We start from the raw sequence: 72,089 nt of genomic DNA, 5'->3' as shown, positions 1-72,089 counted from the left end.
GAAATACTTGCTCGGTGATATCGGTAAAGTACCCATTAAAATGCAAAGATTTTAATCTAGCCTGTGTACTTGCAAAACGTGGTATCCTAAGAAAATGGAAAGCTAAGACCGCCCCAACCATACTGGCATGGCTAAGAGGTTTGACCTATATCAATGAATGTGAAGAAGGTTTTGTTACGCTAGACTCACCCACTAATAGACCCAAAGACATATGGACCCCATTCCACTCATACCTAGCTGAACAACGAGACACTTCCCAGGATGATGGGGGGGGCATCTCCTGAGCAATGTAATAAAGGAATTTGTGAGTACTGTATGTATATCTGCACCAGATCATGTGATAAATGTTATACTGAATGTACAATGGCTGTAGCCGTCAAGAAAAAAAAGTTAAATAAAAAAAGCATAGAAACGGTTCCTTTAGCCCGTATCGGATTTCTGGTCCCCACAACATCCTAGCATTACACCTCTGAATAAAATACTTTAAAAAAATCAACGATGGGTGTTATTATACATAATAAATAAGATCACGTAATAAAGAGCTAGATCATTTTATGATTTTGAGAAAATATGTATTTATATAAAAAAAACACATTTAATGCAGAAAAAAAGATTATGGTCAATCAGGTCAATGCAGAGAGAAAACATTTCAATGCAAAGCAAAAATAAACGTGCACATTCAAACAACCAGCTCTCAGACACGCTAGGATGGGTGCATCGCCTGTGTGACCTAGATGATTTAAAGGTAGAGAGGGCAGGGGCGCTGTGAAATAGTGAGGGGGTTGAAACCTGCAAGACAATGTGTCACACTTAAAATCTGTTGTGGCCTCCGTCACACCCTGTAGCGCCGGCTGGGGGCTCAATACCACTATAGCGTTCCATGATAGAGCATTGGTAGCAGCACTGTCCCAAATGTATAACCCCTTATGACAACAGAGCAGCAAAATCTATGGCAGTTTCGTGGGCCTGCATCCATAAGCCTAGACATTCCCAAGACACTGATTACTGAGGCCCATTGTGAAATCAGAAAAGCCACCTGTGCCCATTGCCAAATCTGAGGAACAACTCCGCCACATTGGAGCCACCAACTCATCGGCCCTTGGTTATCTGGCAAAAAAAATGCACCCCCATCCTCGGACCCCCAGAACAACCGGGGCATGTTGAATCAGCCACGCAGATTTCCATAAATCCAACGGGTGATGCTTGTCGGTGGGCATGGGTCATTTTTTAAGAATCTGCCTGTGACAACATCCAGTTGTTTTAAGACATCCCGGGTCTAAATAGAAAGAATATGGAATCAGAATAGGACATCTTTTACAAGAATTAATCCTTCATTAGTACATAGCACATCACCAAACACCACAAGCCCGGTATAACACCTTGGCACTTGCCACCCTTAAACAAATCCACCATTCCCGCATTTTGTACGACCATATCTTGGCTATGCTGTTTGTACAACATGTGTGATCTTAGGCAAATATTGACTTCACATTGCATGCATTTGAATACAATCTGATTATTTCACACAATAAAAATATGTTATCAACTTTATCAGTGCTGTGAAACTAAAACACTGCACTGTGTGCATGAACATATGCTGCATCACAAAAAGACAAATGTCTTCCTGGCCTTTCAAAAATGTGCCTTGAACGAGTGCAGTCAGGGCTTATTTTGTGAAAGACTGAATGTTCGGGGAGGCTATAAGGGTGGCGGTAAGCCCATTAAAAGAAACAAATACAAATTGAATATTAACTAGAAATGCATTCTTTGTAGAAAATGAAAATATTTGCAACATCATTGACTCAGTGAAATTCCACACTTGTCATTCCTTAAACCTAATTGTTGCTGTGCTGGGTCGATGACTTTGCTCTCTTGCCCTCATACTTTCCAACTTTTAATATTAAATTGCCTGGTGCTGCCAGCATCTCTGTGTTATCCTGGATGACAGGCAAAGGCACAGAACATAGGCTAGCGCCTTTGAGTGCCACCCAACCCCTGAAAATGTAGATTTTTAAACACGTCATTAAAAGCACACCACTCTTTAGTTTAAAAATGTGCAGCCTAATACCTTTGAGTGCATTCTAAGCACAATGAAACATATTTAATCAGCCTGGCTCAGATAGGGCCTGAATATCAATAAATACGTGTATCACATGCCCTTAGCTGTATGCGTCAATAAAACCAGATTGTACATTTTTAGAAAAATGAACAAACCAATACATTAAAGCACTTATCTTAAAATACCCCTGTGCTCACCTTTTTAATGTTGTTGAAACCAGTTCAAATAAACACCACGCGCATTTGGAGAAAGTGCATTGAAAAGTGCTGTCGGCTGTGGAGGAGACTGAATGCCTGTTTTTGCAGTGGATGCGGATTCACAAAGTTTGACTTGATCTACGAGCCTAAGCTCCGCCCCCTTCTCCCATAATTCCTTAAAAACAACGGGCCGCGCGCATTTGGCGCGCGCGCATTTGGAGAAAGTGCATTGAAAAGTGCTGTCGGCTGTGGAGGAGACTGAATGCCCGTTTTTGCAGTGGATGCGGATTCACAAAGTTTGACTTGATCTACGAGCCTAAGCTCCGCCCCCTTCTCCCATAATTCCTTAAAAACAACGGGCCGCGCGCATTTGGCGCGCGCGCATTTGGAGAAAGTGCATTGAAAAGTGCTGTCGGCTGTGGAGGAGACTGAATGCCCGTTTTTGCAGTGGATGCGGATTCACAAAGTTTGACTTGGTAAAGATACTGAGTACTCCGAGGAAAAAGAGACTCTAGTATAATATACTAAGGACACTATTTTTTGTGCCAGATATATAACATATTCTCTAATTTACTTAATTGCAGATCTACGAGCCTAAGCTCCGCCCCCTTCTCCCATAATTCCTTAAAAACAACGGGCCGCGCGCATTTGGGGCGCGCGCATTTGGAGAAAGTGCATTGAAAAGTGCTGTCGGCTGTGGAGGAGACTGAATGCCCGTTTTTGCAGTGGATGCGGATTCACAAAGTTTGACTTGGTAAAGATACTGAGTACTCCGAGGAAAAAGAGACTCTAGTATAATATACTAAGGACACTATTTTTTGTGCCAGATATATAACATATTCTCTAATTTACTTAATTGCAGATCTACGAGCCTAAGCTCCGCCCCCTTCTCCCATAATTCCTTAAAAACAACGGGCCGCGCGCATTTGGCGCGCGCGCATTTGGAGAAAGTGCATTGAAAAGTGCTGTCGGCTGTGGAGGAGACTGAATGCCCGTTTTTGCAGTGGATGCGGATTCACAAAGTTTGACTTGGTAAAGATACTGAGTACTCCGAGGAAAAAGAGACTCTAGTATAATATACTAAGGACACTATTTTTTGTGCCAGATATATAACATATTCTCTAATTTACTTAATTGCAGATCTACGAGCCTAAGCTCCGCCCCCTTCTCCCATAATTCCTTAAAAACAACGGGCCGCGCGCATTTGGCGCGCGCGCATTTGGAGAAAGTGCATTGAAAAGTGCTGTCGGCTGTCTGCTGGCTGAGGGCTGGGGCTAATGTAATGTAATGGCGTTTTAATTTTCGTTCCTTTTACTTCTAATTTTGTGAAAAAAGTCCTCATTGCCATCCTGACTAGCTGTGTTTATGTGTATGACCACTCCTCAATTCTGATTGACGAAATAGCTTTATGGTGTTACCACTTACAAACAATCAGATAATTGAATATAATAACAATATCAAAGCGATTTGATAGTAAAAACTGAAGCTTGGATAGTAACAAGCGTGATAACAAGGGTTGCCATAAAACCATTGTATTCAAAATGGTCATGACATTGCGCACAGGGATGCCGTCGAAAGAAATCATCACCGCATGTGCACGTGGTGCTATTTCTACGCCCAAGTCATCTTCTAGAACAATTAATTTAGTACGAGCTAGCAAATCGGCTTCAAGTATAAGAACTTGCTCGGCTTTATCTGATATTAGAAAATTCTGTGCCCCTGGGAGTAAAGATGAAAAGAACACCGTGACCGTTCAAACCCTAGGGCACGACGCTTCTTCTTCCCCTTCTTCTACCTCTTTTAAACAGAACTTAACTGATGCACAGTCTGTGGAGTCTAGCCAGAATATGCAATCTTCTTTACCCGACTCTCTAGTTGCTGCAGGAATATGTGAAATAATCGATCTCCAAGATAAAAGAGCTGTGGAAGTTCCAACTGAAATTTCCAAAAGCTTGTCGAGCACACAAATAATCCAAGTATTGAGTAGTGACAAAAAAGAACAGGACCCTTCTGTTGATAAAATCAATAGAGCGAATGCGAATGAGGAAAGAATAGAGGGCACTCCTAAGAGACATAGACACACCTCATCTGAGTTAAAACTGCTTATGGATTCGAAACAGAATATAGATGATAGTATAGATAAACAAGATCTATACCATTCACCTATGATGTTTTCTCCTACTCATAATACTTCATCTGTTTCGTCCTCTTTCGCACAACCCACCCCACGGCGCAATCACTCGGTTCCAGTTGAAAAGACACAACCTATACCAGGAAATTTTGTTATAGGCTTAGAAACCTCACTACAGACCATGAATGCAGCGCTCTTCTCGCTCACTCGACTGTATGATACACTGGACTCTAAATTAAGTGAACAATTTGCCTTGATAATGAAATTATCGCAGAGGAATATTGGCATTGAGCATCATTGTGGGTGTAGAGAGCGTCAAAACAGCGGATTTAATTGCAGACTTAGCAACACTGATCCAGATACGGAAGAAATAACTTCAAAGGAAAAGGAGATCTTGTTAATTGATTGCACGCAAGAACAATTGAATGTAGCACAATTGGGAGCCAAAAAGAAAAAAGGTGAAGGTGTAATACAAGTATTAAAGGCAAAGTCTACCAGCAAAGCTATAATTGTTGAAGATCAGGAAAGCTCCCCCATAACACTCATTGAAGATAAACAGGAGGAGTGTAAAAAGGGGCAAGCGTGTGCAAAAAAAAAGAAAAACAAAACAAAAAATATGGAAGTGGGCAATAAAGAGTTTCAGGTGCAGCGGGGAAATAACACGGCCCAGACTGAGGCTGGGGCTTCTGCAAATGATAATGCCCCGACCTATAACATCTTTGATACTAAAAAAAAAGAATCAAAGGTAATTGCTAACATTATCACGGAAAAAACAAAACATGCTACAACAGTTTCAAAGCCTAAAATCACAGGAACCAAACAGTTCATTCGTTCCTTAACTCTTCCGAAATCAGCTGCTGCAGTAGCTCGCACTGCCATCGCTAATAAGTATAAGAAAGTGTTATCTCAAAAAGCGAGTCAAGGACTAATTGCATCACGCATGCCCGCAGACTATGAACCTCTGAATAGTCTGATTCAGTTATCCGAACAGCAGAAGGAAATTGATAAGGGTAAGACAGTAAAAGAACCAATTAATAGAGTAAATAGCAATACAACTAACGTGACTACAAGTTTATCAACGAATCCATCAAACAATAACACGAGCAGCTCTGCTAAGTTTGAGTCGCAGCGAATGAATGATGAAGTTGAATATGTTGGTAAGATGGGCGAAAGTCACGAGAGTAAGAAACAAGAACAGGATAAAGGTATACAAATGCTAGAATGGAAAACAGAAATAGAGCAATCTTTAAAAAGAATTATTGCTCAAGTGAATATGAAAGACATCTCTATGGGTAATGTTGGTGGTGAAAAAATGTATACACCCTTGAATAATGTCAGAATACAATCTAATAACCCACCGCCACCCAAAGCTAACTATTCATCTAAAGTGGGCTATCGAACAGCAATGAGAGATCCGAATATAAATTGTTTGATAATGCAGTGTCGGCCCCAGCCCTATCCAACATTTGACTTGAATAGACAATCTGTGATGAATATATTTGCTGAAGTACATGCTTTAGAAGAGATTCGTTCGAGTGACATAGATCAAATTGAATTTCCTCATAGAAATGATCTGACTATGATTAAAATATGGATGAAGTCATGTTTTGTTAAAAATGCAGTATGGGATGCGAGAGATCATTTATATGATTTGGGCTTTATCTTGATAAATCCAGCATTATGGGAACAACAACAATTACCGAACTCTAGAAATCAGTCTGTACCCAGATTAAATGTATACCAGAAAGGTCAAAGTTGCAATTTACGGCTAACCGAGTCAAGTGGGAATGAACAAATATTTGATGAGAGAGAGGTGCGAATGAATAGTAATTAACTAAGCCAAAATTTAAAAACGATATCGTTGGCCTCATGGAATACTAGAGGTTTCAAACACTTAACTAATTCCAAGGACAACCTATTGTTAAAATACGATATTCTGGTTTTCCAAGAAATATGGCTTTCTGTTGCTCCAGTGTGGGATAATCATGTAACAATACTGACTCCTGCTATTGAGCCAGTCAGAGGTAGACCCATGGCAGGGTTAATGGTTGCCATAAAATCCTCACCTAATATGAAAATTGAGCCGTGGTTCTCTCCGAACAGCTTTTTACAATTGGTAAGGCTAAAATTTAAAACATCTCATATTGGATTAATAAACATTTACTGGAACCATTCTGCAATAAGTGATTTTGCCTTCTTTTTGGCTATGGATGAAATTTTAAAAATAACTCTACTTGACCCAATGTGCAATAATGTAATAATCACGGGCGACTTGAATTTAACATGTTTGAACCAAATGGGGAAACCTCTGACGCCACTAGCTAAAAAATGGAATGCATACATGTCAGAACGACAGTTTCTAATGCTAAATGGAGCAAAAAATGGCGACATGCCTTCGAACAAAACCTGGCACAGAGGGGTCCAATTAGCCACAATTGACTACACTTATGTGGATCGAGATTTGTTCAATGCTGTATCTGAATTCCGAATTATAACTCAAGAAGTAAGTGACCACGACATTCAGTCCATGAAATGGTCTTGGTCAGTTGATGACAAAAAATATGATTCATCTCTGGCCTGTAATTTAACAACTAATGCGGCGCAAAATAGATTTCATTGGACCCCAGTCTCTTTAAAACTTCTAGAGGAAACTTTGAATTGTCCACAAAATGATGACATAGGTTATGTTATTAATACTCATCCTTCCTATGTAGAACAAATGCAGATATTCAGGCTGAAAAGAAAGAATCATAACAACTCGAAGCCTAAATCTCTGCATACATTTGATCAAGAGGTAGCTTTGCACAAAACCCGATATAGAGCCGAGAGAAGGGAAATCACAAAGGAAAATCGGCCAGAATATCTAAGCCAATTAAAAACTCTAAAATGCAAGTATAAGAACTGGTTAAAAGCAAGGAAAGCCATAATGTACCAACGAGATGCCGAGGCAATGCTACGCAATTGCCAAGAGAAGAACTCTGCTAAAATATGGTCACTCTTAAAACAAACACAGACAAGGATTCAACTGGTGAATCAAATGAATCCGATTCCACAAGAAGTGTGGACAACTTTTTATAAAACCTTATATGCTGGCACTCTAACAATAAGACAGCAGCATGTTGTGATACCAAATCAAATTGAAAATCTTAGCTTTGATATTGATGATATTCTAATGCACATCTCAAGGTTGTCCACATCTCGTGCTCCGGGTCCTGATGGACTCTCCAATTTCATGTTAAAAAAGAATCCCATAGCTTGGGCTCAAATTCTAGCTATTATCTTTAGACAAACGGTGCTAACATCGACTATCCCCGATTCTTGGAGAAAATCTATCACCATACCCATTCACAAGAAGGGAGATAACAATAATCCAAAGAACTACCGACCTATATCTCTCTTAGACATACCGAGCAAAATATTTGCTCGACTGTTACTCAGAGATATTAATAAATGGTTAAGTAAGGCTGGAATTAGAGATCCCAATCAAACTGGCTTTATGCCAGGAATGGGTACAGCGATTAATCTCCATATATTAGAGGTTATTAAGAAACAAGAATATCTGAAAGGACAGGCAGTCTACTTGGCCTTCATTGATTTTCAGGCGGCTTTCGATTCTATATGTAGACAATTGCTAATTAACAAACTTCAAGAAGCAAAATGCCCAACCTATATTATATTCTGGATTAATGAATTACATTCGAAAACCACAGTTCAAATTAGACTGGCTTTAGATGGCACCCTGTCAAACCCCATAGAAACTTTCCGGGGCTTAAAGCAAGGATGCATTTTGGCAAGCACCTTATTTAACTTTTTTATGTCAGCAGTACAACATGACTTCGTGAGAACACTATCAGATGCCCCACGTTTGGGAGGTCAGGCAATCCCCTGGCTATTCTATGCTGATGATCTAGTATTATTAGCTAAGACACCAGGGGGTTTGCAAGCCCTATTATCCTGTTTAAGTGATTATGCTGATGCAAATTTATTGAAAATAAATCAAGAAAAGTGCAAAATAATGATAATTGCCCAAAAAGGGAAAAAAAAAAAAAAACAACCTCTATTGCCCGGTGGCAAATCCAGAAAGTAGTCATAAATATTGTTTCCGAATTTAAGTACCTCGGTGTGACAATCAGTAATGAGCCACAGGACAAACCATACTATGATGAGATTAAGTTTAAGGTGAATACAGGTATAGCTCAGACTAAGGTAATCCAAGCCAAATTTGGCAAATTTTCGTTACTTCCAGCTATTACATTTTTTAAGCAAAAAGTAACCCCAATTATAACCTATGGAGCAGAAACTAGAGGGATTATTAGTGGAAATGCATGGCTGAGAATTGAGGGACGATATTGGAAAAGAGTATGTGGGCTCCCGATGTCTACATCCATGTGCCTAATACGGCACGAAATGGGTCTTGTATCCCTGTATGCAGTTTATACCTGGAAAGTTTTATTACTATATCGAAAATATCTAATGGCTGTTGAACAAAATGGAATTTTGCACACAATAGGTAGACATATGCTGGAATCAATTAATTCTCCAATTTTGAAATGGAGAAATTGGGTTAAAATGATGATGGAGATGTCTGGAATTGATGATGATCTACTCATAAATAATCCTGAGAGGGCCAAAACAAAGCACAGGTTGTATGACTGGATAAAGACGCGAGAAGAATGTCTGAAAACCCGAGTATTCAAACAACAAGCCTTTGCGATTAAAAAACTCCATGTAATTGAAAATTACTTAACTAAATTTCCTGATCCTAAAGCAAGATATACATACTTGAGACTGAGGTTGAATATCTGCCAGACGAATGAAGTGCGGTTTAGGTGGCAAATCACATCCAATGCAAATTGCAGATTTTGTCATGGCCAAAGGGTCATAGAAACATTAAGACATCTAATATCTGAATGTCCTGCCCTGGCACAGCAAAGACACACAGCGTTTAAACATTTGTTTGAGGCAAATTTCGTGATAAGTGAGGCGACATTCTGGAACATTGTGTTTAACAGTCAATCTCCAAAAATGAATATTGCAAGTGTCTTGTTTATTGATTCTCTAAGTTTGATAAATCAAGTTGACTCCACCGTCTCACAAGTAACATAATGTTGCTAAACAGCTATAATATGTGAATGGTTGTATGTGAATTTAATTTTGTGGAAAAAAAAAAAAAAAAAAAATTTCAATTCTTAAGTCTGAATGTAAGCACTTGAAATCTCTGTTAACTTGGGTCTATTTTATTTTATATGATATGTTTATTTTATATGAGATGTATATTTTTCCATATGATATGTCTTTTTTATATGATATGTCTTTAGTAGAATCCTTTTATATTTGATTGTCTGTATCTTTTCATTTTGAAAGGCTGTATTTTACAGCTATATCAATAAAAATAAAAAATAAAAAAATAAACACCAGTTCCAGTTTCCAATCAACAGCTTTTCAGGGGATCTCTCTGAGCCACTATCAAATCCAGCCAATTAACAAGGTTCCTGTATAGTTACAATCAGCTCTTCCAAGTTAATTAGTGGCACGGAAGGGGATAATCAGACCAACACTCTGACAGAATTCCCAAGCCCAGGCAATGGGGGTACCCCTGCTGGAGCCAGACTCCCCCTTTTAAGCTTTTTAAGGGTAAATCCATGTACCCCCTCCCCATTGTTATTCCCTTATCAACAACACACATAATTCTATTTATGCTTACTTTGCAGGAATGGGGTTTGTAACAAATCTAATTTTAGCTGTTTCCTGGGTCCACGCTGTTTTCTGGGTCCAGAGACACAGTGCATTATCAACAAAGCACAGCATTCTATTTCGTGCATACTCGGCAAGGATAGGAGTGGTACTGTAGATTATGAATAGTTAGCTCAGCCTGCAGTTGTTTCCCATGCCATCATTCCATCATAAGTTAAAAATAGCTGTGCTGCATACAGTTGGATTTAGTTGATAAGCACATGTCTGTGTAAATTTTTCTGGGGGGTGCTTACACAGCTGTTGCTGAAAATCCTGTATTCTGGCAAGTTAAATATAAAGATCCATCTGTGATTTTTGCTGCTCTCTGTGAAAAGTCATGAGTTTTGGTGTGAGTCATCAGAATTGCTGAGATTCTTGGCATTCCATTGTGTATTAATCATCTGTGGTTGAGCAGTACAAAACCCCCTCCCACAGCAGTGCTGTTTCACAGCTGTTCAGCTCCGTCATTCCCCTGTCACACGCTATTTGCTGGGTCACAGAGCGGAAGAGGGACAAATGCAAGCTGCGCAAGAGGTGCTGTTGACTAAGGAATACAATAGTTAGACTTTTGTATAGGCTTTGGAAAGCACAGTTTACTTATAATGTGAATTGTTTTTCACTATTTAAAAGAAACACTCCTTATCAAAGGCAATATTTAGAACTTGTGTACAGGCTCTGGGAAGCACACCTTACTCATAAAGTAATTCATGTAGGGCTGCTGGGACAGTCTCTGTTTACACTCTGTATCAAAGCTATATCCATCTATACTCACTGTCTAGCCCAAGTCCTTGTGATTATAGAATCATGACGTCATCTATACTATATATACATTATGTCCAGGTCATAAAACATTGATATAAATGTGTATATTACAATTGATATCAATCATTTCAGACATTTTTGGGGACAACTTTGTAAAACAAATGTATAAAACAAATGTATATACAAAAATATAAATGTTTGCATACATTTCTATATAAAAATGATTTTCATATTCATTTTTATACCAACAATATTTTTTATACATTAATTTGTACATACATTTTGATATGAAAAAGATATCAAAATTGTTTGCTATCATTTTCCACTTCCTATGACATCGGGCGGAAACGCTCTGCAACGTCATCACTGCATCACTCTCCAAAATCCTAGATTCACAATCCCTGTCTTCAGAGCTCACTTCACCCTCAACACCCTCAACCCTGGTCCAATCAACACCACAGCCATATGCTGTCATCTTTACAGCATTTTGATATAAAATGTACATTCACTTATGTCAAATTATATAAAATGTATACCCACTTTAATAAAACATACATTTTATATAATTTGATATACAATTATACCCACTTCATATAAAAATATACATTTGATATCAAATTGCTATCATTTTTTATATCTTTTTTATATCAAAATGATGTTAAGTCTATATCAAAGCATATCAAAAGGGGCAAGACTAAGACTGGAAATAGAGGGCATGTCCACCTGTCAACATTTTGATCTATATAAAAGGGGGATCATTCTGCTACTTATGTCGACTGTCCAATAGTAGCTGTTAATGTATGCAAGAGTGTCAAGATCACTGATCCTTATCTCTTCCATCTGTACCATATTTGCTAGCCCAGGTGATTATTAGTCCTTTGAAATCCTCTTGGCCAGCTGGAGTATGGGCTCATGCACTGGATCCTCTTTTTCCTAAACTTAGGGTAACTGGTCAGGTGCCAAAATCGTGGAGGAAAAGTGTACTCATTCTGTTTTTATAAAAAATGGGGATGATCTGTGTAATGAAATTATAGATTAATTGCCTTATTGAATGTTCCAGGGAACATATGCAAAAGTCTGATTTAAGTAATTAGCAATGAGCAGATGATAAAGGGATTATCCCACCAACGCAAAGGAACTTCTGATTTGGTCTTGCCTATATGCACCATTATTGATTTTTGAGCAGCATTTAATTTGTTAAATCACAACATATTATGGGCCAAACTAAGAAACTGTATGGATTCAAGGATGTCTAGGTTGATAGTGGATCTTTATAATAACAGAAAGTAAGGGTAAGCTTAATGTGGCACGCTGCAGCACATCTTATTATGGGGGCATGGAAATTTTACCAAATTACCCTATCCTACATGAACTAGTTGGCTTCCACTCCAAGCCAGGATACTGTTCAAAACTGCATGTATCATCTACAAAGCAGCACACTGGAGTACCTGGCGACTAAGATCCACACATCTGGTGGTACACGCTCTTCATGCAGAAAATCGACTAACCAGCTTGAATCACAACTCGTCCGCAAAGAGAGGACCCGCAAACAATCCTTCCCTTGCCATGGACTCTCCCTCTGGAAGTCGATCCCAGTGTCAGCTCGGAATGCCCCCACAATTCTCCATTTCGCAAATCTCTCAAAACATGGCTCTTCAACAACACCTGACCAAGGACTAATTCCAATGGATGCACATACCGATGCACAGACCTCACAGTACTGCACGACTGTTAAAAGATGTCAGCCAAATGCCAGCTACCCACACTCTGTACAGCGCTCCCCTGCTTCCGAGCTAGGTCCACGCTTTAAACAACAAAATACAAAAATAAAATGATGTGGAGCATGGTGAGACTGCAAAGATGAGGATAGCTCAGGTGCTTAAAAAAAAGCTCAGTATTTGCACCAATGCTATTTAATCTCTTGACTGCACACTTGTCAAGTGCCCTGGACAAAGTCGGCACTCTACCCCAAACGTGGCCAGTTACATATCCAATATTTAATATATGCAGAGAAGGTTATTATATTTGGTACTATCTAGACAGTTCATTGGGGTATACATCTTTTCACATGTGCAATTGCCCTTCTAAGCCTGGTGGGGGGTTATCCTACATATATGTTGTTAAAGACACTTGATATTTGTTTATATATAAGCTTTTACGTTTTGTAGCCACAACTACTATAACCAACAAGTGTTTTGACCGGATAAGTCTTTCTCAAGGCTAATCAAACTAATCATCAATACTCATGATTTGCATTCAGGTTTCTGATAGTCATGAAAATGTGGCTTGTCTTCTGTTTCTTCCCTTGTTATCCACCTCTGGAGTAGGTTACATTGAGTGTACTGTTGGCAGGCGTTGCTATAATAGTCTCTCTCAAATCTCAGAGCACGACCGCCTGAGTTCTTGTTGGTGGCTCTTTAAAGTTGGACCTGGTTTGCTATGCTGCTGAGTTGCTGTTATAATTTCTCTAATATCTCAGAGCACGAGCACCTGAGTTCTTCTTGGTGGCTCTGTTAAGTTGATTCTGGTTTGTGCAGTTTCTTCAGGGGTTGGGATATATTCAACTTAATAGTCGCTCTTGTGACATCTCCATAATAATTCAGTGGATAGTGTTCGGCATTGGTGTGCCGCATGTATTGCACCTGTGAGTCACCAAGAAGAATAACCTGCTCTCAGCCCATACTACCAAGAGGTGAATGAGGTATTCGTGTTGGGCTGTGCCTGTTTCACATTCATGATTGGGGTCTCTGCTGATTTAGTAATAGTGTAGGACTCACATGCTAATCATGGAATTCTACACTTTATACTATAAGTCTGCTCTACTGCACAGGACTCTGTTGATTCTGCGCTAGGTTTCGCCCTTCAAAGCATCTCCTCTACATACATTCATACATACGTGCATAGTTGAAGATTAAGGTATTTCCTAGGTCCCTCTCGTTTATCGCATGTCAAGGAAAATTCCCCAACAAGTGTTACGTAAAAGCGTTGTTATATCTTGTTATGTCAATTTGAGGTAAACATATTTACTTGATTCTGGAACATTAGGTAATTCCTGATTCTCTGCCTCTGCCCTGGGTGATCGCACACATTTAATTTCCGAGGGCCAGAAATGGACCACACTGGAACCATCACATCTTATCAGAGCATCTGGCGAGGAAACCGGTAGTATAAATGATGTTAGGACAGGAGATGGGCTACAACCTGAGTTCCAGATAACAAATAAGGCACAAAGTCACAGTAAAACACGGCGGGCGCCAAAGTTTTTAGCCCGGGAGGGCGGTTACATTATAAAACATGAAGTAATACAGAGAAAAGAGTTCAGAACACAGTGCGTCCCCTTTCAATTGCGCCGCGATGGTTGCCCCATTATAAACCCAGGTAGAAGATACTCCTCCCGGGCAACAACCCACCATAAACTAACCTTGGGCATGTCCCCATTCACTGCTCTCCCTGGGCTCTCATTTCCCCTGTCACTCACTACCTTCTACTTCCCACAACACATGCTTTACTGGCAACATTCCGGCAGTTGTATTCTGCCTTTCATGAATCTCTAATTTTAACGGTTTCAGTCCCAGTCAATTTGCATCAGTGTTTATTTTGATCCTATATTGTACGGATCTGCTGTCCCCCGCTTTAACGGGAATTTTGGACACGCTCTGTTACAGGTGGATGTCACAGGGTCAGCAAGGTGCCCTTCAGGAGAGGCAAGATCCTCCTTCTCTGTGGAAGGCCACCATTGTTATTGGTGGGGCTTTCGCAGCCCAGAGATCCCGCATGGTGGTGTGGTTAACATTTTCTTGAATGGCTAAGGATATCCAGCTTTGCTCTGCGGAGGAACTGTGCACATGTTCGAGTGTGACGGTACCATTAATCAGTTTTCCTCCACGGTGGGGTACTTTCTGAAACAGGTGCTGTCATTGTTAGGCTCTGCACAGGTCCCCCTTATCTGGGCAGAGATTATGACGAACTGGGCACTTTACCGCTAAGCCCCGTCTGCATAGGATGCAGCAGCCGGGATCTAGGTAAGTCTGTCCATCACCGCCCTCCATGACTTGCCCTGTGGAGGGTGTAGACCTGTCATGCCCCTTGGTGATGCAGGTGGGCCGGCGCACTCTGCTAGACCCTAAGGGAACAACATCTTCACCACCCGGCCCTTCTGGCTCAAGGTCAGACGGGCTTGCCCCAGCAGGCCACACACTCTTTTCCTGGGCTGCCATTCACCACACGGCTCAGGGATTGATTTTCTTCTGGCCCATGCAGACGTTTGCCTGGGGTCACCCTGCTAGCGTGGTCCCAGGCTGGGGCGGTTCTTCACCCATGCTGCATCCCTCACGTAGCTCAGGGCTTGGATCTTTGCCAATCCACCCGGTCTGGACCACGGGTGAACCGGAAGGGGCCTCAGGTCGGTCCTTGGTTCAGGGCTGCCAGGAGCAAACGGTCCTCGGATTGGGGCTCCCACTTCGCCCGACACACAGTCGGGTCATTGATCTTTGCTGGGTTCCAGATGGCATGTGTAGCCCAGCCACCTGGATCTCTGGACCCCTGGCGGACTGCTCGAGGCCACAGCACCCCATGTACCATCCTCTTTGCTTCTCTCTTCTTTCTTTCTCGCCTCTCTCCCATCATTTTTTCCAACTGTCCCTTCCCAATGGTCTTTTCTTTTTAATGCCTTATATAGAAATGGTTCTAGAAGAATCCACTTCACTGACAGGGGAGAGTGGCCCATTGTCAACATTCTAAATAATCCATGTGTCCTTTAATACAGTGAAAGCAGATACACTTTAGTAAAATTTGGTTTAAAACCCTTCCTGGTGTGTGTATGTTTCTTATTTTTTTCATACACTATCCTTTCCCTATCCCTATTTATAACCCCCTACCTGAAACGGCACCATATTGGCTGTGGGCTTACAAATATAACACTTACAAAGAATTTAAATCCATTAGAAAGGGGCTATGAATAATTGATATATTATAAAAGAACAAAAGAGCCTCCTTGGAAAGTGTGGCCAGGGAGTACGTTCAAGTTAAACTTGAGATCAAACCTTTCCAACCCTCTCTTATCTCAATTTCCCGCCCACAGAAAAGGCTGTTATTTATAAAATTCCGCTTCAATCAACTTCCGGCTGTGGACTTTCTGGGAGGTTGGCGTGTGCTGCCTTCTGGTGCCAAACGCTGTTTGTGCTAAACATTCCTGCCTTCTATGTAGTAAAATGTGGACAACTGAACAGATCAGGCATCTAATGATTAAATGCAAAGCCTTAGACGGTTTGGGATGGCAATTAATGTGGGGGCTATAGCCCCAGAAAGTGAATAGGATTTGTGGATGCTCTGCTTCGAAGGTCAAACAAGTGAGTTCTGTCCGGCAGTTACAAATGTTTGGGAAATGACCTCGCGCACATTACACCAGCCTAAATAAATGTGGGTGCTAGGTAAAGTAATGTTGGGTAATGCCACTGTGTAATCCTATAGATAATATATCATTACAGGAATAGTCAGCATTTCACATCTGTTTATTCGTATTTGAATTATCTGAATAACTGGAAAATGTATGTATTTCGCTTTCATATTCTGTTATGGTACCATGCCTGTACTATGCATTGAAATTGGTCGATTATTGTATATAAGGTTGTTTGATGCATATTGACGGCTTGACCAAACAATCCTTAAATAAAACGCCTATTTATCATTTTTATGAAACTTTTCTACATATTATTCCAGTTAAATAAATAACATTTTCCTACACATCTTTAATTTTGCTGAAGCATTAAAGTCCCAATCAGGGGGGCTCTATGGTGGGGTCCGTGACTGCCACCCAAGTTAATGATCGCGAGTTGAATTGGGGAGTCTCTGACAAGGGCGAAGGTCACCTAGCCCACAATAGAGCATGATGGCAAGTGTTCTATTGTTGTTAGAGCATGTGTGGGGGAAGGTTACCTGTGACATAGCTTGTCAATGTCTCATTGGTAACTGCCCAGTGTGTGTACGTAACAAAGAAAGGCTTGGAATGTAGTATTTACAGGCAGTTAGAACCCATAGTTCAAGCTTTCTGATTGGCTAGAGAGCCGGAAGCTGTGAGAACCAAGGAAAAGCATAGAAGGCTGCCCTTCTACTGTGATTACCGTCTGGATGTCAGGCTTTCTGATTGTCAAGAGACACACTGACATACTCTAACATTCAAAAGTAAAGGGCATGAGAGAAGGGAAGATGTGTTGTAATGGGCTTTGGTGTGTGAGGCGGAATGGCGTGATGGCATGTGGAATGCTGGAGTGTGTTGGGTGACCAGGTTCTGAGAGTGACAGTTATTGGAGACTAGCTGACATGGATGGATGCTCCAGTACTCTGTCCGTTGATCTTACTTGTGCTCACAGTCAGGAAATAAACTCTCCAATAAACTTACCTCCATCCCGGAAGGTGCCACCTTGCCTTGTCTCCACACATTTTCTGGCCCAAGGCTTGCCATTCCCAAGACAACCGTTGTGGGTGATCCCCGCCAGAACGTGCCTCCATACTGAGTGGCAACTCGACATCTGTTAATCCGGGAATTTAGCATTTATAGGAGACTAGCTGGCAAGGATGGATGCTCCAGTACTCCGTCCGTTGATGTTACCTGTGCTCAGAGTGAGGGAATAAACTCACCAATAAACTTACCTCCTGACTCTAGCCTGGTGTGTGAGAAGGCAAACCCTATTAGTTCAAGATGAAGTTGCCAAAGCACACTTGCAATTGTGTTTTGAATCTCCTTAATGTGACATAAATTTAGACAGCAGTGTAGTAGCTGAACTCAGCCTAATACCTTTCAAATGCTTGTTTGCGCATGTTTAAATCACAATCTCAGAATGCTTTTTGGGAGGTGAGGGGTCAGTGAGAAAGGAGGAGGAGGGAAAAAGATGTTGGGAATTTGGAGGAACAGAGGAAAAGGTGAAGTGTAGGGTGTGTGAATGGGATAGAAGGTGGGCCACAGTACGCAAAGAGGTGGTGTTAGAATGGATGGGTGTAGGTGGTGAAGGCAGAGAGAGGTACAAGAGTGTTGCAGGAGAGAGCTAAGTAAATGCTGCAGAATCTAACAGGGTAAGAGAGAAAAGAGGGCTGCAGGCGGTCAGGCTCGAGACATAAGGGGGAATTCCTGATTTTAGAGATTGACTCAGAATGGAGAATGGAAGAAAATGGGGAGCCAGAGAAGAAAGGCTGGAGGGGGCGATGAGAGGGAGATTGAAGGCTAAATGAGATTGGCTTCCATGGTTTAGAGAAGGTGAGTTCCAGAAAGGGGAGGGGAATGGGGCAGTGAGTGGTGCAGGAGGCAAAAGGAATGGGTGCATGGAAGAGATGAATAACATTTATTTATTTATTTTGCAATTTATATATAGCCCACCCAGCCCGAGGACATGTAGGCTTGAGGGCGCAAAGGAAAGGAATGACTGCACGAGGTAACTCTTCTCTGGTGGTCACTCTATTGAGGGTCTTCAAGTGGTTTAAAAGTCTAGTATTGTAATTAGAAGACCATTCTTCACTGCATGTTGGCTTAATGCGATGAGACTGCATTGGAGTCCAACCTTGGTGCAGTCAAGTAAAACGATGTCATCAGCATAGGACGGCCACACCAAATATTGGGGTCCAATGTGAGGGGGAACATTTTTGCATTTCGTCAGAATTTCTCCCAAGCCGGCCAAAAATATGTAAACAATACGGGAGCCATGCTACAGCCTTGTTTTAGCCCATTATTTGTTTTCATATCCAGGCTCAGCTCACCATCCTGATTTATACTTATTTAGATGGTGGTATCTGTGTATAGGGAATATATGATCATGGCGTGCAAGCCCCACCCTGTCAGTTTATCCCACAAAATATTCCTATTTACGGTATCAAAAGAACCACTGTAATCGATAAAGCAGATATACAGCAGTGTTTCCTTGGCGGGCAGAGAGTTTGGAATCATAAAAGTTAGGGTTCAAAGATTGACTAAAGCGCCTGTTCCTTGCCTAAATCCCGTCTGCTGGATACCAAGAATATCCTTCTCATTAATCCAGGAATTAACCTTCTCCAGCAAGAAGCAGCACAAAATCTTAGCCATGATATCAACCATGGGCAAAAGTCACTAATTTCTTGGACTAACACAACTGCTCTTTTTGAAAATAGGAATAAGTATCGACCTAGACCTAGACCAGGTATCTCACTCATGATCAAAATAATTTGTGAATGCCCAGGAAGAATGGCATGCACTATTCAATTAGACTTTTTGATGCCACAGAAGCCTTGGGACCTTTGTTTTTTTGGTTTTGTGGTTCTTTGGTTTTTTGGTCTTTTGGTTTTCTGGTCCTCTCGGCTTTATCATCATTATTATGTCTTGGGAACTTTATTGCGTTAGATTCAGGGACCATATGGTGTTCCTGGCCAATGACCGTGGCCATGTAGTTTTCCAACATTGTCCACCACACATTCACAATCAAGTGCTTATTTGTGAGGCCGCTGGTCTTGGTCTAGTTTTGTTGAGGTCTGCATATGCCCATCGGTATCGTTAGGCCACCGCCACGTCAACATTGACACGCCCCCTTGTGCCACCGGCCGGGATGCACCATTAGTTTGGGTGCTCCTTCTTTTTTGCCATTTTTGTCTGTGACTGCAGCGTGTTTCTGGTTAAAATATCTTGGCACTATAGTATGTGATTGCTGTCCATCTCACCTTTTCAGTAATGTGTCTCCATACTAGGCCTCAGCTCCTGGTTCAGTTTTTTGTTTTGTTGAACCACGTGCTATGTCACGTGACATATGTCCATCAGCGCTTTTTAGGCTGCAGTCCTTTACCTAGTTTCATTCACATCGCGCGATGTGTCGCGATACATTAGATACGCTTTTCGGTGCATCTGACACACTCTGACACACTCGGGTCGGGACGCATGAGACGTCAGACTCGATATGCCTTCCAGGTTTCAGTCCATGGTCTAGCTTTAGTTACATTGCGTGACGCGTTGCGTCACATCAGACCCGCCTCCCCGTGCATTTGGCACACCCAGGTCGAGACACATGAGACGTCAGACCCGACACGCCCCCCATCGTATTTAACTCAAGACGTACGCCTACACAGGAAGTCCGGTGTTTTCCGACTTCCTGTGTTACTGTGTTAACGACATGTTTGTGGAGGTAAGCGATCTGTATCAGCTAGTTAGACTTAAATTTTCTCTCTTTTCCATCTAATCTGCTTTAGTATATAGTTAGTTCGTTATTGCCTTTTAACTGCTTTAGTGTTGAGGATATGTAGGGTTGTTTAAAAGGTCATCTTTTGATAACGAGTGGACATGACAGATACACTTTATTGTGCTTGGACTAGGCTTAACTTGGCGCTTTAAGATCATTTTGACCGCGTCATTCTTTTCAACCTTAGATAGTCCAGCGATGCAATTTTATGTTCATTGTGGAGGTAAACGATTTGCATTAGCCAGCCGGACAGAACCTCCTTTTCTCGTCTTTTACACAGTCGGTCTGCTATTGCGCCTTACTAGCTACTGCGTTGAGATTCTGCAGTGTTGTTACAAAGGCTATACGACACGATAAATATACTTACCTGTGCATGGACCTGCCTTAGTTCAGCGCCTTATGATCATTATGATCGTGCCATTCGTATTGACCTCAAATGATTCAGTGATGTTACTTTATGTACATTATATTCTGGGCACAGTAAACGACTTACTAGATTTCTGTGTCTTTCATTACTTTATAGACTTGCTTTAGCCTTGAATGACACCCTGAGGTTTACCTTTTTGGGAACCTACTGACTTCCTGAACCGCTTTTTTACCTGAGGCCGTACCACAGATTAAGTAAACATCATTTGATGGTACCCTATTGGCAGATCCTAGTTAGATTGAAGGTGAGCACAATGATGTTCTAAGTGACTTGTGCATGAGTACACCGGGAACGTTTCGGGTGATTTTGATTTGAAAATTATTGTTTCGTGCACACTTCTCCTTGGGTGTAGGGTCTTTTTCTTACCTCATTTATTTTTTATTTTTCATATATTTTTTCATTTTATTTTACTTCTGGTAAACAAATCTTTTACCTTGGGTTTTGCACATCTATCTTAACACAGAGCGGAGTTTGACCCTTCTTTGGGCTCCTTTTATTTCACTCAAGTTCTATTTCAGAGAAATTCAATGACCACATGTGGCCATTAGTTTTCATTATATATGTTTTATTACAGATCAAATTCATTTGAGATCTGTCTCTGGTGTGGCCGGACTGCTATTTCCTGGACTCCTTGTCAGGCTTCCAGGCCCACCCCCAAAGGGTTTGAGATCATGGTAATTAGATTTTCTCCCCCAAGTCACTTTGCATGTCCTGATTTAGCAATGTGGGACCGGTTCCCCTTTTGGGGTCCTCAGATCACTTGTTTTTATGTATAAGAATTACGTATGAATTGCTGTATTGCTTACATGTGTGTTTTTTCTTTTTCTTTTTCTATTTTAGGCTTTATTATTATCTCTGTTTAGAGATATGACCTTTTAGTAGAAGGGTTTTTTTTTAATGTGTAACATCTGTGTACGTGTACCAAAGACACAGATGAATTTCCAAGAATGTATGTACGGGAATGCCACGTCCTGAAGAAGATGGACATCATCTGCAGTTCAGTTAGATGTGTTTTCCATCGAAACTACTTTTTCCACAGTGCCATGCTCACTATACTGTTCTTATGTATCTGTGTCAATTTATGCATGTCTCCTCAATAGTCGACGTATAGCATCCCATGTCAGACTTTTTAGAGTATGGGTTTAGTATTGTGAGGTTCTCTAGTTTCTTGTTTTTCAAACTATTGAACTGCTATATTTGGATATGATTAACCTTCCTTTTTCCTGCCATTTGCCATAGAAGGATTTAATCGGTTTATGAATTTATCTTTAAATCATGCAGACTTGTTCAGTTGACCAGGATTTTCCCACTCGAGAGATTCCCTTCTCCCGAATGAGATAAATCACCTGGCACTGACTTAAGTCTATTCGGGGATGATTGTGACTTCCCCTCAGCTTGTGATTTGGCAGTGAGTTTCCAGCAGTCTCTCCTTGAAACTAGCACTTTCTTCACACTATGCACTTTATTTGTGTTATGTAGTTGTATGTCATATATTTACTCTTAATTATGTATGAGCTCTAAATTATTTAATAACTATTTTAACGTTTCTAACTAAATAAAGACATTTATTTCAAAAAAACTTTTTTGATTCATGTGCAGTGATCTGAGGGGTTGATTGAGGGACCGTTTCCGACATTGCTGGTGGGATTGTGTTTTTTTGAGTGTACTTGTTTGCACATCTGCTGGCCTGACTTTTGTTCTTTATTGATAGTTGCTTCCCCCTTTACCAGTGATGTAGGGGTCACCCATCTATTGTATTGCTGTGTTTGTGCAGTGAGTTCACTGTGTGGGTTTCTATATAACCCTATTGTGAGTTTTTTTTCTCTGGAATTTGTTTTTACTTTGAGTGAGATATATAGGGGGTCATTTTGGGTTTTTTTTAATTTAATTTTTCCTCTTCTCTTCGTGTTTCCCTTCCCTTCGCCGTTTATTTTCCTATTTGTATTGTTTTGCCCTTTTTGGACATTTACTATTTCCATTATGGCTGCTTCAGACACTTACTCGTTTAGCGATGAACAACTAGCAGGAGCCATTCGTGTGCCGTCTTTTTTTGAGTCATTGACTGAGACCACAGGAGAAGAATCCAACACGGGTGTCACCAGTGAAGGCATTCTTAAATTGAGAAAGAAGAAATTTAGGACCGAGATGCATGGGTATTTACTTACTGAATATCTAAAAAAAAAAACATTATACCGCAGGGACTCCTAGTGAGGAATGAACCCTGCTTTTTTGTCGACGACTTAGAATATAAAACAGCTTTCTCGGGGATAGGCACCAAATGCAGTAGAGACTGGATGCTATTAACTATCAACACGGCCCTCAAGAAAAGTATACTTGTCGGCAATGAAATCGATGAAGCTGAAGCTGTATTTGCCCTTGACACGACAATCCTAAATATTAAAGAAAAGCTTGACTTGATAGACAAGCATATTAAAGAGTTTATCAAACTTACTACTGCCAAAAAGATGGATAAACTCAAGAAACATATTTCTACTTTCTCCGAGGAAATTGCCTACCCGTATTTGAGCACCGACTACGCAGGGCCAGGTCTGTGGAATGACCCTTCTTATCCCAACCAGGGTCTGCAGCATTATAGAAAAAGAGTTACCTTCTCAGATAGCTCCTCAGACGGGAGTGGTTCTTTTCCTAATCAAAACACACGTGGCCCGAGAGGTCGCCAATGGAACAGAGGCCCACGTACAGGCAGATGTGGACTCCAAAATTGGCCTTACCAACAGTACATGCAGTAGCCTATGTATGTACCTCAGAGCCCTTATCAGGCCTTTCCTCCTCCGAACCTCCCTTTTCCTCCCGCCGATGCAGGACCCCCGCCTATAGAGAATATGTTTCAGAGAAGGAGGAGGTCATACCAACGTTAACTAATGTATCGTCAGTTTATAACATCTCGAAACGTATGCTTACTACCAACGAAATTTCAGTGCTTGAGAAAGGCTTTTCTTTCATCCCCATGCGTAATCCAAGTCAAATGGATCTTGAATTAGAACTTCACAGTTTCTTCAGAAAAATTTGGTTAAGAGACCATTTTGGAACAAACGGTAGTAATTTAGAAAACAAATATACTCCGTTTAAGCCCAAATCGACTTTCATGCCCACCTCACAGATGGCTTCTAGTGAAACGATCACCTTTGAACGCGCTGTCCTCCATGACTTTCATTCTATCTTTCCAGTCCAAGGTGACCCTAATTCGAATCGAAGTTACAATTTTTCCAAAAAAGAATGGTCTTGCCTGCAAGAACTGAAAAGAGATACTTCCATCATTATTAAACAGGCCGATAAAGGCGGAGGGGTGGTTGTCTGTGATACTTCATTCTATGACTCAGAAGTATTAAGACAACTGGACAATGGGATTTTCTACTCTAAACTCAAGGGGGACCCTGCAGAGACCATACAAAGTGAAATCTTAGCCCTGGTGACACGGGCTAAAGATGCAGAGTTTCTGAGCACAAAATAATTTGTATTCCTTACTGGTAAAGGAACACGCGTTCCCTTGTTCTACATCTTGTTAAAAATTCATAAGACTATACTAAATCCCCCAGGTAGACCGATTGTGTCCCTTTGTGGTTCTATTTTAGAACCTTTAGGAAAATACATTGATTATTTCCTTAAACCCTTGGCTGCTAGAACACCAACTTATTTGGCTGATACCATCGACGCCATTGTGCATTTGGAAGGTTTACCATTTGATTCAGATAAAAACTTGTTCATTACTGTTGATGTTGAATCATTATACTCGAACATCCCCCAGTCAGAGTCATTGCCCATTATCAAATGTTTCCTGGATCTCAGAGACGATCCTCAATTGGTTCCAAGTGAATTCATTGTGGATCTGCTTAAAATTGCTTTGACTAAGAACTATTTCAGGTTTAAAGAGAGTTTCTACCTACAAGTTAAATGTACCGTGATGGGTGCAGCATTCGCCCCCAATTACGTGACCCTATTCATGTGGGCTTTTGAGAAGGTCTCCATTTTTGACATCTCTATTGCCTTTTTGCAATTGATTCTTTTTTATAAAAGATATATAGACGATATCATTATTATGTGGGACAAAACTAATGGAGACCATGAACAATTTCTGACTTGGATCAATTCATTGAATGATCATCTCAAGTTTACCATGTCTGCAGATAGTACGTCGATTGCATTTCTGGATCTGAAACTCAAAACTAAGGATGATGCTATCATTGTGGATCTGTTCCGCAAGACCACGGATCGAATACGATTCTCCACTTTGATAGGTTTCATCCGCAATCCTTAAGGGAAAGCATTCCCTACAGTCAATTTTTAAGAGCTAGGCGGAACTGCACGGACAAGAAAGATTTTCTGTCTCAATCTAACATTATAGTGAATAGATTATCTCAGCGAGGTTATCCAGCTCACATATTGCGACAGTCCTGTAAAAGGGCGAGATATCAACACTGTGAAGTATTGTTGGCCAAAAATACTCGTAATAACCAGAACCAGTCACGTATGGTTTGTGCCATGACCTACAGCACCCATCATGCCAAAATTAAGAAGGTAATCGCCAAACATTGGCACTTACTTCAAATGAATTTGTCCAATTTGGAACATCCAATGTATGCCTTCAAAAAGGGCACGAATTTGAAGAGTTGGTTATCTCAGGCAGATAGACTGCAGACTATTCAAGCACCAAAAACCATTACTGAGATGTGGGGAATGGAAAGGGTTACTGGGAACTACCCATGTGGCAATTGTTGCCAGAGTGGTTCCACTACAGCGACCAATATTGTCACTATCAATCATAGAGTCTGGAAACTCAGGGATCACACCACATGTAATTCTAAAAACGTGGTTTATGTGATCATGTGTCCATGTGACACGACATATATGGGGCAAACATCTAGACCAATTAAATTGAGGATCTCCGAGCATAAGTCCAAATTAGGACTTGTAATTTTTCTTCACCTCTAGTTGCTCACTTTGTCGAATATCAACACGACTGTGAGAACTTAAGTGGGTGGTGCCTAGAAAGAGTCATGGGAGTCCTGACGGGAACAATGGTGGATATTCAATACACAAAGTCACACACTGGGTTTGAATGCCCAGGAAGAATGGCATGTGCTATTCAATTAGACTTTTTGATGCCACAGAAGCCTTGGGACCTTTGGTTTTTTGGTTTTGTGGTTTTGTGGTTATTTGGTTTTTTGGTCTTTTGGTTTTCTGGTCCTCTCGGCTTTATTATTATGTCTTGGGCACTTTATTGCTTATAGTGCTTATTTGCTTATAGTGCTTATTTGTGAGGCCGCTGGTCTTGGTCTAGTTTTGTTGAGGTCTGCATATGCCCATCGGTATCGTTAGGCCACCGCCACGTCAATCTTTACACTCCCCCTTGTGCCACCGGCTGAAATGCACCATTAGTTTGGGTGCTCCTTCTTTTTTGCCATTTTTGTCTGTGACTGCAGCGTGTTTCTGGTTAAAATATCTTGGCAGTATAGTATGTGATTGCTGTCCATCTCACCTTTTCAGTAATGTGTCTCCTTACTAGGCCTCAGTTCCTGGTTCAGTTTTTTGTTTTGTTGAATCACGTGCTATGTCACGTGACGTATGTCCATGTGCGCTTTTTAGGTTGCAGTCCTTTACCTAGTTTCATTCACATCGCGTGACGTGTCGCGTTACATTAGATACGCCTTTTGGTGCATCTGACACACTCGGGTCGGGACGCATGAGATGTCAGACTCGATATGCCTTCCAGGTTTCTGTCCTTGGTCTAGCTTTAGTTACATTGCGTGACGCGTTGCGTCACATCAGACACGCCTCCCCGTGCATTTGGCACACCCGGGTCGAGACGCATGAGATGTCAGACCTGACACGCCCCCATTGTATTTAACTCAAGACGTACGCCTATACAGGAAGTCCGGTGTTTTCCGACTTCCTGTGTTACTGTGTTAACGGCATGTTTGTGGAGGTAAGCGATCTGTATCAGCTAGTTAGACTTAAATTTTCTCTCTTTTCCATCTAATCTGCTTTAGTATATAGTTAGTTCGTTATTGCCTTTTACCTGCTTTAGTGTTGAGGATATGTAGGGTTGTTTAAAAGGTCATCTTTTGATAACGAGTGGACATGACAGATACACTTCATTGTGCTTGGACTAGGCTTAACTTGGCGCTTTAAGATCATTTTGACCACGCCATTCTTTTCAACCTTAGAAAGTCCAGAGATGCAATTTTATGTTCATTGTGGAGGTAAACGATTTGCATTAGCCAGCCGGACAGAACCTCCTTTTCTCGTCTTTTACACAGTCGGTCTGTTATTGCGCCTTACTCGCTACTGAGTTTAGATTCTGCAGTGTTGTTACAAAGGCTATACGACACAATAAATATACTTATCTGTGCATGGACCTGCCTTAGTTCAGCGCCTTATGATCATTATGATCGCGCCATTCGTATTGACCTCAAATGATTCAGTGATGTTACTTTATGTACATTATATTCTGGGCACAGTAAACGAATTACTACATTTAGGTGTCTTTCATTACTTTATAGACTTGTTTTAGTCTTGAATGACTCCCTGAGGTTTACCTTTTTGGGAACCTACTGAATTCCTGAACCACTTTTGTACCCAAGGCCGTACCACAGATTAAGTAAACATCATTTGATGGTACCCTATTGGCAGATCCGAGTTAGATTGAAGGTGAGCACAATGATGTTCTAATTGACTTGTGCATGAGTACACTGGGAACATTTCGGGTGATTTTGATGTGAAAATTATTGTTTCGTGCACACTCTCCTTGGGTGGAGGGTCTTTCCTTACCTCATTTATTTTTTATTTTTCATATATTTTTTCATTTTATTTTACTTCTGGTAAAAAAAATCTTTTACCTTTGGTTTTAGCACGTCTATCTTAACACAGAGCGGAGTTTGACCCTTATTTGGGCTCCTTTTATTTCACTCAAGTTCTATTTCAGAGAAATTCAATGACCACATGTGGCCATTAGTTTTCATTATATATTTTTTATCACAGATCAAATTCATTTGAGATCTGTCTCTGGTGTGGCCGGACTGCTATTTCCTGGACTCCTTGTCAGGCTTCCAGGCTCACCCCCAAAGGGTTTGAGATCATGGTAATTAGATTTTCTCCCCAAAGTCACTTTGCTTGTCCTGATTTAGCGATGTGGGACCGGTTCCCCATTTGGGGTCCTCAGATCACTTGTTTTTATGTATAAGAATTACGTATGTATGGCTGTATTGCTTACATGTGTTTTTTTCTTTTTCTTTTTCTATTTTAGGCTTTATTATTATCTCTGTTTAGAGATATGACCTTTAAGTATAAAGTTTTTTTTTTAATGTGTAACATCTGTGTACGTGTACCAAAGACACAGATGAATTTCCAAGAATGTATGTACGGGAATGCCACGTCCTGAAGAAGATGGACATCATCTGAAATTCAGTTAGATGTGTTTTCCACCGAAACTACTTTTTCCACTGTGCCATGCTCACTATACTGTTCTTATGTATGTGTCAATTTATGCATGTCTCCTCAATAGTCGACGTATAGCATCCCATGTCAGACTTTTTAGAGTATGGGTTTAGTATTGTGAGGTTCTCTAGTTTCTTGTTTTTCAAACTATTGAACTGCTATATTTGGATATGATTAACCTTCTTTTTTCCTTCCGTTTGCCATAGAAGGATTTAATCGGTTTATGAATTTATCTTCAAATCATGCAGACTTGTTTAGTTGACCAGGATTTCCCACTCAAGAGATTCCCTTCTCCCGAATGAATTAAATCACCTGCACTGACTTAAGTCTATTCGGGGATGATTGTGACTTCACCTCAGCTTGTGATTTGGCAGTGAGTTTCCAGCAGTCTCTCCTTGAAACAAGCACTTTCTTCACACTATGCACTTTATTTGTGTTATATAGTTGTATGTCATATATTTACTCTTATTCATGTATGAGCTCTAAATTATTTAATAACTATTTTAACGTTTCTAACTAAATAAAGACATTCATTTCAAAAAAACTTTTTTGATTCATGTGCAGTGATCTGAGGGGTTGATTGAAGGACCGTTCCCGACATTGCTGGTGGGATTGTGCTTTTTTGAGTGTACTTGTTTGCACATCCACTCGCATGAGTTTTGTTCTTTATTGCTAGTTGCTGCCCCCTTTGCCAGCGACATAGGTGTCACCCATCTATTGTATTGCTGATCCCATTCTTAGTGACAAAAGGGTGGGTATGGGCTTTTACAGTTAACCGAAAAGTTTTTGAGTCCGTATGGCGTAGTGCTTTAGACCTAATGTTCCATTGTACTTTAATGGTTGAAACTTTATATATTCTCAATCAATTCTTGTACTGTGATCTGAGGTGGCCAATAATGCCCTTTATTTCCTCACAACATCTTTGCGATCTAAGTGCCTCTTTGATTGACTTTTTCAATTGCTTTTTTCTATTCACCTTAACTACATTGTTGTCTCAATGTCTCTCTGGCCTTGTATGGTAAGATGTCCCTTCTATTTTGCCTATGTTTCCAAGGGCCCTTTCAGTATACTTTTTGCATAATGTAATATCATTGAAGGTGGGTGAGCCACCTGTCGTTAGTTGTTTAATAATCTTTTCATTAAATGTCATGATGTTCTTTGCTGACCATTTCACTCTGTTACTTGTCATAGAGATCTCATATTTACTGGCAAGTCATGTTGCCCATCTTCCTTCACCTTACTGTCTAGAGACAATTGTATTAATACATGATCACGCATAGTTGTGGGAATTAAACACATATATTGTGTGAGGAATACGTGATCAATCCAAGAGGCATCAAGTAAAGTGGAGAACAGCCTGCATCAGGTAGTTTATACAATTGTCAGATATTGTTACGGGCCGTAAGGGAAGGCCAGCTATTTTCTTAAACTTCCAAATCATTTAAAATATTGACTAATATGAAATTGTATGATCCCTAGACCAACGTGTGTCTCACCTATAAACCAAGCTTCCTTGGTTATAGGAGGCTTTGTTTGGCTGAGTGTGAGATGATTAATGGATCACCTAAAAAGAGAGCAGTAATGTCTTCTATGCTAACTTTTCTTGCTGTGTTCTGTTGTCTGTCAAGGCTGTCCACTAGGCGGCAATCACAGTTAAAGACAAGGATCAAAATAAATCTGATGAGTTACATGGAAGTATTCAGTCATTTTTATTAAATGGAGAATTGTCAATCTAGGATGAAAAACACAGCATGTTATAGAAAATTAACAAAAACGAATTGGGGCCTGCATTGTGTCTGTTTTCTTCTTTCCATGATAAAATGAAAGCATACCTTCTTAAATTGTAGTAATATGTCTTTGATTTATTTTCCTAATACAATGTTCATAGAATGATTAAACATTACTATAAAAGTAATGCAAATCTGTGATGTTAGGAGAGCTTTGAGTGTTAATCAGTTGGTACACAGAAAGCTATGGTGTCTTCACATTTTAGCTCCTCATTACTCAGTAATAACCTTTTGTCAACTGTTGTGGCTTTCTAATTTTTCTAATGTGAATTTGCTGTGCAATTCATCTAGTATTAGATCTTCGATAGGCGAATGCCATTCACACCTGGAAAGACCTGGTGGCTGACATCAATGACAGCCAGATAGTGGAATCATTCAAGAGGTATGGAACTGTATCAAGAAATGGCCCTGAGAAGCCTCATTTCAAGGAGCCTTTGGGCACTGGTGCAATGAAAACAAAGCCTCTGAGGGGTCATTAATAGCCCAGCTCTATGCCTGAAATGGTCCGATTGCGGATATGGTTGCTGCCAGGCCAGGAGAGGGTGATGCATTTAATATTGTGTTAAATAAAAAAAAAATCTTTAAATTTTACATATGGAAACACATTTTCTCGAAAAACATTTGATTGAAAGGCTCTTGCAACTTATTTTTTTAATTGTTCAGGTTGAAAAACTCTTTCAGATGAATGTAAAACAATATTATTTTGATATGTGTTTGTGCAAGTAAGATGAATGTAGATATTGTTTTGCAGAAATGTTGTATGTCAATGATTTACATATCCTAGTACCCATGCCAGCTAGGGCATTATTCTGAGATTAGATAGGATTGTTAAGTGAAGTATTAGAGGAGGAAAAACACAAAATCTGTCACATGCACACACATCATATTTTGTGCTGACATGAAAATCGCATTATGTGATTTACCTGAGTGAGAACAATCTGGCAAACTAATTAGTAACTTAATTCCATGTGAAAAACATAATGTTTTAGAAAATCACTATTGTTGAATCTAGAAATCCTCAAGATGACATTACACCTAATGGGAAGGAAACTGGGTTTAGAAGTTACTTCCATTAGACTTCTCTCCTCATTAATATGAAGGAATGGTTTAGTGTGATGCAACTTTTAGTACACTGTTCAATCACATATGCAGACCAATTAAAATAGAGAAATGATACACACCTCTAAAGGTAGTGGTTTCTAATCTATAAATGCCCAAAACAGTAGATCGACTCACACACTCACTGGCTGGGATGGGTTGACTGACAGAGTGATTGGAAGAGAATAGAAAGAAGCATTGATAACCACATGAAGGAGAATAGAACAGCCTGTCTTCCCTGGTACTCATTTATTTTAGATTACTGACAGACCACTGTAGGAGAGGCAAACATGACATTTAACCCCAAGATGTTTTCTGTGGAATAATGGAAGGAGGCAGGTCCCATGCAGAAGGCGGGAAACCAGGCTGCGGAGGGAAGCTGGTCCACCTTGTTGACTGATGCCAACCTGTTACCAAAAGGGGAGAATCAAACCAGTCCCTGGGAGGGTAACCACCTTGCTGTGAGACAGCCAAAAAAAACTCATATATAACTATATTGCCAAAGGGAATTATAATTATATGGGGAGGTATACTCTTTAGGCAGAATAGATCAATTATGGCCCCTTTTATCTGTGAAGCTACTGAGAGGGGCTTATCAATTGACTAAACATCCGGAGAAATTAGTAAATATTTCAGAATTGTAAGTGTTTCTCGAAACTTTGGATTTGGTAAAATAGACACACATGCTGTCTATATTGGGAGATCCTTGGCTCCTTTTCAGTGTGATGGCCACATACATAATAGGAGCCATAAAATATATTACTATACACATACCTAGAAATATAATATAATTGAAGTAATACCTTGGTTATGTCACTGAGTGGGGTCCAATTACTTGCTCTGAACTACTCAAGGAACTAGGTAGAAGGGTTTAACTGCCATCCATTTTCCCCACTTTAAATTGCCCATTGAGAAATGAGAAATGTATGCTTTCTACACAGCAATGCAATAGAAACAACACTATTTGAAATACTAATATGTCTTTTGGCTATGGGGATGTGTTTATATTCAATAAATGAGAAGCACAGATTTAGAGAGGCAGGGATGATCTGAATTTTGTTTTCTAGAAAACGAAAGCTTTGTCATGAAACCTCATTCACTTTTCAATGCATGGTGAATGTGTGCTCAGAATAAACCAAATGTATATGTGGTGATGTGTGTGCTTTAAAAAGTCTACATACGTGTTAAATGCAGCAGTCACACATGGATTTACCAGTATATGATCATTCATCATTGTGGCACCATTGACATTGGGATTTCTTAGAAATTGGAAAAGATGTGCTATGTGTTTATATTTTAAATTAGTTTCATTATTTCTGATTTTTCATAAATAGACCTTTTGTGCAACCCTCTGTATTTCTTGTCCAAAAAGGGGAGGGAAGCTGTAGGGAATCAATACTGTTGAGCTGTATGTACCAGGTTCATGAAAATAAATGTTTTAATTAATATACATTTATATAACCAGTTTGGTTCTAGAGAGTTTCAATCATGGTTGAGAGATGCAGGTGTTGTGCATAAGAGGACTGCGCTATATCATCCCCAGAGGAACAGGTTTGTGAAAGGTTTAATCGCACAGTGATGGAGGGTATCAGGATGTCGGTGAAGAATAATGAGGATTGGCAAAGAGCTTTATTGTGGAGAGCCATCCAGTATAGAGTTACTCCACATTCCATCAGTGGTGTGTCACCATTTGAAGTGATGCAGGGTCGCAAACCCAACACATTGTGGACACCTAGGGGGCTCAACCTCTCTAGGTTGGTGGTGACAGATTTTGGGCACATTGAGGATTGGATAGTAATACATGTTTTAGCCTCCAAGACAAGGTATGATGTTAAGTTCGAGATTCAGTTCAATGTTAAGTTCAAGGGCGCCACATTTCTGCTGAATGACATGATTAAAATCAAATTACTGAGGAAGGGGAGGAAGTGTGAGTCTAGATTTACGGGAATAAAAATAGTTGAGAAAGATTATGGTAATGCGGTGAAGGTGGAAGGAGTATATGTGTGGAATAAGGAAAGAGGAGGGAAGTTTTGTTAATGTACGTTGGTGGGTCAAAAGGTTCTAGCGGGATTTATTTTACTTATACACTTCAAGAGTTTTGCATCGTGTTTTGGTTATTGTGATATTTATTTTTCTATGTTATCTACTCAAGTTTTATCAACAGTTTGAAAGAGAAGGTGGTGATGTGTAGTATAGTTATTTACAAGCCCATGTACCTCAATATGTGCAGTGGAACACTCCCTGGAACAATCCATACAGAATGTTATGGACTGAAGGAGGAATGCAGGGGGGAGAAAACTTGAATGTGATGAGTTAGAGTATGGAGCTGACAGGAGAGTACTGCAGTTGCTCTAACCTACAAATAAATCAACTTGTTTATCGCCAAGCACTTGCACTTTGTTATAGTGGCCTACTCAAAAGGTTGTATCATCGCAAAGACATTAGACAGCAGCTGCCACGGGCATGGTTTTGAAATATCTGTTCTTTGAAATTTGCAGTGATCTGTGATGGCATTGCACTGCTCATGTAGCCTGTTCAAAATGTGCAAAGTATAGATCCGACAGGCATCGACTGAGGTCTTAAGGTTGTGCAGTGGCAACATGTGGTGCATCTACAGTTGGGACAGTGCATTATTTGATATGGTAAGCCTGGCTAAAATGGGGGCTGATTGTCTGGGCAACAGAGAACATTTCTTTCGCAGGCTCACAACTGCTGATAAAGTGTGTGTCAATGTGATGAAGGACATGATTTGTCTTGCCATTTCATAAGGGTGCAAGGACATTTGATCCATTGGCTGTTGCCTGATAAAATACAAACTATGAGGCCTTAGCTACTTCACCTAAATCTCCTCCACCTAATCCTAAATGTCAATTTACCTGAGCTTCTGCCCTCAAACTCTTGCATGCATACCATTGCCTGGTGCCGAAAGGCATATGCCTGTTGCTCCCTTGAATAATTATGGGACCCCACTTAACTGTAAGTGTCCTGTGATGGCCATGTACTCAATGTAGTGACCATTGGTCCACATGTCAATTGCAGAGTGTACTTTTTGTTCCAGAGACTGCTGATTTTTAATTTTTTTATTTTAATTTGTGTACTGCGCCATATGCCCATGTGCCTCAGGGCGCAACAAGAAACAAGAAACAAGACAAGACAAACTACGGGCAAAGAGTCAGATCAGAGGAGAGCAAAGAAAAGAGTGGCACATTAGGCAGGATTATGATTAAAGAGGTGAGTCTTAATTTATTTTATGAAGAACAGTCATCAATAAGACAAATGGAGACAAGAAGAGAGTTCCAGAGAACGGGTGCTTGAACATCGAAACTTGTACTGCCAAAATGCACCAGTTTGGGGGGGCTGATTCATGGAATTATTTGCGCTTAAAAATGGGGATTTGTGCCCCATTCTGTCCGCAAATCCCATTTGTTAAACAGGGATTTGCGGGCAGAATGGCACACAAATCCCCGTTTTTCGGCGCAAATAATTCTATGAATCAGCCCCTAAATCTTGGTTGAGTGAGTGTAGGTGCTGAAGGTGACGGAAGATCTCTGGTGGATGTCTTACGCTTGGTACGATCAGATAAGTATGTAGGACATGATAAGGACAAGCATTTATGGGCCAAGGTTAGGATTTTGTGTGAGATCCTTTGTTTCACAGGAAGCCAATGTAGGGCTTTCCTAAAAGAGGAAACATGTGTACGACGAGAAAGATCGAAAGTTGCAGGTACTTCATTATTCTGCGTGACTTGAAGGGCTTGAGTGTTGAGAGCAGTGTTGCGGGTCAACAGACTGTTGCAATAATCAAGCCTGGAATTGATTAAGGAAGTGGAGAGCAGAGCACAATTTTTAGTGGTGTTGAATGGGCGAATATAGTGTATGCGTTTGATGATAAAGCCGCGTGTAGACCGGATGTAAGCTAGATGGGGCTTCATAGATAGTTCATCGTCCAAGACTACTCTTAAGGTTTTAACCTTCTTGGAGACTGGGATAATGTTACCCGCAATTGAGATGCTTGAGTAATCCGATGTAAGCTTGCGCCAACCAGCATTGGTGGCTACGATCATCAGTTTGGTCTTCTCACAATTGAGGGCCAGAGAGATGTAGGCCATTCAATTATGTACTGCATTATAGATGGTATTAAGGGCCCAGAGGTCCTGCTTGTAATGCCCGCTGAGCTTGAGAACAACCTGGGTATCATCAGCGTAGTTGGTATATTGGACACCCAAGCTGTTCAACAAGTTCAGCAAAGGCCGGATGTAGATATTGAGCAGGAGTGGGGACAAACAGGAGCCCTGGAGAACCCCACAAGTTTGTGAGATGGGAGAAGAGTGTTCATCCCCTATGCAAACTCATACAGTATGAGGTCCCAAGAATGAGGCCATCCAGTTAGATGCTAAGGTGGAACAATTAGCATCCTCTCCGAGTCTGGTCACTAATAGTGCATGATCAACGAGATCGAAGGCTGCAGAGAGGTCTAAAAGCATCAGTAGTGCAGGATGGTCTTTGTCTGCCATGCCAGCCAAAGTGGACTTAAGGTCAAGCATTGCAGTTTCTGTGCCATGCTGTGCTCAGTACCCAGACTGTCGTGTACCTAGAATGTTATATTCTTCAACATGTCCTTGAAGTTGAATATGTGCCAGTTTATGTAGGATTTTGAGGATAAAAGGCACATTAGGCCTGTAATTATCTGTAACTAATGGGTCTAGGTTGTCCTTTTTCAACAATGGTGTTACCCAAGCAGTTTTTAGGGAGGATGGAACAACACCCTCATCAAAAGATAGTTTAATAAGCTTGGTGAGCCAGGGAACGAGTAAATCAAGAAAGTCTTTAAAGGTGTTAGTGGGACAGTCATCCCCAGGACAAGAAGTGGCTTTGAGGTCAAGAATGACTTTGCACACTTGTTCCTCCATGTAGTGTCTAAAGGAGAAAGATAGAGTGTTGTTAACATTATTAGCGGATATGTGTTTCTGAAAGAGCAGGAACACAAGAGTTGAGAGTGTTTTTGATGTTTTCCTTATAAGCTGCTATTTTAGACGTGAAGCCATTGTGGTCTTCTTGACACCAAGCTACGTTCTTAATGAGATCACTGTTTCTGGTTGGGGAGTCTCGGAATTCAGCTAGAATTCTAAAACGTTCACCAACATTCGACTGAGAGTTGATTATTCTTGTAGACATACCTGTGGTGAATTGCTTGCCTTTGCATGATGGAAGACTGTGATGTCATGTTGAATGTTGTGATGTGAATGTGAGAATGTTTGAGTGAGGGTTCCATGCCCAGGCAGTTAGGAAGCCCCTGCCTGGGTGATGGGTGCCAGTGTTTATTGTCCTATGTAACTTACTTATGTAAATGTAACTTAAGAAGCTGTTAATAAACCTTGAAGTAACCACAAGAAGCCTAAGAGGTCCCTTCATTACATTGGCGACGAGCTGGTCAAAAGAGGAGGAGCCTGCGTGTAAGGAGAAGAAATTAAGATGGTGAATCTTCTGTGGGGGGGGATGCAGAAAGGAGAAGGAAGAGGACACACTGCCCCCAAACAAGTAAGACCCGTCACCCAGGGCATAAGAGGGGAGTGCTTCAGAATTAAGTTGGGAAGAGCTGGCCCCTTGGCAGCGAGGAAAGCAGAGTTGGCAGGAGAAGGAATTCTCATATAGTATCCTGAAGGAGAGAGAGACGGTCCCCTATAAATGGACGTTGATTGTATCCTGTAGAAGTAGAGAAGAGTCAGAGTGAATGCAGTGACTTTCAAGAAAGGAGTTCCTTACTGAAGACAACGTGTGTCAGCAGGAACATGATGGAGGGACATGTGTGTGGGGGTCATCGTGGGGTGATGGTGCGTAAAGCAGAAGCGAGAATCTGCCAGGCACCAGTTGATGGTTGGGGATGCAGAGCTCTTCACTATCCTGAGTCTGGTGTACAAATGGTGATGTCATTCTGGCCGTGAAGGGTGTTAGCGACCAGGCGCAATGCCTCGGAAATCCAAGAGTCATTGCTTGGAATGTTCAGACACTGCAGGCATACTGTACTATAAGCGATGGAAGGAGAGACTTTCGAGTAAAGAATCCAAAAGCGTGAAGATACGTGATCAGGAAGCAGTGCAATGATCACTTTGAAGGAATTCAGAGAATATGGGAGAATGCGCGACGTTGTTCATTTTATTAGAATATTCTGAGAGCAGTTTGCCAACGATGAGAAAGCATGGTATTCCTCGTTGCGGCACCGTCAACACGTTTTATCAGCGCAGAGGGCAGGTGTCTGCAGAGCTGCGGACGGCACGATCTGATGAGGGACATGGAGAAGTCAGTGGTCTGCGCATCGTCGTTGCGACACAGACATGAAGATTAGTTATTCACCCCACCGAAGGAGGAATGGTGGGTCTTCAAGGTACTGTTTAACTGAATTAAATTAATGGAGGTGCATCGGTTGCAACGGGAAGGATGGAGATATGGAGATTATGTATTCTGTAGCAAGAGTGATACGTGGGTACATCTTCTGTACTCCGCAGGGTGTCGGGAAGTTTGACATCCAATATGTATCCTTTTACTTATAGGCATGGATGTTGCTATGTTCCGCATGTGACATATTAGTAGTGATTTACAATTTTGAAAATTTGCAGGATTAGTGGAATGTGAACTTTTAGGAAACAAATTGGCAATTCGTGTAAGGTGGGGGCTGTGCCCAAATTTTATAGGGGTAATGTATGTATTGATAAAAATCGGTGTAAGAGTCACACAGGTTGTGGTTTTTTAAGAGTGGGTGAACTGCAAGTACGAAACCAAATGGGTATGTTAGGAGTTTGTAAGTGACGTGTAAGACTAGATATCATGTTCTTGAGGATTTGCAGCAATGAGGTTGCGAAATCGCAACATGGATTTATAGGTTATAAAAATCCATGTTCAGGTTAGAGCCTCTGACACGCTATGGACTTTTAGATTAAATTGATATAACCAATGTTTGAAGTTTCATGTGTGTTGGTTTGGTTTATGCCACATGGAATATCGTGTTAAAACACAAACATTTCTGTAACTAGGTTACTAGCATGGTTAGTATGAACGGTATGTGAGTGATGCCAGGTCAGTATGTATGGTGTGTGAGTCACGCTAGGTTAACAGTATGGTCAGTTTGAATGGTATGTGAGTCATGCCAGGTCAGTATGTATGGTGTGTGAGTCACGCCAGGATAATAGTATGGTTCGTCTGAATGGTATATGAGTCATGCCAGGTCAGTATGTATGCTGTGTGAGTCATGCTAGGTTAATAGTATGGTTAGTCTGAATGGTGTGTGAGTCATGCCAGGTCAGTAAGTGTGGTGTGTCAGTGGTCACGCCAGGTTAATAGTATGGTCAGTCTGAATGGTGTGTTAGTAACGCCAGGTCAGTAAAGGTGATTAGAGGGGGAGGGACACCTTCTGGGTTGTTGAACCTGACGAAAAAGGTTCTCCATATTTTCAGAGTTGCCTACTCTTTAAACAAGGTGCATTTGTGTGTGCTGAGTGATGGGATGAGAGATGTGCTGTGACGTGTCTTTGTGTGTGGTGTTGATATAAGGGAAGGAGACGTGTGGTGAAGCACTTGCCTTTGCATTATGGCAGTCTATGACAGGTCAGGTGTGTGTGTGTGTTGTTGTTGTAAGAAAAGGAGATGTGTGGTGAAGTGCTTGCCTTTGCATGATGGAAGACTGTGATGTCATGTGGAATGTTGTGCTGTGAATGTGAGAATGTTTGAGTGAGGGTTGCAGGCCCACGCAGTTAGAAAGCCCCCACCTGGGTGATAGGTGCCAGTGTTTATTGTCCTATGTATCTTACTTATGTAAATGTAACTTAAGAAGCTGTTAATAAACCTTAAAGTAACCACAAGAAGCTTGTCTGAATGTATGTGGAGGGATGCATCTCAGATCTTTTTACTTCTTCCAATGTTTCTTCATGGTATTTCAGCATATGGGACAGCATAGATTTGATGTTGGTCCAAGTCTTCCCTCTGCACACTACCTCTAGACAGATTTGGTTGCTGTTTATTCTGTGTGAAGTGCTGTCACATTTTCTATGTGTCAGATTGTGGTCTGGATGCCACATAATGATGTGATCTGCTTTTTGATCTGCGAGAGGAAGGCTATTTCTCGAAAGAGACTAAACACAAGCCAGGGGTGAGCTTTTATTAGTACCATGGCCTATTCACCTGTGGTGTTACTCTCTTCCTACTCCTCCATATGGCTGCCTTCAAACAGAAATGTTCATTGCCATTCACTCTGATGAATCTTAATATTTGTTTTGATCATCATCCATCTCATATCATCATTTTTGTCTGGCTTTCCGTGGAGGAGGACAATGAAGCTAGAATCCTGGGATTTTCAAACTTCTGCTGCTGTTCATCTACCTAGAGTGTTTTTCATAGGTCATCTTCAGTAGACCAGATCTGCACACCTCCCTCTTCTGTCCTTGAGATAGCAGACGGAACTGAATATCTACTCTCCTCTGTCCATCACAGTGGATGTTCATCAGCATGGTGCAATAACTGTGATATTACTTGTACTTGTCCATGTACCCCATAGATACTTGTGACTTGGTTTTATGGAACGTGAGTTGGATGATACCTTCAGTTGACCGTGTGCAATACTGGCCTCCCCAGTGCATACAGCTTGTGCACTGTGTAGGAAAGATCAACATGGAGGATCTCTGTTAAGGTAAGTCTTTTATTTGAATAGAAAGACCCCACGGCAAAGGCACAGCTCCTACTCCTCAGCTACTGCCTTCATTCTACACCTTCCCAAGCTTCCATGTTTTAGAGCCTGGAACCTGGAAAGAGCATTTCTAAGATACTGCACCCACCCCACGCCCCCACACAATATATATTTGGTAGGTTAACAATGCTATGAAAAACCCTAGGAAAAGGAATTGACTAACAAACACTGTACATTATAAAAGTAGTAAAAGAATCCAAAAAGAAAACTACAAATTGGTTGCTGTGCATTAACATTAACTTAGTATATAATCTGTCACACTTATGTCTATTTCTTTTATCTAATATTTTTGTCTCTTGACATAATCCTTAAGCCAAACAGGCATTCTCCTTACCTGCCAAGATCTTAACACACCCACCTCACCCTCCCTACTTTCACCACTCCCAACACACCCTGTCCCATCCACTTGTCCATCATGAACTTCAAAACCCTCTCCAGTAACTGACAGAATCACAGCTTCCCAATCACCAAATGCATCAATAGATATCTGCTCCCTCACCCTATCTGAGCCCAGACCTTCCCTCACGTCCTGAGGCCCCACCACAACAATTTTGTCCTTATTCCATGTGGACCCATCTTCCAATCTTACCACATTAGATAGAACTTCCACCACTCTTTTAGGCTCCAAATTATTAGACTTACCTTTTGCTCTGGCACTACTAACACATGTTTGTTGTATCCATCCCTCGGTGCACGCAATACAATTACTCATTCTAAAATGGAATGCCATTGCGAGCACATAGGTGATGACGGTTGACTTTGACAGTTGTTCAACTGCCATTACTATCTTGTCTGCCGTGCAGATTGGGAGTGCTATTGGGGTCTTATATTTACCCTAACTTTAATAAATCTAATTATTCATAAACACGCTGCCATTTGTCTTCACTACATGTTTGGAGACGAGGAGGAAGACACCATTCACAGTACCTGGTAATAGGGTCAGAAGAAGTGGTCAGAGACTTAACTTTTCCCAGAGACTCACCAGCTCCTCTCAGGCAATCAGGTAGGCAGAAGGGGTTCGGAGGCGTGGACACCAGGTACATCGTCCACTTGTGTGTCCGGGGCTTGATCCCATGAGTGCTGTCTTGGCTTCACCAGTAGCCCAGGAATCAGTAAAGGGCGGCGCTTTGGTGTGGAGGTGGGGGCTTAATTATAACCCTAAAAGGTGCAGTCAGAGGTGAAGTCACACCCTGCATGAGCCATAGTTGAGCAGACGACTCATCTCAGACAGCGACTGGGCCAGGAGCTGGAGCACCACAGCCAGAGGTGGGAGGCGGGGCCGACCCTGGTGGGCAGGGGTAGTGCCTCTCCTCACTGCCGGATTTTCAGAGGCACATAATTACTTTGAGGTGGCTCACATAGCGGCTGCATTTAGTGTTGTGCAGTGCCAGTGAACTCTTTAAAAAAGAATTTTAAAAAAATGTCATACACCCTTCCTGAGCACTTTTCTATTGAGGCATGTGCAGATCTCTTTCCTGCTGCCATTGTAGGAACTGACAGTACCTGGTTGGTTTTGAAGAAAAACATAAGGCTGCCAGTTGTAGTCTTAGGCACTCGGAACATCATACCTCATAAGACTCTCGCCGTCATTTAGGGGACATACAGTGTCAGGACATTGGAGTGAATCAATAGCGGCCACCATTTTGGAGTCAGGCAATGTTTTTCCTCATGTAAGAAGCAAAATTGGTGCATTTTGTTTTATCCCCTATACATTCCTACATGTGAGGGTAATTTAAGCTGGAATTTGATTGTTTTCTCGGTTCATATCTCCACATCATATATTTTGGAACTTCCTCTGCTAATTTGGGTGGATATTTTCAATTCAAATTGATAAGAAGGATGCCCACAGCCAACGTGCCAGAATGTGCCTATTGGTTATTTGGACAAACTCTAAGTAAAGTCTGACGACAACAGAATGATGGCATAAAGAAGATGTATGAGCCTATGTCAAAACTATTTGAAAATACTTAAGAATGACAATGTAACTGAAGCACTAAGAGAAATATGTACCTAAAGATGAAGTAATCATGAATATAGGAAGTTGAAGTAACCTGCTGACAAATGACTGTAAATACGCCATAGCAAACTAGAAAAAGCATATTGATGCTTGCTAAAGAGAGGTATATAAATAACATTTAGGACGGCCATTGGTAGAAAATGGATGATGGTCCGCGTTAAAAATCAACCCTGCTACCTCAAAATACAAGCTTAGCATTGCAAATTGAAGAACTGATGAAGAAGCTGTTTTTGTGTGCAGAATAAGGGCGTACCTTGGCCTGGAGTCAAGAAGGCTTTTTCAAGAGATTGATGCACGGCACAAAGGGAGTCAAATGAACAGACCATGTGCAAAGGACATTTTCTACTAAGATAAGGATAGACAAGAACATTTGCAGGTGCCAAGTGTTGGACAAACACAAAGGCAAAAGCCTATGTGAGGTGGAGTGAGCAAGTCTCTAAAGGCCAGAAAGGGTAATGGCACCCTGTTTAATAAAATCAAATAGCAGTAAATGAGAGCCTGAAATGGACAAATGTGTGGTCTCTTATCACATGATGGAGAACGCAAGACAAGGGCTATTCATTAAAGCCATATGGAAAAAGTAGCGTGCTTATACTTCCTTAAATGTTCCAGATCAGTGAGCAGACTATGAGGTTAACTAAAAAGGTAGACCTTGGCAAATGATTAGGTTGATGAAAGATAATGGACTAATTGGGAAAACATAGAACAAGTTGATGCAGCACGAACACCTAGATTTCGTTTTCACTTACGTACTGCTAAACGGACCAAAATTCCAAGGTTGGATTGGGTTTCCAGCCAATTAGAAAGCCTGCCACACACTTTTACATACAATGTTGCATTTAGTAGTCTGCTGTCACATTCTCTGCTATAATCATTATATGACGTATGTAGAAGTAGCTCAGAGCATGTCCTACAGAAAAGGGGCAGCCAATGAGATATGAACCCTTGTATAATTCTATAAGTAGACATGTTCCCCTAATCCAATCCCTCCCGTTAATAGGTTTTGCAAAATGCCACAAAGGATGATGTCATAAATGACGTATGTAAAAGTATATAAACTCTGTACAAGCAAGATAATAAAGGCCCTCATTCCAAGGTTGGTGGTGATCATGGCACTATTAGCGCCATGACTAACACCAATAACGGGACTGTGTCCGGACCCGTTCAATGGGGACTTACCGGTCCAGTCCGACCTTGGCGGGACCGGTAAGTCCCCATTGAAAAAGCCATTCCCCATTCCCATTTGAGCCCCCATAGGGCTCAATGGGAAGGGGGAAGGCGCTAATAACGGTACCGTTATTAGCTCTGAAGTCCCTTAATGGGCCCGTCCATAATGCCTGGTAAAACCAGGCGTTAAAGAAGGGACCCGCTAAGGGACCTCAGTATAGGGCGCAAAGGGATTACCGGCACCAATATCCTTAATGGTGCCCGGTATCCCTTTGCGCCCACCTCGTAATGAGGCCCAAAGTGTCAATATGCCTGCATCTATTTTTAAAGCTGTTGTATTTCCCTGCTTTCTTTCATTGAGATTAAAGCAGTATTTTACCATCTTCCTTGGGTCTGTCCAGGTATTTAGTCTAAGATATTTACTGGTTATTCCATCGAGGGCATAGAGGACTCTTCAAAGTGCTAGAGCACAAAGTGGACAGAAATATCCAGTATGTATGGCAGGTGAAGGTGGAATGGTCCAATAAAATTGAACACATTGTGGGTAAAGTTGAGGAGGATTAGGATGGGGAATATGTGTCCCACTGAAGTTGACATTATAATGGCTGGATGCTCAGTGAAGGCTTTGGCTGACTCTGGTTCCCTATAAGCCATCATTTCAGAGGTGATGTACAGAGAAATCTGCGGTGAGAAGGGACATGTTCTACACATGACAGACATAAGGCCATGAGCATACAGTGGAGGAAAAATCAACATAATGGGTTTTGTGTTTGGTAATATTGCCTACGGTGCCAAACACATTAGGGCAAAGATTTATGTGGCAGCCAAGGATGACTGTTTATTGCGGTGGCATCACCAAGGCAAATTGGGCCAGAACTGCACTTGGGAAAAGAGCTACAGGTGAGACCAGTGAGGTTAAATAGAGCTGAAAAGTTTGCCAAGGATTTTGGGGCCAGATTCAGACAGGTATTTCACAAAGGAATAGGGAAACTAAGGGGGTATTGCCACAATTCAGCCTTTATCAACCAGATGGGCGTATACCAGTCCAAAAGAATGCCCTTCGGGCTGGCATCGGCATCTGCCGTATTCCAAAAAAGAATGGAGGACTTATTGGTGGACATTCCTGTGGTGAAATGCTTCCAGGACGACATTTTGGTCATGCCAGGAGTGAGGCTGAGCACGATGCCAAAGTGTATGAAGTGTTACAGAGATTAGAGAAGGTGGGTTTGACATGCGGAGGAGTGGGCATTCAGGAGGTTGTAGGAAGAAGTGGCTAATGCCCCCACCTTGCACACGTTTGACCCTATGGCTAAGACCATTGCATCTGTTGATGCATGTGCTATGGGTTTAGTAGCCGTGCTAAGCCAGGTCAGGGACGGTAAGGAAGAACCTGTGACTTTTGCATATGTTGCTTCATTGGAAACATAATCTAGGTATACTACTATTGAACAAGAGAGTCTGGCATGCTATTGGGCCTGTATATACTTCAAAACGTACATTTGGGGATTACCCTATAAGATCAGAAATTATCATAAGCCATTGGCATATTTGTTTACACTGAAGGGTTCAGGGTTGGCGACTCCCAGAATCGCCAGATGGTTAGCTGCCTTACTGACATGACGGGACAGTGACCAATGTTTTTTCAAAAGAGGTTTGGTTGGTTGTGGTTAGAGATGACCCTGAGATGAGGTTAGCAATGGAAAACATTGAGCAGGGCTGGACGTCGGATGAGTCCATGAACTCTCGGTACTATAAATTCAGAGTTTAATGAATGTACTCTGAGTGGGGTTTAGCGTGCAGCGAGAGGGTGGTTCCTCACATCTCCCAGTGGAGTGAATTGACCAAACGAGTCCACAAGGGACATCTGGGCAAGAGTTTAACCAAAGGGAGACTTAGGGATGCTTTTCGGTGGCCGGTCATGGACACCATGGTAGATTAGGAGGCGGGATTCTGCATTCCTTGCAGTGTAATCGATAAATCCATCAAAATACAGAAGGTGGAGGTAGGCAATGTGGACATTCCCGAGAAGCCGGGGTAAAAGTAGCCATCAATTTTATGGGCATGTTAGGACAAGAGCAAATGTTTGCCATAGTGGTTGTTGACTATGCATCAAGGTGGTTTGATGTGGAGTTTGTTGAAAGTATCATGACTAACATTGTGATTGAGTACCCAGAGAGGCTGTATGTGAGGGAGGGTTATCCCAAGATATTCATTTCTGACAACAGTGTTCAGTTGATGTCGAGTGAAATTAAGCAATATCTCGAACTACACAGGATTGTGAGCAACCACACAACATTGTATAATTCTAGGGCAAACGGGTTAGTTGAATGCACTAAACGGATAATCAAGGAAACGATGCAGTTGTCTAGAGCGACTGGCATGGATTGGAGAAAATGCATGCGTGAAATGTTGATGGCTCACCGCAACACCCCACATGTGTTAACAATGGTCTCATCATTTGAAAAGACAAGAGGGAGGCAAATGCGCTCTGACTCATTTCCTAATTGGTTGATGGACAACTGCATTGCTGAGAAGGATAAGCAAGTGGTGGTGGATAGAGCAGTAGGAATGGGTGATGTCATGGGGATAAATAAAAAAAACTATCAGAGTGCCAAAAGGGTGCTCACAATACTTTGAACCTATTAAAATGGTAAAGGTAGGTGTAAATAATGTTGCAACCAGTGATGGGAAACGTTGGAGCTTGAATTGCGTGCAATTGTGAAAAATCCCTGAGTAAAGGAACATGTTGCGGAGAGTTCAGGTTAGGATGTGTTAGAGGAAGAATGGTATAAGGAAGGATCAGTTGACACTGACATAGAGTGCAGAGCTAAGTCAGATGAGGAACAGAGCTCCAGTGGTGAGCAGAGAACCTCATCCAATCGTGAAAGTGGTGGCTGGGCTATATCCACTGACATGGACTGGGAAACAAGGGGAGATGGAGAAAATGTTGGCAGTGGTGGGGTTACAGGTCGCACGAGAAGAAGACCGACATATTTTGATGACTGAGCCTATGGGGGCTCAAATGGGAATGGGGAAGGGCCAATGGTGAATGGGGAATTACCGCTCCGACAACCTTGGAATGGGGCGGTAATTCCGCCATCCACCATGGCGGAATCGGTAAATTACCGGCGGCAACCATGGCGCTAATAGCGCCATGGTTACCGCCTTCCGTGTAATGAGCCAATAATCTTGATATACTAAAGTCTGCGGAACTCCTTTAAGGATCAGGCTTATTACCCTTGGAAAAACCGCTGCTGCCGATGCTAAACCAAATGGCATCCTGTGGTAGCAAAAACGTCTGACCTGTGTAATGAACAAGGTAGTGCTCGACTGTCCTCGGTTAGTGATATTTGGTGATACGCAGCTGAAAGTTAACTCTGCACTCTTTTGACAATTTGTCTCCCCTAACTGTCACTTCTTTCCACTTCAAAAGGCACTAGATTGGTCTGCTCTCCATTTAGAAATGGCTCTCCATTTAGAAATGGCCACTGTGTTCGTATTACTGTATCAGACTGTCCAAAACAAAATGGGTGCAACTTTGTGTGTCAGGCGTAGAGGTTCTTTCCTATAATCCCAATTCTACGTGTTGTATATGCACTTGTCCGTGTCTCCCTGCTCACACGGCCACGCATCTGCTTCAACTTGACTCGCACTCTTATCCCAGTCCCCAGTGCTGTGTAGCTTGCGACTCTACGCCCCTTGTCTGTGCACTCACCTCCTCTCCTCATACTTTGGATCATGGGAGGCACAAGGCACCACAGCGTCTTTACTCTCTGCTCCATGTTTCCTGCTCTACTTCTCCCTTCTTCCTGCACCACTCCTGCACTGGTGCACTACACACTCCAACAGGATGGGTTCTTTGTCTGCTGGTCACTAATATGTAGGAAGGATCGATACAGAGGATCTCTGTTAAGGTAAGGCTTTTTATTAGAATAGAAAGACCCCATTGCAAAGGCGCAGCTCCTTCTCTTGACCAACCACCTTCACTCTCCAACTGCTCAAGCTTCCAGGTTCCAGGTTCTAGTGCTTGGAACCTGGAAAGAGTGTATCTAAGATAACACTTACTGGCTGCTGATCACTTGCCTGCCGACATATTTTTTTTTTAAAAATGTATCACGTACTCACTGACTGGTGTTCCACTCACCTCTCCAAATTTCAGCAAAATCAGGTAAGCATGACTATCTCACAAGCTATGACTCTACTGCTCCTCCCAGTTGTCATCCAATGACATATGTCTCCTTCCCTTGCTTCAAGAGATACTTACTGGTGTGTCACTCACATCCATGAATGCTGATGCTCCCTCCCAAACAAATCAGCCTAGAATGGATCTCCCACAAGCTGCCCTCAGGGATTCCCTGATCATCCTGCTTCTCCTCCCAGGTGTCACCTGATGCACGTGTCTCGTCCACTCTCTTCAGGAGATGGATGCTGGCTGGTGTGTTACCTACCTCCCCGAATCTCTGGTGATGATTCCTGTGTTCTTTACCCATTTCAAACGATGGAATGCATCACAGCACTATGTATGCCAAGCCTCCTGACTGAAATGGAGCTCCAGCCGCGTGACTTCCTAGAAGCCATTTGGTCGACCTTCAGACAAACCTATTGTTAGGTTAGCCAGAAGCCAGAGGCATGATTCTGCTGGGACTGGCAAGCCTGCAACAAGTCCTTCCATGACCCAGAGGGGCCAGACAAATCCCAAGTCCTTGGGAATCCTTGCTCTCGGGAAGATTTAATTACATTTTTGAAAATAAGATGGCCTTTGGAAAAGCAGGTAAGAACTTTATTGGACTTGCGGAGCGCAGCACCTACTGCTAGATACAACAGCTTACTACTGAACAACGCACAAAAGTAAACAATTCTAAACAGTTAATTTTTCTTTTTCAAAGAACACTTTTGTGGGTTGCTCTTCTAGTAGAGACAATATCAATAACACTTTGATTCTTATTCCACGAATTACATTTATTTCTTTGCATTCATTTTCATGCAATTTTGATATTCACTCATAGAATGCTCCTTATTTTCTCATTAACATTAATTTTCATGTATCCACATTTGTTTCTATCAACACGTGTTTCCCCGCGGTAAGTGCCCGTGGTTCTTCAGGAGAGATACTAGGTTTGAATTCTCTTTGTTGTGATTGTTGTTCTGTCTGACTTTTCAGATATCTTTTATCATTAGCATTTTTTACCTTATTTTCAAAATTATTCAGGATTATTTTTGTCTTTTGAGTCCTGTGTTTGTCCTTAGGTTCGATTGCCTTCCGCACGCCAGGATCCGCGGGTCTAAACAGTTCATCATAACAATTCTAGAGCAACCAATTACAAAGTAAGAATGCTGAGAAGGAACATAGAACCCAACATATCTTTCCCTCCAAAACCAACAGAACAAATACAAAATAATAAGAAAAACACAACAAAACAGGAAAACAAACTTAACTCCCTCAACCAGAACCCACCAGTGGAGTAGCCTCCTCACACAGAGGATAAGGATCGTCACACAAAATATTTGAAACAAACAGGCACCTTCTTAACCCTCTCTCTCACTCTGACCCCACAGGCACCTTCCTTGTCCACAACACCACTAGCACCACTCACATCGTCACTCCTGTGTGCTGACATATTATCGCCAGCATGCACTAACAGATTGTCGCCATCCACAACATCTGCCTATAGGATGCGACCTGCCCATTGACCAGACTGCACTACCTTCCACAATAACTCCTCAATTTCTCACTGCTATGATGCTCTTGGGACCCAAACACTTGCTTTCCAATCCTTTGAGATCCAGTCTGCCATTTTTCACCAATACCAAATCACCAACTGCCCACATGCAATTCTTCACACTGTGGCATTCAGCAGATACCCTCCTATAATGCTCCTGTCCTTGCTCCACCACCCTCAGAATCTCCTCATGGTGCACCACTGAGCCCATCCACCCGGGACAAACATCCGTATCAGGTTCACGACCTTTTGAAGACACAAATGGAGACACCATTGTGACCGAATGAGGAGTAGTACAATACCCTGATGCAATTTGCCTCAAGAAAATCTGCAAAAACAGCCCAGATCTCAACGGCAACTGAATTCCCCCTTTCAAAAATCTATTCACGTTCCACTAGGCCATTGGCCCTGGGAGGATACAAAGCGGTACACACAACTATGAAGTGCTCCTCCGAAAATGCGTTCCTCACTTCAGAACAAAACTGAAGACCATTATCAGTCACTAACACCCTTAGGAAACCTTCCCTGAAAAACTCAGGGGAATTCAGTAAAAAGCCCTTGCTTTTTACTGGGCGGTCCTGCATTTTACGTTTTTTCTTTGGGGTCAACTCTTTATGGTCCGAACAGACCACAAGCTGTAAGCACAGATGGTGACCAGTGTGGGGTGAAGTAATGCCTCACCCAGAATTTCTAAAAGGCTTTTGGGGCAGCAGGGTTACGACTTTCCCTTTTTAGCATACAGACAAAACACACAAAAAAATTCTTTGCATGAAACAAAAGGTGAAACAAATACTGAAACAGAACAATGATCCATTACAAATAGCACAGTGACAAAAATGACAAGGAAAGAAAAAAACATAAGTGGATCAAAGATGTATAAATCATATGTTGATTATTTATAATCCGGATTATGAGATATTCCTAGGTATTATTAATAATATCTTGAAGGTTAGACACAATTAATTAATGATCATGCCTTGAATCTGCCTACGTGTGAGTCCAGGATCTAATGTTTTACAGTGTCCTTTCTTGTCAACTAGGCATCCCCCAGGCGTGCGGCACCCTGCCGTGCACAGCCATCCACAGAGTTGTGTTCACTACTTTTTACCAATAAGGGGGTTCGCAAACCCTGCTTCGATGTTGGGATTCTCTCACCGATGCCCACAGGAGCTGCAAGGCCAACATGCTCTGTCACCGCACTGTTGCAGCTCGCTGCCACACCAGCTGTGGAGGCACAAGCCAAATTACAGCCACCTCCCGCACCGGGAAAGGGGGTCCTCTGCAGGTGCCCTGGTCCGCCCCATCCAAGGACCAGCCCGTCGATGCCAGTGATACGAAGCTGACCAGTGGAAAAGCAGATAAGAACTTTATTGGACCTGCGGAGCACAGCACCTGCTGCTAGACACAACAGTTTACAGCTGAACATCACACAAAAGTAAACAGTTCTAAACAGTTCATCATAACAATTGTAGAGCAACCAATTACAAAGAAAGAACGCTGAGAAGGAACATAGAACCCATCACTTTTCCTGCATGCATCTGACACTAACAGACGAGAGCACATGCCGCGGAGTGCTTTGGCAACCGACAGCCCCCACGACCTGCAGCTGCGACAACCCAGGAAACTAAGATACAACCCAGAAGAATCCCAAAGTGAATGTTCGTTTTCCGAGGAAATCATTCCCTACACTGCTTGCACCCGACACTGCTTGCTCCTTCCAAAACCAGTTGAACTTCCATCAAGCCATGCACATGCACCCAACCACGACTTCAGCAATTGTTCTTATTTTAGCGCAAACCAGCATCACCTGTGGCTCCAAAACTCTCCAGCTTGCTTGAAGATCTACTTCTGCTGCAGTGGTGCAGCAGAAGTAGATCTTCAAACAAGCTGGATAACAACTTAATATGGACTCATTGCTGTTGACATTCCACTGCCACTGGATCATGGGTATGACTAGCCTTACTCAGATATTGACTAAGACACCTGACTGCGAGGATCCCATTGGTTGGCAAATCTTCAAAAAGCAGTCTGGTGGTCCCAGAGCAAGATAGTGGGGGTAATTCATAGATTATTTGTGCCGGAAAAAACGGGATTTTTGCGCCATTCTGCCCGCAAGTCCCCATTGGTTAAACAGGGATTTGCGGGCAGAATGGCGCACAAATCCCGTTTTTTTTGGTGCAAATAATCCATGAATTACCCCCTCAATCTTTAACGTATGTCTTTCGTTTAGGAACGGCTCCTGTACTTACTACTGGTGAACATGGAGCTTCAGGAACAGTATCCTGCTCATCCAATCAGAATTCTGCCCCTCTGCCCCACTATTTCTGATGAAAGACTGAGCTTGTTTGGCTAAATACATGCCCTGTGATATACTGGGTATTCTGAGACCTCTTTTGACCGTTTAAATTGCGGTTGACCCTACATGACACAGTAATGACCTAAGAGCATGGCTCTTTATGACTCTCTGAACCCACATTACTCACATCTAACCTGCAACAAGCCTTGCCTCTATGCTACAAGATATAAAGTTGATATATATCGCTTTATGTACATTGCCTATATAAAGTAATGCTTTAGTAGAAAGTATTCTTGTATACCCTTCTCCGACCCATTTTCCTAACGTTGGGGGCATAATAACAGAACATGACATGCAGCTTTGCGATTCCTCCAAACGAAAGGCTGGAGTAATTGTATTGTATATGTATTTAATGAAAATGGTGAGTTCTTTGCCCAGAACTACTGTTTATTTTAAATGTTATTTATTTGTTGTTTTATAACGCACTTAATGTTGCGCTGCGTTGTCTTGCTTCCAAGAGAAACATGTTGCCCCTGGGCTATCCTCCCTCACCATGCTGCCATTGCTTGTTGCTTTACCTAGGATCAGTTGAAGTTGGTCGCTACATAAACTGCAATGTGATGGGGGCAGATGCTGGGGGGCATCACTGGATAGCACCTTTGAATATGTCTGAATTATATAAAAAGAGTTACATACAGTTACCCATTCCACCAGAATCAGTGGTTGGAATTAAGGAGGGTTATGATGTTATAGCCGAGAAAGGGGGAGAGAAGGTTGTGCAATAGCACCTGGAGCGTATCAAGTGCTGGACGGAATTGCCATAACCGATCATTATAGGCCCAAATAACCAGACAGACTCAAAGGATATGGCAAAGTACTACTTTATTATCAGTTCAATAAAGCAGGGACATTGGGCAAGCATAGCAAGTTGTAGCTTACTCACTCTCAGGTACATTTCCATTAAACAAAGGTTTTATACTCCAATATGCGGCATCTATGACTTCATCCTATGTGGCCAATAGTAAAAACCTATCGGGTGGAGGGATTGTCTAAGGGAACATATTTACCTAAAGCTTATTTAAGTGTTAATAAGATCATTGCTTGCCCTATGATAGGCATGCATAGAACAATCTCTAACTACGTATAATACAGATAATAGTAGAATAACAGCAGTGGATCGGCTTCTCCAACAATGTATGGTCCATCATCGCATAGTCCTTCATGATTGGTTGGCATCCTTTTCCAACCTTGGACATTCGGCTCGTTGGCAGCACATAAACAACATCACACAACTGCCCACTTGGCCAATCAGCCTTACCATCTCTCATCAGTTAGGCCTCTTCTTTATAGTGACTGTTCTCTACTCTGGGAATTTTAAGGGAGTGAGGGTGCACTGCTATCTTCATCTGGGGCTGTTATGAATTGACCTTGTTTTCTGGTCTTGTACCACCTATGAGGAGACCATGATTTCTTCATTCTGTCCTTTTATTTAGTGCTATTTGATTCAATTATACTGGGTGCTCTTACTGTCTTTAGCCTCTGGAGACTTGGTTGCTCCGCCTTGCATATGCATTCTTCACTTGTAATTGTCGAATACTTGCCCCTCACAGATTTTTACTTCTTTGCGTAATCTAAGAGAAATATGTCTTACGTACATGGCGTCTCCTCGTTGACTCTTTTTTTTTTGTACTTTGCGGTTGCTTCTCACTGTGGCATCCTCAATCATTAGCCAAACAAATATTCTTTGTTCTTGCAAAAATCTGTATTCCATTGCCTGTCAACTCTTCTGCCTCAGTCTCTCTGCTAGGAGGTTTCAGCTTACTATTGCACAAAACCGACATCCATCTTCTCAATATGGCTGCTTTACCCCCATTTGTTATCTACCTTGCGTTTCTTCGTATATAGATCTACTGCATCTCTTCTTATCTTCTTAGTATATATGATTTATTTGCTTTTGCATGCATATTCAATTTCTTACTTCAGTTGCATCTTCATTCTTTCGCTTCAGTGCGTTCTCGTGTCTTTTCTTCATGACGTCACTTCACACCTGTCAGACTTCGCTATTAATTCTTCCACGTCCAATGGCGTATGCATATTTCATTCTATCACTTCAGTTCCAGGGTACATTCAGTATGTTTGACTGAGCGCATAACATCTTTCTTTTTTGATGCAGTATCGCAACGAACCAGGTGTCATGCACAGTGCTTTCTTGCTGCTCGTCCAGTATGATGGAGGTGAGGAGGAAGGATTTCATGAGTGCATCTCCTTCTCTACAAGGTGATTCTTGAAGGCGGTCTTGGGGCTAGCAGGGGCTGAAGGCGCAAAAACTAGAGGATGTGCAGGATTGGCTGAGGGGTTTAAAGCAAAGTTTGCATGGGGAGAGAAACAGGTGATGGAGACGCTCCGGTAGTGGTGTATCGCCTGAATGGATCTCTAGTGAAAGAGAAGGAGTTTGAAATGGGAGTGATTGTGCATAGTTAAAATCCCCACATGAAGACAGTGTGTGAGGAATGTGGGAACTTAAAAATGGCACACGTGGCAACATGTAGTACTTTGAGAGGAGCATAGGCATAGTGAGGTAGCCCCCCCACATGGAGCTGGAGGAGTATTCCAGTTTGATGAGAATTAATATAGAGACACGTGTTTTGGAAGGGTCATAGGTTAGATAGGAATGAATATTATGATCTTCAGCAGATTAAGCCAGGCAGCCATGGCGGTGGAAGCAATTCATAGTTTAAGGTTAAGGTCACTGTCAAAGAGGAGTCCCTGTTTGCTAACCATGAGGGAATGCTTGAGAAGGTCAGGTTGAAGGATTCAGGGGAGGGGAGAAGGCATGTGGTGTCAGAGGACGGGAGATAGTTCCCTTCAGTTCTCAAGGAGCTTATAGTCCAAAATAGTCCCTCCCCCAACATGTGTTTTAAATACACCCAAAGAACCACCACCTTCTGTGCCAACCAAGCACTGGGAGCTTTTGAGAAACCTGCGGCTGCCTTGGTAGCATGATCCATCCAAGGTCTATCAATTACTCATACCGAACGTGGAGGCCTTACATGAGTTATTAAACTGGCCTACTTCATACATGGGTCATGCTATCAGTTGCTAGGTATTCTGGACTGGTGCATGTTTAATGGAGGGGGGCGCCTGAACTGACACTGTGAAGTTAGGTGGCAATTTAAGATGCGACAGCGGGAATCGACTGTGAGCAGACAGCAGCTCCCACCCCAACACCCCAACACCCCTCATCCTTCACGTCATGGGCGCAGGCAGAGTAGAGCAGCACGCCTCATTGGTCATGCCAACACCAATTGCCTCTTATTTGTATCTGACCGAGCCGGCAAATTAGACAGAAAATTGGGTTGCCGCTCCAGTCTAATTGATGGAGCAGGGAATGAAGTGATGGTGTCACTTGTATGCAAATGGAGTTCTCTGATATGGAAATGCCCCCTGGTCGATAATAGCAAGAGCCAAATGTAATGGAGCAGCACTACACCACGTCCTTTTCTCCGCCACGTGGACTATGAAACAAATCCCAGAGCCCCCATCTTGGGTTCATGTAAGTCCTTTAAATGGGCTGATACTACGCAGCTCCCAGAAGGGGCCGTTTCTATCGGTAGGCAAAGCGGGCAACCGATGGGGAGTGGGTAGTGTGACAAGCAACTATGAATCTGGGACAAGTTCGAGTAGAGAGTGTGTTTTGTGTTCTACAATCATTACAAGCAGCAGTAACGAAAGGACAGGGGCCTGCCCTGCCTACACCAATCTACCACCCCTCCACCACCCCACGATACATCCATAGGCTTAACTGCTGAGCGTTCGTAGATGGCTCACACCGCCCAAAAATGTGTATAAGTTTGTGAAACTGAACATCCTCACCATTGTCCTGCCACCTTGAGCAGAGTGTGGCAATTACTCCATCATACAAACTAACATGATCCCTTCCATACAGGATTCACTAGTCCTGTTCTGGTTTTGACTTTCTATTCTGGGACTTGTAGTCCTGGATTTATAATGGAGGCATCGAGGACTACACGTCCCAGAATACAAAGCTAAACCAGGACTAGAAGAGCATCTCACAAATGGAATAGATAATGTAGGCATGTATGCGCCATAGAGAGGCTTGCTTGCCAGAATGCACTGTTGGGGGCAAAAAGCAGGCTAAAAAGAAGTGACGAAGAGAAACAGGGAGAGGGAAATAATGGTGACAAAACCGACTTAAAGAGAAACTGAAAGAAACCCAGAGTGCGAAGGTAGGTTCCGTGGGGGAGAATAATGTGAGGTAAGTAGAAAGGGATCAGGGACAGAAAGAGGGTGAGAAAGACAGAAAAAAGGTGATACTGGCGCAGGTAAAAAAGGGTAGAGAGTACAATTAAAGCAGGAATAAAAGGAATGGGAACAAACAGAAATAAGGAGAAAGGTTCGATGAAGAATCGGAGAAAAAAAGGAAAGGAAGAATAAGGAAAGAACAACCCAGATAATGACAAATGAAAAGAATGAGGTTTGGAGGGGGAGAGGAAGATGGAGGAAATGGTTGAATGACATATGAGAAAAGGGGTGGATTTGGATTATTGTGTGATCTTGTCGCAGGAGACTAACCTTATTGTCTTTTTCATTTTGTTTTTGGGTGATCTGATGAGCGACTATGTCATCAGACCCAACTTCCCGAAACTTGGGGTTTCTTTTCTAAAACCATTGTTTTCTCTTACACTAAGGCAGAGGTCTTCAATCTGGGGGCGCGCCCCCCTTGGGGGGCAGCTCAACATGCCTGGGGGGGCGCGTGATGCCTTCCAGAAGAAGAAAAAGCATAACGCTTTTTTTGTTTCCTGCTGCACTGAACTGAGCATGGGCAATGTGGAGCCACTGGCTCCCATGCACATGCTCAGCCAGTGCGATGTGGTGGGGGCGTGGCCATGTAACAGGAAATAAACACAGCCTGGATGCGCGCTTTCCTGCATTTGGATCACACGTCCAGGCTGCGTTGTGGTTTCCTGTGTTCCGTGCTACTGCCGCCGACGCATGTGAGGGGTAAGTCACCCCTTTATTTTTAATGCGGCTCCCCCGTGGCAATCTGCCACGGGGAGTCACGTTATTAATGCAGCACCAGTCCTCCCTGTGCCCCTCTCCCCCTGCATCCCCCACATTAGGGGGCATGGAGGAGAGGAGGCAAGCAGTGGAGTACCGTTGCTGAAAATGTTGTGGGGACATGGCATCTGATGAAAAGGTGCCCCAGCTAAATGAATGGGGATAAAATGGTGTGCCATGAAAGTTGGGGGGGGGAACACCCATGTCCCCCCCTAAAATTACGCCCATGGAGGCAAGCGGGGGACTGAAACTGCTCTGCTCTCACCTCTGGAGTACCTTTGCTGAAAATGTTGGGGGGGACATGACATCTGATGAAGTTTCCCCAGCTAAATGAATGGGGATAAAATGGTGTGCCATGAAGTTGGGGGGATGAACAACCCTGTGCCCCCTAAAATTACACCCATGGAGGCAATCAGGGGACTGAAACAGCTCTGCTCTCGCCTCTGGAGTACCTTTGCTGAAAATGTTGGGGGGGACATGACATCTGATGAAAAGTTTCCCCAACTAAATGAATGGGGATAAAATGGTGTGCCATGAAAGTTGGGGGGGACAAACACCCCTGTGCCCCCTAAAATTATGCCCATGGAGGCAAGGGGGGGACTGAAACTGCTCTGCTCTCGCCTCTGGAGTACCTTTGCTGAAAATGTTGGGGGGGACATGACATCTGATGAAAAGTTTCCCCAGCTAAATGAATGGGGATAAAATGGTGTGCCATGAAAGTTGGGGGGGACAAACACCCCTGTGCCCCCTAAAATTACACCCATGGAGGCAAGCGGGGGTCTGAAACTGCTCTCCCGGTGTTGTGTTTACAACGAGGCTCCCCCATGGCAGATTGCTGGACTCCAGCAATCTGCCATGGGGGAGCTGCGTTATTAATACAGCACCGGTCCCCCTGCGCCCCTCTCCCTCTGCGACCCCCACATTAGGGGGAATGGGGGAGAGGAGGCAAGCAGTGGAGTAACTTTGCTGAAAATGTTGGGGGGGACATGGCATCTGATGAAAAGGTGCCCCAGATAAATGAATGGGGATAAAATGGTGTGCCAAGAAAGTTGGGGGGAAAACACCCCTATCTCCCCTAAAATTACATCCATGGAGGCAAGCGGGGGACTGAAACTGCTCTGCTCTCGCCGTTGCCTATGTTACCCTCGCCTCTGCCTCGGTTACGTGCTGTATGTGACAGCCATTTAATTTTTAATATGTCAATGGCACGAGCCTTCGCTATACACAGGGACCTTTTCATGCATTGCTCCGAGCTGCAATGCTATTCCCAACTGCACTTGCAGCCCTAAAGACAAAATATCGGTCAAAGCTGGAGGTGGAAGAAAGCCTGCGGTTGGCTATTGCAAAAATTGAACCCAATATTGACAGGCTGGCTGGTGAAAGGCAGGCCCACCCTTCACACTAGTTCTCCAGTATGCCACTGTCCAACTTGCAAGTGACAACATTGACAGTACATTGTTGTACTTGAGAAACAAATTGTTATAGCACTTGCATAGCAAATGTTACTACAGGACAGCAATATTGGCTGTTTTCGTTTGTGTGAAATAAATATGCAACACTATTTTTGGCTGAGTCCTCTGTATTATAACAAAATAATCGGAATGCTTTGTTCACAAATATTTGTCCTCTAATCTGATTTGAATCATTGCAAGCAATGATTTTGAAACAACGTGGTGTTTGGCATTCACTCCTTCGTTAGGGGCACCATTCTACTCCAGCGCGCGATAACCGTTCGCAACCGAGTACAATTTTGGAGTCCATGTGTATAGTGGGGTGCCTGGGCCGGAGATTCTTTTCTTAGGGGGGGCTCAGGGTCAAAAAGTTTGGAGACCACTGCACTAAGGCAATTGAAACCTACAAAGACTGCAACTCCCAGAATACATTGGTTTGTTAATAGAAAGCCTTGACTGGGAAACAGTCGACCTAGTGACATAGAGTCATCTGGTGAGCCTATGCTCTTTACTGAGAGACTGAATGAAAATAATTGCTTGCTCAAGTAAGCAAAAAAGCATTATTCTTTTCCTCCGGTTTTAGGCAAGGGGGTCAGCAGTGGCTTATAGTAGATATGATATGAGATGATACGTTATTTATAACATGCCTGTACACAAGTGTTTCTATGTGTGACAAGACAAGGAAGAGGAGACAAAGAGAGGACGAAGCAAACAATCTTACTCGGCCTTGTGCCATTCAGATCGTGCAAGTGCAGGGGGGAGGGAGAGGGAGAGTGCAATAAGCAAAGCTCAAGTTAATGCTGCCGGGGTGGACGGTTCAAGTAAGTGCAAGGAGGCAGGGGACTGTAGGGTTGCAGATACAGTCCCTAGTGCGCAGCAGGCCCGGAGACAGTGCATGGGGCTACTGGTCGTGAAGGAGCCTGGTCCACATGGGTTCAGAAGTAGGTCAGGTACCCAGTTATTGCCGCAGAGAAGAACATCATCAGAGGAGAGAGAGAGAGTAAGCTGAAGCAAAAAGGAAGGTCTTCAGTTGCTTCTGGAACCTGAGGTGGTCCTGCTCAAGTTTGAGAGAGGCAGGCAGGCTGTTCCAGAAGGAGGCACCAACCAAGGAGAGAAATCTACTCCCCCCCGCACTCTCAGCCTGCAGAAGCGACTGATCCTCAGAGAGTTGAAGGTGGATGAGCGGAGGGCTTCAGAAGGTAAGTGCTTAGGAAGAGAGAGTTGGATGTAGTGTGGTCCATGACCCAGAAAGCCATGAGGACACCGCAGAGGGTCTTGAACGTGATCCATGCAGCCACAGGGAGCCAGTGGAGATATTTAAGGGCTGGAGAGATAACAATCCCTGGGCTTGAGGCCAAGGACAATTCTTAGGGGCTTTTGTTTAAGAGAATAACTGCCATTACGTGTTTTTGTAGTTGGCAGGGGGAAAATTGCTGTGTGTGTGCCATTTGCTGTGAAAAACCTGTTTGGTACCAAAAAAACATTAACAAAGCTAATCACTTTGAATAGCGCAAAGTGACTTTTTTTCTTTGTTGCCTGGTACGGACATCAAATCCCCCGTAATTCACACAAGGTATCCTTTCCTGCCATCCCATTGCCCATGTTACCCTCACATGCTAGGTGTTGCGACACTATGTTGACGAACTCAAATCGGATGACAGGTATGGCCATCATAAGGCAAAGTTCTCACATCATTCCCAGGTACTCAAACAAATGTCCAGCTTTTACTATCAGAATCAGGTGCCAGCAACTCAGACAATTTGCTAGCTCTTTTTATAATTTGCCAATCTACGTGCATGATATGCCAGGCATTGCCACCCTCTCCAGATGTTGGCACAATATGCCCAGGTATTCTAATTCGCCTAGCTACACATGCCATTGTGCAAGTATTGGCATCATGTGCACAGGTACTCTCGCTACAGGCCAGCTTTTGCCATTCTATGCCCATGGGCAGACTTCATTGGGCAGATATTGCTCCCTGCTACTCACTCCTGTATTTATTGATGGTCGCTCACCCAAATAAGGTAATCAATTGCATTGGAGATTTTCTGCCTTGGTGCACACTAATTACGCAGGGACTCAGAAGAGCAGCACCATCAAGACACACAGTTTCTCCTGCAGGACTGATCAGGCACATAGAGAAAAATAATTAGCTATACCTGGGTACATAGTTGACTCCACAGCTATATGGCAGCTCACCCTGGGGCACTAGCGGGACAACTAACCAAGCAGTACTATCTAAGTGGGGGGTGGAGGGAAGGGCAAGGGTACAAGGCAGTTACCTCTGCCCACTTTGTAGTCACCAAAAGGGGCTCCAAGGCACACTTCCTGTCCCAGGTGGTCCCTTTAGTGGCCAGTATTTTCCATATGGCATTCGTCTGCTTTTCCCAATGTAAGTGGTGACGTAGGGCAGTCTAGAATGGCTTATGGGAGACAGCAGTGTGCTGGGTCAACAGAGCTTAAACAGTCACGCAGCCACAGGAAAAGATCAGCTCTGGAAGGCGTCTCGTGGCTTCTACGTATCGGCTCGCAACAACATTGTGCCAAAGTTAGCAATAAAAGGAATTCTAACGTCTGTGTCCAAAGTATGTTGTGTCCAAAGTGTAACTACGACACTAAAACATCCTGACACCATTAATTGCTACCACTGAGTTCCTTCTTCACCACAGCATTCTGCTCCTTAGTTCCACTAGATTAACTGTTCCTAGATTAATTCGATTTTTTGTTCAGTGGTTTCCTAAGTGCAATTGGTTCCATTTATATTAATTGCTCCAACTGCATTTGGCACCCTAATCAACCTAGATTAATGGTTTGAACCACTATATGTATTCCTATGTTGCCCTAGATTATGGGCATGCCTCGGTCTGTCTACTTGCATGCCTGCCCAATTTACAGGGCATTGGATCCCAAAGGGTAACTGGCCCGGGAAAATATACCACCACTGGAATTAGCAAGAAATTACAAGACCAGACCAGGATCAATGGACACTGATGCTACAACATGACCACTCACCAAATCCAAGAGAGAATGGACAGACGTCCTCTGAACAACTGCTTAAGGTGTCAGATAACTAAGGTAAACCCCCTAAACAGAATACACACTTCATCGCCAAAAGATGGAGACCCCAAAATCTATAACTCAGGATCACATACCCGATGCACACATTTATTGATTGAAGAACTAGAGCCAGCAGAGGAAGCACCCTCACCTCCTATCCCTGATAAACTCACTAACACTGAGGATCAGAGAAACACAGATTGTGACACCAACCCACGATGACTAGCAGCATCAGAAAGGGATTCAGCTGCTGAGAACAAGAAGCGCTGCAACATGAGCAATGTCCGCTCCACATCCAAGCAGAGAACGCAGATCCACGAGATCCTTTAGCGAAGGAGGCCTCGACATACTGCTCGTGACAGCAACTTGTTTATTAGATGATTATAAAGTACTAGCAAATGAAACATAGCCATGGCACACAAGAAGCATCTCAGGACACTAGAAGCAACACCTTTGGACATACCAGACTGCGAATCACTCCTCATCCACCATGGTTTCGCCACCCAGACTAATTTATCCTTCCTGCTCATATACAGACCTCCTACTTACAATCCCACTTTAGTAGAGAGGCTCTCAGGCTCTGTTGCCAACCTCGGGGTGGAGCAGAAACACATAACTATTCACAGAGGTTTCAATATTGGTTTGATTTGAAAATAAAACTCCAGACAAACCATTGAGCTCCTACATGGCCTGCCTTCACCTTAAGCAGATGGTCATGGGGATGACACCCTAAACCAGATGCACAGCGGATGCAATTTTCAGCCAAGATAACTTGACAACTACAGTCCCTTAAAATCAATTTTCTGTGATGTGACCATCTCCTGGACGATTCCTGATCAATGCATGAACCTGCAAGTTCCCTATTCATAATGGACTAGCAACCGTTGCAAAGAGTAGCTGGAAAGCCCTAAACTAAGTGTGAGGAAATTAGCAATGTCATCACTGCCTCCCCGGGGAAATGTTCTACTCTTTTGGACAGGAAAAGGCAGAAGCTACCTGATCCTAACTCTGGGGGCGGTTATCTGAGGGAGGGCTACATGATGGGAGACAAGCCTCATTGGAGTGAAGTGGACTTGCTAAGTGGAACATGGTAACCTCCTTTCCCCTTAGACAGCCCACCCGCCCCGCGTAACTCCCCAATCCTCCATGGCATATTTTAATGCTAGACAAGAACATCCAGTCTTGACTAACGGTAAAGTTCTGTCATATCCTTATTTGGAAAATGTCCGACAGTACTGAGACGAGGAGGAGGACTAGAGTGATGAAGATTGCTATGGCTGAGAAGCAAGAGACGCGCTCTAGTTGTTGGGAAAATAGGAGAGGTGACGGGACATTCAAAAGCACCAAGTGTCGGAAAGATGGAGTTTTACTACTCCTGACGCAAGTCAGGAAATCAGATGGAAGCAAGCTACAGCATGGAGCAAGGAAACTCCTGGGGCTGCCGTCAGAAGAAGATCTGAAGTTGGAGGTTCACCGCTTTAATGCCATGAGCTGACACAGTTTCTGAGGGAAATCAGAGGCCTTGTTGGAACCGGACAGCTGACGAGATGCCTGTTAGACAAGGATGCAAGCCGCTGGGAGAAGTGAGGACTTCAAAGGATGCCGAAGCTGCCGAGTGAAGCCGGTGAGCCCATAGAGGGAAGTTGGGGTGCTAGGATGCTTCGTGGAGTGTATCGCTTGCTATTAAAATGGGATTGTGTCAACCTGGTGAGCCCAAATAGAGGAGCTGGAGACATTTTCTGAGAGAAACAAAGGCAGATGAGAACAAGTCGAGGACTCAATGTATTTAACTTTGAGAAAGAAGGAAAGTTTGTTAATTGATAGAAAGCCCTGGTAGGCGACTATACCAGATATAAATATTGCGAGTCTGGGACCCACATCCAAACACATATGCAAGTCAAGAAAGTCATGGCAGGAAAGTATACCATGAATAAGGATTGTGATTCTAGGACCCGCACCCAAACACATATAAGCAAGTCAAGAAAGCCCTGGCAGGAGAGTATAACAGGAAGAAGGGTTGCAATTCTTTGACCTGCACCCAATTGTATTGATCCGAATCATTGAAAGCATAATAAGAGAGTGTACAAGAGTGAAAGAGGAGGGTCTGGGCCTCAATCTCACGCTTGTTGAATTTTCTGGAGTGTGTGGAATCCAGGGGAAGGGAGTCAATCCCCCGGGAACTGGAATTTGGACATATTGTTACTAGTGGACCTCTCAACCCTCCACCCCTACCCCACCTCTGGTGCTGTCATGAGCCTAAAAGAAGTGGAGTGGCTTCTTAACCCTGTGAAAACCTAGGAAAACCCAAGGAGTCATACCCCTCGAGATCATGAATTGCAGAAATTTGGGAAAGGTCAACAGAAGATTCATACCACTTGAGAGGATTAAACTTTGTGAAACCTCAAGAAACTCAGGGAAGGAAACCCCTCCTGAGACTTGTGGAACTTTGTTTTGTTTCATGATATGATATGATAGGTTATTTATAACGTGCTTAATACCCAGAGGTTTCTAAGCGCGGACCCGGGGATCGAACCTGTGTTGCTTCGTGTAGTCTTGCTTCCAAGGCGAGCACGTTGCCGCTGAGATATCCTCCCGGGCTTAAGCACCTTTCTTTGAAACTTTATGTTGGAATTTTAGAGAAGAGCTGCAAGTGGACAGCTGAGAGACATTTCCCTTTTCAGTTTATATTGAATTTAGCATGTAAGGGTCAGGTAAGGATTTGGCCACAGGACAGAGAATTATGACACAATACCATTTCGTTTTGTTGAGGCAGGGAAACCCCTCTTAGATATTGGGCGGTATAGGATTTTTTCCAACTGCCCTATTTCTTTGGTTAATATAAGTATTTTCCAACCACCAGGACACCCCTCTGTCCGCCTCTTACGCCTGATTCCTTACATAGGACAAGATGGGATAAACAGCTTCCTGAGGAATGTGGCGGAAAAATTGCACTCACGATACCAGTGGATTGGTGAACAATTTATTAGTAAAAAGCAGGAACAGAACAGAACCAATGGCAGCACAAAAGATCAGCGCAAGTTAACCACCTCCTCCACCTGTGCACCATTCTCTTATACCCAAAGGAACACAGGCATTTCAATGAAAGGGAGGGTCCCAACAAGTCAATAAATCATACTGAAACAGAAAATGTTGCTGCCAGAGAACAAAAGGGAAACACGTCAGAAGCGAGCGATGTCAAGGTGAGAATTCCTACACGCTAGTTGAAGAGTCTTCATTGCAAGACATATGCAGTACAATCACCTCACACAAGCAAGAAACAGTTGTTTAAACATGGCTGTTTGCAGTGCCTACTTGACATTATAATGCAATAATATGCAAGAGGAGTACATACAATTTTCAATTCCAAAACCTTCACCCACAGTCCTCTCTTATGAGACCTTCACTCCAGTCTCATTACAAAAATCACTAAGGGAATAAACCTCAAATCCCGGCATATCATAACAAATTGCATCCTCAGTAACATGACAGTAAAGGAGTTGAGCAGTTTGAGGAACTTCAGAACAGGTATTGCATAATGGATAATAGAGGCAGTTACAAACCATAAACGGAGAGGACAGACCTAGAATTATAATTACTGCTGTAAGAAAGATCTGACCAATAGACACACCTCAGGGTCCCAATAGACCTACAATCCATGACCCAAAGGTCCAGGAAGCATCTGGACTAGTGTGAAGGAGACTTACAATATGACATATGTGGGTGATGATGTCCCATGGGAGCAAGGACGCGGGAGCCCCATTGTGTCCTTTTTCTGTTTTGGCCAAGGAGGGCCTCCATTGCTAGGTTCGCTGCTGCTGGTCACACCCCGTGCCACCAGAAAACGCTGGTAAATGGGTGTGCCAGGGTGCAAGCCCACGGCAGCAAGGGCGCAGGAGTCCCACCATGTCCTTTTTCTGTTTTGGCCCATTCACGCTGCCATTGCTGTGTTTGCTGCTGCTGGCCACGCCATCTGCCACCAGAAAATGCTGGGAATGTGCCTGCCAGGGTGAAAGCTCACGGGAGCAAGGGCGCGGGTGTTCTGTTCCAGCAGGGTGTTCAGTGCCTGCGGAGGCAGGGGAGAAACACCCATCTAGGCACCCACCCAAGTATACACATTACTGAGGCGTGAATGTACGGAGAAGGAACCTGTCAAGCACCCGTTCAGGTGAGAGGGTAAGCACGTGCCAGAGGGGTGAGCAGGGTTGGGAAGGGTTCTGGCCTTCATGTATGGGATTGCATGAGCACTTGACTCTTTTTAGCCCCCTGCTTGAACCTAAGTCCACTCAAGTCCGCCCAAGCGACTCACCTTAATATAATCCCTCCAGTATAACTACCCAGGCACCACATGTGCTCCTCTTTATTATGCAGGACTGCCCAAGGATGAAACAAAGAATATTGACAGTTAAGCACCTGAGAGCAAAAGGCCGCTCTACATGTGGTGCAGGAACTGGCACTGGCACAGTGAAGGAAAAAGCTGATAGCCCATCAAAACTGACAGGGGAAGGATCAAACAACACACCCTTAATATCAGCGGATTAACCACCTGCAGCCCCAAGCCCCCATGAAGAGCCAACTCAGCCAAATCAGCAGTTGCTGAAATCACAGAAATAATGTGTGTTCCTTCACTGATTGAGTGCCAGTCCAGAGCCCAGGGGGGACATAATCTGTGTGAAGAGGGGGCAGAGGGTGATAATGGAGGACCTTCATCTATCCTGGTTCCTGAGGCACCTTCTACTAGCCCCATTGCTGATACCCATCTAATCAGCTAAATTATGGGCAGAAGTGTCCTGGTGCCTCTGCCGGCTGTTGAGCTGGTGACAGTGGGTCAGAATTGTATTATTAGCTCAATTTTGAATCAGACTCTGGGTGGGTGGGGGCTGCTATCTAGCAAAAAGGACAAGGCCAACAGGACTTCCAAACCAGATCTGATATCTGTACCATACCCAGACTTGAATAGGCTTTCTCCACCAATGGACTTAATGGATGTAATGGAATTTGAAGGTGCGGAGTACAGACACTGCCCTGTGTATGACATTGTTTCTGCCACTAGTTCTCCCCCCACAGGTACAGACCAGAACATGAAGGAGTTGGACAACTGCCCTGGGAGCAGCCCTTCGTTGAGCTCCAGTTTCTTATGCACTCTCATACCACCCGATCCACACATCCAGTATATTGTTGCGCCAGTCGCCATGTTGTTTTGTATGAAATTGGGCAGGTAACGAGGCTGCTACTGGTTTTCATAGAAGAGGGGGAGCATTGGGGGGTTACCATTGGGTCTGGTGGACACCGCAGGGGCCAATAAACCATCTAGGATGATAGCCCATTGCAATCCCGATGTCCCCACAAGTCAACAAGCCTGTATACAACAGGGATGGGGCCCATTGATGTAAGTAGGGAATGCATTGCCTCTGATAGGGCCATGGTTTACCAGGTGCCCTTCGCCCCAATTAATCCTGGTCACTCCAGGCTGACTCCTAAACCATCAAATCAAGCTGTGCATTTGCTCAAGCAACCCACATTTAAGTGGAAGATCAAGTAGCCAGAATCAACACACTACACAGCAAGCCAGTTGTCATAGTTGGCCATGCAGTTCAAAACTATGCTTCCAACAAAGTTTGTCCTATGGCCTGTAGAGTACAGCATGGCCAGGGCCCCAAGAGGGCTACAGTGTACCTGCGCCAGGTCCCTAAACTGTCCTGTAACTAGTAGGAACCCATGCAAGCTTTGATAAATAAGTGTATGCACTGGCTTAGGCACTGTACATACTCAAAAATTGTATTGGGAGAACCCAAATGCCCATTCAACAACCGAGTGATCTTCTACCTTAGTTTTGGGGAAGTTAGACCAATCATAAATAGAAAGGTACAAACCGGAATTATCAACAGTTATTCCTTCATAAAGAACTCTATAAATCTAATTAAAAAAATATTTTATTAAGATTCTTTAGATTAGAAATCTCATCACATGAGACCAAAATGCATGCTAATTCATAAAAACAACTCTAAGAACATATACAAATATAACAATGACAAAAACAAATACTTCGAAGATTAGAAGATTAGAAGTAGAAATACATCAATTATTAGCAAGAACTGTGTGTAAAGGGTTCAGTCCTGTTTTTTGGTGTTGAGACCTAATGTGGGTCTCAAGATCAATTTCACGACCTGGTTTTACTCCAAATCATAAACTCAACATGTTTCAGTCCTCTCTATCGTGGTGGGACTTTCATCAGGAGTAGTCAACTCAATATTAGAGTCAAACATCTCTGGGTGTAACTGTTGATAAAACAAAAAAGAGAATCAGCAATGATTTGCATATATTCCTTTAGATACAATAAAGGTGTCAGGGTTAACCCTCAGTTTACCTGGGCACCCTCGTGCGATTGGTCCCCCGGTGGAGTAACAGTCCAAAATGGAACTAGTTATCTGTAAGGTAAACTTTCTTCCAAGGAGTCCTATAAAGTAATGACAAAAAAGGGGGAAGCAGTAGGGTGGCCATCTATCTCGTGCCGGAGGCATTCAAATCTCTCACTACATTCTTCAGTAGTGTAGGTGTTTTAATTGTTCATCCTCTACCCTGTTTTTTTCCTCATTGTGGAAAAAAATATATTTTTTCTTTCCATCAAAGGGAATCCCTTATGGTTAATCTTATTGACGTCACCCCCCAGCTGTATCATTCACAGTCAAAGTTGACCATCCAGTCTAGAGGTACGAAATCGATCTTACCCGTTTGGAAAAAATGGTTCAGTTTGTGACCATCCACAGATGTTTGGGATGTGTTGGTGTCGCTGGTGTAGACAATCACCCGTCAATCATGACCCGTCCAGTGTACAGGGACCGGCGTTGTGTCTTACGAGCTTGGGTCCGTCCACTGTCTGTAATTAACCATTCACAAGGAAACATTGTTTCAGTTCGAGTCTGATCTAATTTCTCATTTAAAAACTCATACTCGGTATGCGATGTTGATGAAAAACCTACACGAAAAAAGGCGTGATTACCTAGAAACGCCTATGCCATCTCCCCATTAGTTTAGGAAAACCACATGGGTATGGCCCCACCTTCCAAGTATAGAGAACTCGCTAGATGCCAAATGGACTCCCTCCTGCTCCATTATCGGGCAGCGTGACATCTTGTGATTTACTATCTTCCCTCGAAATTCTAAAAACCGCAGAGTGATATTACTATGGACCATTTGATGGGTCACAAATGCAACCATGAACTGGGGCAATAGCGTGTGTCTTGGTATTCTAACTCTGAAATTAATGAGTTAGAAATGGTGTTGGGGTAATCAACACTAACCTCCCACTTACTCTAGTCATTGAGGGATAAAGCTTTCTTACCTGAATCAGTGTATCCACAGAGTTACATTAATGCATTCTTTTCTCTCCCTGCCGTTTGGAAGTATAGACAGCAAACACCCGTACCTCTCATCAAAACGGTGCTTTTCAGGGAAAACGCACACTTGAAAACACTTGAACTTGCTGGAAAACACCGCTATATTTCGCCATTTTGGAAGGTTGAACAACACTTTGGAAAATGATTCTCCTAGTCCTTTTTTAGTGTTAATTTTCTTAAAAAGGTAAACCCATTATTTAGAGGGATCAGGTTCTATGGAGCGGTCCCTAAGTACAGGCTGCTCTCCATCTTTATCACACAACGAGTATGACCAATCTTGGTTTGGTGAGGTATTGGCTACATCCCTAGGATCAATACTGCCCAGTGACCATTACTCAGGGTCAAAGCGTCTTGATTTCGTAATGTGTGTTCTCATTAAGATATCATATCTTCAACCATTCTATTGACTTGTTTAGACCCTTAGAGTCACTTTGGGTCAAGAAAATGAGTCTCTGTTCTTTCTCAAACAGGATCTTACTTTTCATGCTGTGACTGTTACCTTGTATAGTCAAAAGCACCGTCCACTGGAAATCCTCATAGCCATGTTGTTTTTCAATAAAATGTTTCACCAGTGGTGCTGATAGGACATTGTTCTTTAGGCAGCTTTTATGTTCCAGAATCCGTGTCTTGACCTTTCTATTGGTCTTGACTATGTAACGAAGCTTACACGGGCACGTAATCATGTAGACTGAGTATTTTGAATTTCAATTGGACAGCTGTTTTTGTTGCCACAACTTGGGTAGTCCAATGTCTACTTCTTTTGTGTTGGAAGTTAGTTTACATGTGGCACAATTAGCACATGGATAGTGACCAGTTGGAGGCTTGAACCCCTATGATTGCGTCAGACTCCTGGTTTTGGAGACCTTCTCTTTTAATTTGCTTCTACTTACCCGATTACCAATGGTGGTCGACTTTTTGTACACAAACATAGGGAGAGGTACTTCTGAGTTGGTATCAGTAAACACCTTACAGCGTTTTCAGACAATTTGGCTGATCTTGAGGCTGAGGTTTGTAAAGGTATTGACACACTCCAAACGTTCATCAAGTGGGTGTTCGATCTTGTCTTCCAATAATGCATCCCAGTTATTATTAAACGCTCTTTTTGCAGGTTTCTTAATCAGCTTTTTTTTATATCCTCTTTGTTTCAGTTTACCAGCCAAGTTCTCTGCTTCTTCCTCAAAAGCTATAAGATGACTGCCATTTCTTTTTAATCTTCAAAATGTCCATGCGGCAAATTGTCCCTGAGGTGTTTGACATGATGGCTCTGATGGTGTAGTAGAGAGTTGTTCTCGATTGATTTATGAAAAGGTTTGACCAATAAACGACCTTCTTCATGAAAAAGTCCAAGAAATCCATAGATTCTCTCTGTATGTTCACTGTGAATTTTAAGTGGCGATTCAGCTTGTTAGGAATGGCACATGCCCTATTGCTAGTTTTGTGTAGCTGCAAACAATGCATGGACATTGGTGTGGCCTAAACATAGGTTATTGTCAAACCCTGAGTTAAGAGTCTGGAGTTAATCATGTGCATATGAGCATAGGCATAATTTGGTACTGAAAGTGGATTGTTTTTTCAGAGTTGCAAAGTGAAGGTGGCATTATTGTACGTGGCTTGTACTACAACAGTGGGCTGTTTTACTTTGAAGATGCACCTATGATGCTATGGACAGCATTATTTATTCAAGCTACCATGGTAAGCCTACCACAGGAGACTAGGAGCTCCATTGTTGGTCAGATGTTTGATATAGTAACAGCAAAAAGTATGGCTTTTTTTTATGCTGTTCCCTGTAGGGTCACAGATGAACATTATTACACGAAGTGTGAAAAGGAAAAGAAAACCTGCATGTCGAATTTCCCCTGAAAAGGTTCTATCATTGTTCTAACAGAATGTTGTAAAGAGAACGAAACATGTTGGGCATTGTTGTTGCTAATTTTTTAGGCAACATTGATTAATTAATTATTAAGTTAATTAGAATCTTGTTTCACAAGGATTCGCCTAATTAGGACACATAGGGTCTGTAGGGAGCAACTCAGAGTTGGAGAGCTCTCTGTCTTTTGTATTCGACAGGTGTATGAATAATAGTGTAATAGCGTGTGAATCAGCAAGTGTTTGCGAGGTGTGTTGTTTGAAAGGAAGCACTTTTGCACTTTGTGAGTTTAGATATTAGAGGTATGAATTTTAGGCAGCCTATAGTCTGCATTGTGTGTTTTTTATCATTGATTGTTTAATATATTTTTAACATATTGGGGCTCATTCCAAGGTTGGAGTTAAGGGAAAAACGGTGCCGGTAATGGATTACCGGCATCGTTTACCGCTACGGGCTATTCTGACCAACCAGACCGCTATTTACGGCACCGTAAAGTACGATGCAGTTAATAGCGGTCTTGGGTCGCACGCGTGCGACACGCCATGCCGATATTAGCGGCATGGTGTAAACCAGAGCTGATCACAAGTAATGCGCACATGTAAATAACGGCCTGCTTAAGCCCATAAAGTACCTTACCGGCATGGAGTACATACAGGCATCTCAGAGAAGGTGTTAAGAACCCTGAGCAGTTGTTCCCAGAGCCACAGGTGCACACAATCAGCACAGATGTAGGCAATGGAGTCTGCCACAGCAGAAAAGGATCACACCCACACACCACACCCCCTCCCACACCAAGATGATACCAATAGTGGTAGCATTACTGAAGCAGGATGCCCTGCTTGCAAGGCCTCAACTACAATAACAACACCAACAACACCAGGCCCCACCACAGAGGAGACACAGGAGGAGAAGGATGTTGAGACAGGCCCAGCATGCACCACCAGTGCAGCCACCGTTACCACCCCGGCAGCCCCCAATCCCACGCATCAGGTCCAGTCCCTCAAACTAACCCCTGAGCAGATCCACACCCTGTACCAGCTTGACTGTGACACCATCACCACCATAGTCGACCTGAGACATGACGACATAGTGAGCATCATAGAAATATGCACAGCCACCCCCCTCAACTGAAGGTGGTGTCTGTGCTCCACTTCCATGCCACAGGCACCTACCAGCACACAGTGGGGCACATGCATGGCATATCACAACCGTTCATTTCACGGACACTGAACCAAGTGCTGGATCACCTCCTCAAGCACACAAGGGACTCCAAAACCGTACTATGGACTACCCAGGAGATATACGATACAAAAGTTGCCTCCCATGCACTGGCAGGCATGCCAAATTGCATAGGTGCCCTTGACTGCACCCACGTGTAGTTGGCGGTCCCGCATGGCATGCATGTGGCGTATCGCAACCGCAAGCAATACCACTCCACCAATGTGCAGACGATATGCAACGCAAGCAAGATCATCACCCATGGGTGGGTCCGACATCCAGGATCAACTCATGACTCAATGGTCCTGCTGAACTCCACGCTACCTCGTTACATGGAGCGGCATGCAGGACGAAGTGCCTGGCTGATTGGTGAGTTGCCTAACTGTGCCATGGTAGTGCATCGGTGTCATGAGTGGGTGCCTGCATACTCAAACCGGGTGGAAACGTTGACGCCAGTGCACGATGTGCACCCTACCAAACACTGTGCCACAGAGCCAGTGTAATGGCACATGACTACAGAATCCCACATTGATGAAGTAAGGCCCACACCTAACACTATATGACCAACAGGTGACAAGGCCACATCCCACAACACATGCACCACTCATCAGCGAACCTCACACACCGTAAGGGCATGTAGGAACACACACTGCATATGCACTATGTGGCTGCCTCCAGCATATCATCACACCGGAGAGTCATCCCTGGGAGTGGATTGAACTGAGGGCAGCAGGGATACCACACCGCATCACCGGTTCGGCACACCCATAAGAGTGCTGGAAGTCACCATAGTACGGATCAGTGCAGTATGATCAATATGCTACTGACTACAGCCAACATACCCAACTACGGAATCTCACAGTACACAGCACTTCAAGGATCTTACCCCAAGACTGCTGCATGCATAAACAATGCTTGTTCTACAAGATGTGCGTGCCATAGTCCATATAGACCATTTCAAAGATGCTACCCCCTACATCATTCCATTGCACAGGACACATACCGGGGCCAGGAATGGGGTCAATGCATCCATGGACATGTGCGTATGGGCAGAAATTACCTGCTGCCATGTAAGACTAGTTCAGTTGTCCACCATGAAAGTCCAAATACTTACCCTCATTCCCTACACATGCTGGTGATGGTGGCTGTCCCTTCACACCGTGGCTCAGGACCCCTGTCAGAAACCCACAGAACAGGCCCGAGGACGCCTACAATATTGCCCATACCCGTGCACTTGTGGTGATTAAGCAGGCA

Source organism: Ambystoma mexicanum, chromosome 2p (genome assembly GCF_040938575.1).
Source record: "Ambystoma mexicanum isolate Mex_15411 chromosome 2p, UKY_AmexF1_1, whole genome shotgun sequence".
In the NCBI taxonomy this organism is placed as follows: domain Eukaryota; kingdom Metazoa; phylum Chordata; class Amphibia; order Caudata; family Ambystomatidae; genus Ambystoma; species Ambystoma mexicanum.
The sequence above is the reverse complement of the archived record's forward strand: the minus strand, read 5'-3'. Positions refer to the sequence as shown.